Genomic DNA, 71706 nt, shown 5'->3' on the forward strand with positions numbered 1-71706 from the left:
AATATATTTTATACAGGATGCTACTTTTAAGTACCTCCAGTCCTCCACCACCCTCCTTCGCATTGTAACCCAGCTGATTGTTGATATTCAGGGGTGTGTTCTATGGCACCTAATGAGTAGTAAATGTCGAATGAACCCGTAAATTACCACCATCTATCGTAGCTGTAGCGCGATTTCTCAGATTAACAGAAAAAGATTGCTCGTAATTATTTCCAAAATACTTAATCTTATACCATCTCTGTTTACAAACATAATTTAGGTGTGTCAAAAATAATTTAAAGAGTAAGTAACTTAACAACTTTATATTTTTCTTGTTCATTTGATCATGGGCTTTCCGAAAATGTAACTCACTTGATGAAATACCGTCGTTAAGTTTATTTAATATTAAAATTAAATTTACGTGCAGCGCCCCGTTGCGGCTCTTGTTTTGAACGATATTTTTACCGCGCCAAGTTTGCGACGTCATGGACTATAATACGTTTTTTTCTGAATTTATCCCACTGCGTCTGGTAGACTACGTAGTTCCCACTATCCAACCAAGATCATTCTTGTAATTGAGCGTAGCTCTCACTGTGGAAACTGGCAGAAAAAGTGGCTGTCCGGTCCTAGAGAAGCTATTGGATGAAACGAAAAGGGGCGTTTCGGAAAACGACTCGAGAGGGAAAAACGGGTGATTGTTCCGCGCTTTAAAAAAAATTGGTATTCTCTCACTGCGATGAATTGGGGGGGAAAAAAGTGGGGTTTCGGAAAACGAGTCGAAAGGGAAAGAGTGGTTAATCGGTCGTGTTGGGGGGAAAAACGACTCCAGAAGAGCCGGCGCCAGAAAATTGCTGTCTGACGGAGTCACGAGAGGGGAAACAAGTGGGCCCGGCAGTCCCAAATAATAGTTTCACACGACCCAAGCTTTACGAACACACGAATAGTAGTATAACCGGTAACGGAAACATCAACAAATAAAATAAACGGTCGAGAAAAACCGCTCGAAATATTTTTGTGGGTAATATGGGAACCGCTCGAAATATGTTTGTGGGAAATATAGGGGTGACAATTTCAAAAATTACCCAGAGTGGTTGGGCTAAAGGGTTAAAAAACCAACAGAAGCGATTTCACCACGTTTAGAGATGCACTTACGAAAACCCATGCCGCCCCCTCCCCTCCCTTCACACCTAGGGGCTCAGGGAAGGTGATAGCATAGTTCCCAAATTCCACAGAATGGCTGGGCTCCGAAGAGTCGCCAACAATAGATAGGAGCGCTCGGTGGGAGAGTCGCCATATCTTACCCTCCCCCACCCGAATGGAAGCGAGAGGCAAGCGCTGTTGCGGAAACCGTGTGCGAACGAAAACGCCAAAACGCCAGAGACGGAAACGCCAGAAGATCGCCGAATCCCGATTGCCCGACTTGCTTGGTTATTAGTTGTCGAACGCGCGTGAATTTTAGGGACGAAAATCTGGTTTAACTATAGGAGAATATGGCTAGCTTTCTACGGCCTTTCCCTCTCTGGTTTAAAACGCGAACGTAGGAGGATTCTACCGTGGCGTAAGAGAACGACGTTATTGCGGACGGTAATAATCCTACTGTGGCGTACTGGCGTTAGAAAACGGCGTGTTTGCGAACGGCGGCGGCGGGGACCGTAGCGGCTACGGGAGTTTTACTCTATCCTATACTAGGCTCGTGTAAAACTAAAAAGACTCAACAGCTGACAATGACCGAAAAACACAAAACGTTTAAATGAGTTTTGAAATTTATATTTTTATTGACCGAAAAACATAAAACGTTTAATGAATTTTTAAATTTATATTTTTATTGACCGAAAAAAAAAACGTTTAAATGAGTTTTGAAATTTATATTTTTATTTAAAAAAAACAAAACGTTTAAAAATTTATTTTGAAATTTTACGTAAAAGAACATTTAAACAATGGGCCACGTCGACGTCGACCTCAGATTCCACACCGGCAAGTCGTTCCCCGCATCTTATAACTGTTTCTCCACTCATTAATGCAAACGAATTGAAATAAAGAGTAATCTTTAAAAACTAAATTATTTATCTCGCTTTCCTTTCTCTACTTGAGTTTAATTAATCTAAGCCTAATTAACCACCGGATTTGCATCTCGCTCCGCTCAAGTATTTGTTGAAAATTCCGTTTTCGGTTTTTGCAACGTCCTAGTATCATTGGTAGATATGGCGATGCGAATTTAGATAGCGCTCTAAAGGATAAGCGTGAGCGCGTGTTTTTAAAACCATGTAAGCACTCGCGTACCAAATTCGGTAGTAGAATCTCATGGTTCTATACGAGATTTTTCGGATTTGACCACGAACCTTAGGTTACCCTAATGCGATTCATTTAATAATACGCTATTAATTAGCTTTGTACTAAATTCTTTGATTCGATAATGGAAATTTCGGGAATATAGGGAATTGAACGGAATGAGAAAATGTCTATGAAATGGAATGGGAATGGATGCAAACGGGTAGACATGGAATGGGAATGGATGCAATCGGGTAGACATGGAATGGGAATGGATGCAATCGGGTAGATATGGAATGGGAATGGATGTAAACAGGTAGTCATGGAATGGGAATGGATGCAATCGGGTACACATGGAATGGTAATCGATGCAATCGGGTACACATGGAATGGTAATCGATGCAATCGGGTACACATGGAATGGGAATGGATGCAATCGGGTAGACATTGAATGGGAATGGATGCAATCGGGTAGACATGGAATGGGAATGGATGTAAACAGGTAATCATGGAATGGGAATGGATGCAATCGGGTACACATGGAATGGTAATCGATGCAATCGGGTACACATGGAATGGTAATCGATGCAATCGAGTACACATGGAATGGGAATGGATGCAATCGGGTAGACATTGAATGGGAATGGATGCAATCGGGTAGACATGGAATGGGAATGGATGCAATCGGGTAGACATGGAATGGGAATGGATGCAATCGGGTAGACATGGAATGGTAATCGATGCAATCGGGTACACATGGAATGGTAATCGATGCAATCGGGTACACATGGAATGGGAATGGATGCAATCGGGTAGACATGGAATGGGAATGGATGCAATCGGGTACACATGGAATGGGAATGGATGCAATCGGGTAGACATGGAATGGGAATGGAGGCAATCGGGTAGACATGGAATGGTAATCGATGCAATCGGGTACACATGGAATGGGAATGGATGCAATCGGGTAGACATGGAATGGGAATGGATGCAATCTGGTAGACATGGAATGGGAATGGATGCAATCGGGTAGACATGGAATGGGAATGGATGCAATCGGGTAGATATGGAATGGGAATGGATGTAAACAGGTAGTCATGGAATGGGAATGGATGCAATCGGGTACACATGGAATGGTAATCGATGCAATCGGGTACACATGGAATGGTAATCGATGCAATCGGGTACACATGGAATGGGAATGGATGCAATCGGGTAGACATTGAATGGGAATGGATGCAATCGGGTAGACATGGAATGGGAATGGATGTAAACAGGTAGTCATGGAATGGGAATGGATGCAATCGGGTACACATGGAATGGTAATCGATGCAATCGGGTACACATGGAATGGTAATCGATGCAATCGAGTACACATGGAATGGGAATGGATGCAATCGGGTAGACATTGAATGGGAATGGATGCAATCGGGTAGACATGGAATGGGAATGGATGCAATCGGGTAGACATGGAATGGGAATGGATGCAATCGGGTAGACATGGAATGGTAATCGATGCAATCGGGTACACATGGAATGGTAATCGATGCAATCGGGTACACATGGAATGGGAATGGATGCAATCGGGTAGACATGGAATGGGAATGGATGCAATCGGGTACACATGGAATGGGAATGGATGCAATCGGGTAGACATGGAATGGGAATGGAGGCAATCGGGTAGACATGGAATGGTAATCGATGCAATCGGGTACACATGGAATGGGAATGGATGCAATCGGGTAGACATGGAATGGGAATGGATGCAATCTGGTAGACATGGAATGGGAATGGATGCAATCGGGTAGATATGGAATGGGAATCGATGCAATCGGGTAGACATGGAATGGGAATGGATGTAAACAGGTAGTCATGGAATGGGAATGGATGCAATCGGGTACACATGGAATGGTAATCGATGCAATCGGGTACACATGGAATGGTAATCGATGCAATCGGGTACACATGGAATGGGAATGGATGCAATCGGGTAGACATTGAATGGGAATGGATGCAATCGGGTAGACATGGAATGGGAATGGATGTAAACAGGTAGTCATGGAATGGGAATGGATGTAATCGGGTACACATGGAATGGTAATCGATGCAATCGGGTACACATGGAATGGTAATCGATGCAATCGGGTACACATGGAATGGGAATGGATGCAATCGGGTAGACATTGAATGGGAATGGATGCAATCGGGTAGACATGGAATGGTAATGGATGCAATCGGGTAGACATGGAATGGGAATGGATGCAATCGGGTAGACATGGAATGGTAATCGATGCAATCGGGTACACATGGAATGGTAATCGATGCAATCGGGTACACATGGAATGGGAATGGATGCAATCGGGTAGACATGGAATGGGAATGGATGCAATCGGGTACACATGGAATGGGAATGGATGCAATCGGGTAGACATGGAATGGGAAAGGAGGCAATCGGGTAGACATGGAATGGTAATCGATGCAATCGGGTACACATGGAATGGGAATGGATGCAATCGGGTAGACATGGAATGGGAATGGATGCAATCTGGTAGACATGGAATGGGAATGGATGCAATCAGGTAGACATGGAATGGGAATGGATGCAATCGGGTAGACATGGAATGGGAATGGATGCAATCGGGTACACATGGAATGGTAATCGATGCAATCGGGTACACATGGAATGGGAATGGATGCAATCGGGTAGACATTGAATGGGAATGGATGCAATCGGGTAGACATGGAATGGGAATGGATGCAATCGGGTAGACATGGAATGGGAATGGATGCAATCGGGTAGACATGGAATGGTAATCGATGCAATCGGGTACACATGGAATGGTAATCGATGCAATCGGGTACACATGGAATGGGAATGGATGCAATCGGGTAGACATGGAATGGGAATGGATGCAATCGGGTACACATGGAATGGGAATGGATGCAATCGGGTAGACATGGAATGGGAATGGAGGCAATCGGGTAGACATGGAATGGTAATCGATGCAATCGGGTACACATGGAATGGGAATGGATGCAATCGGGTAGACATGGAATGGGAATGGATGCAATCGGGTAGACATGGAATGGGAATGGATGCAATCGGGTAGACATGGAATGGGAATGGATGCAAACGGGTAGACATGGAATGGGAATGGATGCAAGCGGGTAGACATGGAATGGGAATGGATGCAAACGGGTACTCATGGAATGGGAATGGATGGAAGACAAAAATTTGGACGGGTATGCGATGGAAATGGAATTTTGCTCTACGGGAATGGTTGAGAATGGAAAAGTTTTCGACTCAATTGCAGCTCTCTAACCTGGAATGTCGAAGTGTCAATGTTGAATGTTAAGCCCCAAAAATAAAACATTTTAGGTGTGTGTTAGAAAATTACTTCCCGGTTCGATAAACATCAAGTGAAGTTCATTCCTCGACTATTACCAATGTAAGACGTTGCGCGTATTTTCAAATTCATTGGCTGGCTGCCGCCGCTAAAAAGAAAATTAAGGGCATTCATTCGGAAAACCGATTTATCAAAAAATTAATTTAAGAAACCTGGTCTAGTTCGGCGTAAAATCTTGTATTTATTTTCTTAATGTTTAAAGTTTAATGTCGATTATGAGCAGAGTCTATTCGCGACCGAAATGGTTCTAGATGACGCTGCGGTGCTGAAGTTTTCTCGCCACTGCTTGGGTGTTCTGTGTTGTATTCTAATCCTAAAAAAAGGAACCCCAAAGGGGAATAACAACTTTTCATAAATTTCCTCCTCGGTTTTAAAACTTTGATTGTCAGTAACGTCTGCTTATACGCCACCTCTTACTCTTTTCGCTTGTCGCTAAAAGAGGGCGCACCCATAGTTTTCGGTCGAATATAGTTTAGCACGAAATCTCAGCTGTAAAAAACGCGAGTTTTTGTGAGAATCATCGGGGGGAAACCATAGAAATTCCAGGTGACTTGTATACGAAAATACGCTGCCGTGTTAGGGTATAAAATCAGGTAAATATGGAAAGGTACTGTCATGCCAAAGACGGTATAGTATATTCGTTACCAATCAAATTCTATCGTTACCTATTACATTTCTGTGATTACTTCTTGGCCAGCATTTATTCGAGTTTAGCTCATTTCCGTCTAGTTCTTTTTCCGGCCCGGGTAGGTCCCTTTGGGTTCAGGGAGGCACACTATCGCTCCGCGTTCGGGGCACACTGGGGGGAACGTTATTGTGTCACCACGTCGGTCGTTTTTAGGTTTTCTTATCGACCACCATTTATCAAGAATTAAGGTGTTTGATGGCGTTAGTCGCAGCCATCGAAGGGGATGAAAGCTATTGCTACGCGCTCTGTTAACTGCTGTTGAAAACTTGATAGGTAGTCATGAACCAAGTACGCCAAGAACGCGACGGTTATGTATGAACGCAGCTAATCTGTACCGCGACGGAATAATGTACGGGTGTTTGACTGGAAATTCGAGCGTGGAGTTTTGGAGTCGTCCCCCCACACGTAGAAGATCTTCCTGAAGAAATGGAGTGAGCCGAGTGATCTTGGAGGTCTTTGGCAGTGGTTGGTTCTCTCTTAGTCTCGTCATTCTTCGGGAAATGCATGATTCTGAGCTTGCTGGATCCATAGTTTGCGGGCGTGGTCGATTTCAGAAGCTTTCAGTGGGCCATTACTTCGTAATGGCGGTTTTCTAGAGTTATATTTGAAACGGAATATCCAGGTGGATACGCAAGCTGCTCACTGCAATGAACTAGAGTCTTCGAGGTTTAGGACAGGCTGGATCTCTTGAACATGGTTCGGTAGTTGGCAAATGATTCGTCTCTCCAGTTCTACTTGTATATCGGCCACTTTAAACTACAGTCTATTTTATACACTTTAAAGTTACACGGGGCCGTAGCCAGGACATCGATGTAGAGCGGGCGAACCATATTTTAGGAGGGGCGAATTGTCCCAAAAAGGGGCGTCGGAGAAGAGTTCCAGAAAAGGCTAGGTCGGGCGAAAGAGATCCCAGTACTGGCCCCCCTCTGGCTACGGGCCTGAAGTTACAATAAGGTCTTCGAGCAAACATAAAGACGCGAATCTCGGATCAAATTTGTTTAGGGTTTAGCTTTTTTATGCATATCATTGCCTCGCTTTCTTTCTCCTTTTTCTTGTTGAACTTTCACTGGTAGACGTCAAAGAGGTACTTGTACCGTTGGTGGATGTATTAATATCCTCCATGTTCAAAATAACCTCGAAACTGATGGCACTTGGGGGATCTTAAAATTCATTTTGAACGTGAAAATACGCCGCCATGTTAGGGTATAAAAGCAGGTAAATAAGCCTGCTATTATACCTCACAATGTAAAGGTTCTGTCACGCGCAAAAACGTAATTTTGAAATCAATCAATATTTAGCTAAGCCTAGTTTTTACAAAATGATATCGAGTGGCTTGTTCTATCAGGGCAGTGCAATCCATAGAAATCTCATAGGTAACTAGAATGCTGCCGTGTAACTGGCAAATGGGCCAAACGCCGTGGCAGACGATAGCCAGATCTCAGCCAATCAGAGCTCAAAGAGTGGTTCTGCCAAGAATTTAATATCACCAGAGAGAATGACGTCACCTATCTCCCGCTATAGTAGCGGATCCAAGGAGGATTATTAACCTCGTTGGCGGAACCACTCTACGGCCTCTCATTGGCTGAAGGTTCAAGGCGAACTGGCGTCAAGCTCGGCCGTAGGCGGCAGCATTCTAGTTACCTATTCTGCGTCATGCTCGATGGCATTCCCGAGCTGTGCCCTAGGCCTTAGAACCAAGGAGTGCGAACCACCAGTGGCCACGATCATTCCCCGTTGGCTTTCTTCTACCAAGGGAGACCTAGCATCTGACGCGCTTCGCCAAATCTTTTTGCGACTTTCGTACCTTACGCCAAGGAAGTTACGGTCATCTATACAGACGGCTCGCTCTCCCAGGACTCGGTTATTGCTGGTGCGGCTTTCGCCATTCCCACCCTCGGCGTCGGCGCGAAGTCCTTCGTGGACTCCGGGCATCCTATCAACCGGGTCGAGCTCCTCGCTATCCAGATGGCTCTCTCCTACGTGGTGGTCGGCAATCCAACTCCTGCCCTAGGTGTGCAGTGTGGGAAGACGACGCGCATGTCCTGTTCGTGTGTGCCTCTTTTGCGGAACCGCGGTGGAATCTTCAACTTTCGCTCCGAGCGCGGGGTCCCCCAGCCACTGTAGTGGGCGTTCTTACCGCTGTCCACGCGGGCTGGCAATATTTCGGACACTTGTCAACTTCTTCATAAAGCTTTTCCGCGTTAATTATTGCTATTTTTATATATATCTGAGGTGTTTCTCTTTAAGCGCGTTTGTTTTTAATTTTTATTTTCATTTTTTGGCTGGGTAATTTTTCTCCCTGTGCGCCTGGTGTGAAGGTCTTGTTGCTATGTTCACCAATTCCCGCTACTTGTTATTCTATCCCACCCACCTCAGAGAACCTTTGCAGAATATTATAATTAGACAACTTATACTGTACTTAGTGTACTTCAACCTAAATTACATATCCCATATAAAATATATTGTTAATAATTTAATAATTACTATAATTTAAGTTATTGACAAATTTACAAACGTGCCCATTAACGCTAGGGATACGTTTATGTCCCACCTTTTTGGGTCAAAATGTAGCTTAAGTATCTTGTATTGATTTCGACGCTAGCGACATCTATTGAAAAAAGAATTATTTCACGTCGAGCCGACACTGTTTTGCTTTAAATACTTTGGAAATAATTTTAAAAATACGTAAATATTTTCAGTAAATCTATCGATATCTTTAATGAATACAATTAGCAAAGTTAATAAAAGGTTACTAAGATGGTGCTCCCATACAATAATGTTGAAGTTTACAACATGCACGCAGGGCATAGCCGCTTGAGCATAGAAATCTCATAGGTAACTAGAATGCTGCCGTGTAACTGGCAAATGGACCAAACGCCGTGGCAGACGATAGCCCGATCTCAGCCAATCAGAGCTCAAAGAGTGGTTCTGCCAAGAATTTAATGTCACCAGAGAGAATGACGTCACCTGGCTCCCGCGATAGTAGCGGAGCCAAGGAGGATTATTATCCTCCTTGGCGGAACCACTCTACGGCCTCTCATTGGCTGAAGGTTCAAAACGAACTGGCGACAAGCTCGGCCGTAGGCGGCAGCATTCTAGTTACCTATGAGATTTCTATGCGCTTGAAGGTTTAGGAGTAAACAAACTGAACGACGTTTTAAATAACGAACTAGTCATTTATTAATAATGGTATTAAAAGAATATTTACAAACTATATACAATAGTTCTTTTTATAAACTAACGTGGCCTTCTTGTTGAAATGTTGCTCTTACGTCACAGTCTCTTACTTTAACAAGCCTACTAGCGCGCGCTACAGTCGCGAGGAATATAGCTTTTTCTAGAGCGCGTGCAAATCGCTCGTGCGAAGAATACACAAATAAAGCTGGGTCTTGTGACGTAAGAGCAACATTTTAACAAGTTGGGCAAGACCACTTTTTATTTTATAAAATCAACTATTAACGAAAATTACTAGATTAGTACTAGAGCGACATTACTGCAAGAACTGCAGAAGCTAAATGACCTTAGTCAAATGACAGGTGGTTTTATATACGGTCGAAATCTTAATTATCTCTAAAGGAGATAACGGAAAGATAAGATTTCGTTGATAAAAATATCTTCATTGCTCTTTTTCTTCAACAAATAACGATATGAGAGCATAGGGCCGGCGTTAGGGCTAGGTGAGTGAGGCGACCACCTAGGGCCCCGCCCCCGCACATCACAGTGCTTACCGAGGGGCCCACTTTCAGTGTCAAACTTTTTTGGGCTCTTGTCTCATATCTTGCTGCCACACACATCCTAACACCGGGCCTGATTGCATGGAGAAAGAAGGGATAATTTCAGGAAAGGAAGAGTGACTTCAAAATATCGTAATTGAACGTCTTAAAGTTGAATTGCCCTGCTCTAACTTTTAGAACTACGCAAATACGGCAGAGCTAGCCATTGAAATAGGTCGTGCATTATGGACCATCAATTCTTGATTATATTACATTTATTAATTAGCAGATTATTTAAAAAAGGCGCCTATTGGTTCTTCTAGCAGGTAGTACTGCTTCTAGGAACCCCACCAATTAAATTCGTTGAATATCTTCCTAGCTACCTCAATGTAGATGGCGTGGAATACTTGCGTAAAGTAAACAAACTCTTTATAAACTTCCTCTTTAACAGCCAATCAGATTGGTGTAATCCCCGCTTCGTTTCCCCTCTATTTTCTTCTTCACCGAGAGTCCAAATATTTTTATCTGCTTGTACGAGCTTTAGCCTAATTTTTCATTGTGTAAATAATATAATAATGGGATAAGATTGTCTTAGATCATCACTGTTCAAAAAATTTTGGCCTAATTAGGTAAGTAGTTTTCATTTTGCTTAAGTCATTATGGAGAGGGACTAGTTTGGTGACTGCGTTGACAGGTCGTTGTATCATTGACGTCTTTTTACACCCCTGTAATGGGGGCCATATTTGATGGGAAATTTGGGGAGTCGGGCCGACCCGTCTCGCCGCGCCGCAAGAAGCGGAAAGCCGCCGAAAAAAAGACTGCTTCACCCCTGAGCTTAACGCGCTAATTTTTAAATGGCACTGCCTAAATAAAATTATTCCGTTAGATTTGTTCTATAGTTTATTTTTAAACTAGCCTAATTATGATAGTATTCTCGGTTATACAGAAATCTAGAAAGCTTTTTCTACGTGTTTAGTTTTTCCCTTTCAATCAAAATGGCGCCCCTTGGGCGTTAGCTTTTCCAGTCATTGGCCAAAGTAGTGCAGGAAATAGCAATTAAAAGTTTGTTTACCTTTGCTTTTGGCAGTTTAAGTTTATATAAGGATTTTTTTTTATAATGTTTTGAAATAAATTGTGAATATTTTTTTTAATTATTGCAGATTTAATATTACAAAATGAAGACAATATTGTAATAGTTTTGTCATTATACAAGGAAAACTGCCTTAAAATGGCTCCAAAATCAAAGCGGCATGTCTGTGGACATTGCCAAGAAAGTTTTACATCTAAATTGAAGTTACAGACGCACATGCGTACTCATGATGAAGTTGAAAAATGTGATTTAGACATGTCCATATCAGAGTTGGAATCATCATCAAGTCCAATAAAAGAAGCAATGTTGGAGCACATCAACAATGTACAAATGGTCGAAGCTATGAGGTCGAATCTAATCACCAGCCTTCCAACCCCACTGACTGGTCTCCCAAGCCCAATAGCGACTGTCAAAAGCAACCTTCTTCCAAATGCAATTGGTCTTCCAAGCCCCATGAATTTACCCCGACTTCCGAGTCCCATTAATTTCACTAAGACTCTACTTTTCAACAAAAACGCAAATAGTTCTCAAAACAATGAAGTTAAGAATGAAAATGACGCTGTAAAATTTCGCGAGTATAAATGCAATAAATGTGATAAATCATTCACCACTGCCGGCTCGCATAAACGACATCAGTCTGGATGCAAAGCAACTGCTAAAGTATTTTAAATTCATCAGTATTTTATAGCAATTATTTACAATGTTATTCAATATTTGTTCCGTCAGATTATACCAGTTGAAGATGAAATTGATTCTGAAGATTTGGATGATGAAGATATTGATTCTGTTCCATCATCCAGTGATGATGAGATGAATTTTGGAAGCAGTAGTTTTGAAAGCAATAGTCGAGCAAAAATGACGGGGAACATATCTCGACGAGTTAGCTCTTTGCTCAAAGAGAAGAAAGCAAAAATGGTTACTTGTAAAGTTTGCAAAAACAAGTACAACAAGGATTTTGGAGAATGTCAGAAATGCAAAATTAAAGAGCTTAAAAAGAAAACAGAGCCCAAGAAAACCCCAAAGCAAAAAAATGTAAGTTTTGATTCATCACTTTTAAAATTCATAATTGCCTCCTTGTAAATTTACCTCAGCAAATCCATAAACCCCTTTTCTCTGTAATAATCAGTTAAGAATTATTCAATGCTACTATTAGGCCAAGTGATAGGTTAATTTTAAAAATATCTTTAATAATTTCAATAGAATAGTATTTAGTTTATTTACTGATTTATGAAGCATATCTCTGCAAAATTTATTTGTTAGATTTGACATTGTTATCAGTTTTGGAACTTATATTCCGTACTGCTGTTTAAATTTATACGCTTAATTAAGTTTTATACTATGGAAATTATTATTAAGAACTACAGTGAAATTAGATAAAATTTGCACCAAAAATTTAATGTTTATAAGCATTTTGTACTTAGACTTGAAATTTCAAAAATATTATCGGCAACACTACATCAGTTATTGTTTTATATGCATTAAGGCCAATTTTTTTTTAGGGATGCACTGATATATTGGCCTATTTTTCTAATATTGGTATCAGTCAATATCGGCTGAAGCAAAGCCGATATTAGATAAATATTTTCAGAAATACATTTAAAAATAAATAAATTATTGATTAACCAACTAATACCACACTTCAGAAGCCAAATCATACCTTATTTTTAGACGGGGTTAAAAGTGTAAACAAATAAAAAACAACGATATTCGATTGGTGATAGAAAATATGTATCACGTAAAATGAAAAGGAACATATTTTAGATATGAGCTTGCAAACGTTTTTTCATTAAAAATTAGAATAAAATAGTATGACAGAGGACTGAAATGTCTTTTACAACGATTGTATCATACACATTATGGGTATGATAGATAACTTTGTAATATCCGCCGATATATTGGCTGTACCCATATCGGTTCATCCCTATTATTTTTAGTTTTACTAACTTCTTCAGCTACATAGAGCCACGTAGTGACCAACGCTAGAAGAGGACAGTTGAGTTTTATAGTAACAAATTGTTGGAAAATCCAGCAGCTTCTTGCGTTGGTTGACACATGGCTTTATGAAAACTGAAAGAGCTAATAGAAAACTGGGATTCTACCGTAGCCGCTTATTTGGTTTATTTAAAGTAAAATTACATTCATTTTTGTTTTGGTAGACTCCAAAATCAGCTGCTATTTCACTTCCTCCTCCAATTGCGTCAACATTACCACCACCACTTCAACTTCAGACTGAGGAAGTGTGTGTATCTTGCGGAGAAATTTGCCCTAACAAACAAAGTCTTAAAAGTCATCAAATCTCTTGCGAAGCCTTCCTGAAGGATAAAGAAGAAAAAGAAAAGGAAAATTTTCGTGATGATGACAATTTTTCAACTCCAGAGGTACTTATATTGATAAGCATTGACCAAAATCATTTTATCAGAGAATGTAATGAAAATTTGTTTAGAAAAATGACGGAGAGGGAAAGGAAGAATGTGCAACATGCGGGGCGAAATTTCACAACAAAGTGGCCCTTCTGGAACATTTGGCTTCTCACACAGGACCCCTTGATAAAGCTCTTATGTGTGGTATTTGCCAGAAGACATTCAGTCGAAAATATCACTTGGATCGTCACTTACTGATGACTGCTTGCTCTGGTCAGCCTCCCCCTTCTCATACTTGTCAAGTGTGTGGAAAGGCTTATACGAGGAAGGTATAAATTTAGCTTTTATAAATCCACTTTGGTGATACTATAAGTAATTTCAAAAGTTAATATCTCTTACTATTTTATTGCTGCATTTGCTATTCTAATAAAAAGGATCTTTTTTCAATAAGGAATGGTAAACATTTAGAACGCTTTGGTTTTTCTTTATATACAATGAATTTCTTTAAGTTTATTGCGTCTGTATTTTAATTATTATTTTAAATTAGGATAATCTTCGTGAGCATCTACGAGCCCATGCTGGAGAAGTTCTAAGACGTAAAAAGTACAAATGTGACTTTTGCGACAAACATTTCCATGGGACTTCACTATTGAAAATTCACGAGCGAACGCATACTGGGGAACGCCCTTTCAAATGTGACTTTTGCTCAAAGGCTTTCCCGTCAACAGGAGCTCTCACTAAACACAGACGAATACATACAGGGGAAAAACCATACGCTTGCGTTGATTGCGGAGTGAGGTAATAGTAGCTCATTTTGAATTGTGTAAATACTGGTTAAATTGAGTCTATTATTCTATTTTAAAGCTTTTCACTGAAGGGAACATTAAATCGACACATGAGAATTCACACGGGTGTTCGTCCCCATAAATGTGAATATTGTGGAAAGGAATTCATTCAAGCCGGTGGATTGAAAGCTCATTTGTTTTTCCATACGGTAAAATTTATACATAAAAATTTATGGAACAAGTTTTATATTCAATATTTCATAAACAGGGTCAAAATGGCTTTAAATGTCAAGACTGCGGTAAACTATTTAATAGAAAAGCTCGTCTTCAGATGCATATTCGTTATGTTCACGAGAAGCTCAAACCATTTGAATGTTCTGATTGTGGAAAGGCATTCACTCGTCGCGAAGATCTGTACCGACATTCCGTCTTGCATTCGGGAGAGAAACCTCACCAATGCCCAACTTGTCAGAAGCGTTTTGCGATCAAACCATCTTTAAAACTACACATGCTGACGCACACGAAAGAGGAACCAAGGTCATGCCATGAATGTGGACGAGCTTTTATTCGCAAAGATTGTCTGCTGCGACATATGAGAAAACGCCATCGCGAACTTCTTAATAAGATTCTACTGGATGAAAAGGAAGCTTCCACTCACAGTCCTGATAGTCCTGGCTCTTCTCGCATATTGACAGAGCAAAATATTTGCGACAGTATTCGAGAGCTTTTGAGTCTCCTGGTACATTGTTAGAAATATATTTTGGTCGTGAGCAATTTGCTAACGTGATTTTTTCATATAGGTTGATGAATCTACTCTTAAAGGATTTGGTTGGCCTGATAAACCAGTTGATGAGTTACTGGAGTCTGTAATCAAACGTTGCGGACACACTCCCGTTAATCCGGAAGATTATTCTTATATGGATCGTTTGAGAGAAAACTCCAAACTTCTTTTCACTGTCGTTATTGATGATAATGCCGTGAAAACTTTATTAAACAATCAAACAGTTGATGAGGTTATCCTGCATGTCCTGAGATTAGCAAAGTCCTAAAAATAGGTATATTTGATGGGTTTTGTCTTACCATTCCTTTATTATGGTCTACATTTTTTTAATTGAAATATATGTAATTATTACTAAAGCATAATAATTTGCTTATGTATTATCTCGAAAGAATATGTTAAAGGTCACAGTTTTTTCTTTGTTTGACTATAAAGGTCAACATGTTTGGTTTGCTGGCTATGATCAAATGCTTAAAAATAATGTTTCATATGATACAGTAACATATGTAATTTTTCATATTCAATGCCCATAAGGAATAATTTTATAACCAAGTGTATGTGCTACGTTAATGTTGGATGTTTATTGAAGAAATATAAAAATAGCTGCATAATATTTTTCAACGGAATTCAAGTTTGATCTAGAGTATATAAAAAGTACAGTAGTGTCACGGAGGCACTGTATTAGCGCAAACTGTAATGCAATTAAAATACATTTTAACCCCAATCTACCTTTATCAGTTATGGAAGAATCATTTCAATGTAATTAAGTTTAAATAAAAACTTGATATTTGAAAATAGTTGTTAGAAATTTTTAATGAAATTTAAACATCAAAATGAAATAAGCATTTTTTGGTAAATTTAAATAGTAGTAACCTAGAATTGTTAAAACAAAGTTTGTAACAGAGTAACTGCAATAAAACTCAAGACTTAGGCGTAGCAGCTAGCTTTTGCGCTGCTAAAGAGGCTTGCAACTTCACTTCCATTGTTTCGATGACAGCTGTAACAGGTATGGAAGGTTTAAAATTTTATTGAATTATTCATTTAGTTAATAAATTACCATCTCTGAAGAGTATTTTTTGTTGCGCTATTTTTTGAATTTTTTCCATTTGGTCAGTTAAAAATTTTACTTTCCTTTTACAATAATCTTTACCCGCTTCATTGTCCTAAATTAACAATAATAATTAAATACAATTAGGATTAGTTTTTATATTTTGTTTACTTTTTCAACGTAATAACCAGTTCCAATATCAATAAGAACTTTATTTGTATTAACTAGGTTGCCAGGAACATAAAGCTTAAGTGTAACATTAAGGAACAGACAGAGGGTTTAAAAATATATAATGGAATTGTGAAAGGATACGGAGCCTGTTAAGGGAACTAGAACCTCTTTCCCTTCGCATTTGGGATCCATCTTATCGAGACACTCTTTAGATTCTTGAAATTTTCGTTGGGCTCCTTTTAACTGTTGTAACGAGGATCCCATCAAATCAATTTCCTGTAATACAAAAATTACAAAATTACCATCTGTAATGACTCATGAGGCATGGATAAGGGAGGGTCCAAATAGCCAAGGCTTAATTTGACAACTAGCATTTGGTAATATTATGTTATAGCAGTACCAATATATCAATAGTGTACATATTTTGTATTATTGAACTTGATAATTACTTGATCTAATTGCTGTTTTAATTGAGATAATTGAGGTAAACTCAATTTATCCATTTCGAGTGACTGCCCTTTACCACCAGCCATTATGATTTGTTTTCTAGAACTAAATTAACCATAAAGTTGGGAATATATGACTAGAGATACAATTACGCCTTCAGAAATCGGGGTTTCACGGGACAAATTCTTCACTGACTGTAAACTTTATCAATCGGCGGTAGCGCCTTCTATTTTTCCAAATAACTATTTTTTCAAATATCGTCTGCTTATATACTTTTTTTGCACTTTTTCACGTGTATCTAAGAGGTAATTTGTATTTGTAAATTATTTAAATTACTGGCAAGAAACTCAAAATAACGTTTAATATTCTGATTATAATAAAAAGTAAATATTGTATTATTCTAAGATAACTCCAAACTGTTAGAATTAAAATAACTTTTGGTCTTTGAACAATATTAAATTAGTATTTTCCTAATGCCTTCCCTATTCACCTTCTCATTAATATTCCTTACTATTTTACTGAGTCTTAAGTCGGTGTAAAAGTTAATTATTTTAGGAACGGGGAAACTTAAATGATATGTGATCATTCAAATCTGGGAGAAGTGTTTCATCGTGGTCAAATATGATAATGGTTGAGGCACCTTCGAACCAGCAACTCAATTTTTAAGGTAAGGCGTTAATTTGAAATTTTGAAGTCCCTTGATTTTCCAGTTTAATGCTTCATATGCATTTTTCCTTTATTTTAAGAATTTTAACAACACTCTTAGATGGATAAATTAACCCTTCATGATCATGTACGATTATTGAGCCTTTCGATGTTAAGCAATAATCATGTTAGCGATATTTATCCCTTCTTCCTGCACCAGCAACTCAAGCAACATTACCAATTTACTGGCGACAAGTCCAGTTTAAAAAAAAACCTTATTTCTCACCCTGAAGCAGACTGATCAAAATGAACCCCGCAAATCGCGTCTTCCTGCTGTGGAGTGTGGACCAGGGTCACATCAAGTTGCCTTATAGCCTCAATTCTTTACTAAAGTCGGTCTTTTTATTGGGAATCTAAATATTAAATCATTGCTTCAGATAAACCCCTCTATTCCTTATTTATTATTATACACTTACTTATGCATTGAAATTTTGTGTTTCTACCGGTATTAAAGGGACTCCTAAGTTCGGTGGCAAAAAAAGAAAGAAAATTGAGCATGCTTTTCATTCCCCCCAACCCCTCACTCGGCCTTGGCAGAGGCGGACAGAGTCAACCGTAAATTTCGCACTTTACTGACTTTACGCACATTTTGCCACCGAACTTTGGAGCCCCTTTAACATAACCTTTAACCAGAAATACATGAACCGAAATTATCAGCGACTGCTTTTTTATTCTGAGGCGTTTTCCCACAGCGCTAGGGGAGGGTGACAAGGAAGCATTCAAATATTTCAACCCACCCGCGGCCAAGGTATATTTTTGAGTGCATGCCGGGTAGAGTATTATGCCATCTAGTGAGTGAAAAATGAAATAGTTCCAGTTGAACGAAGGTCAAATTATCGAACGTATTATGGTCAAAGGCTTAACAGTCTTAGTTTGTGATGGTGTAAATTATTTTGAATTTATATTACTTTTAATCAAATTACAAACCACCGATTTATCCTTCACTTTAGGCTTGTTAATTAGAAACATATTGCACTGGGTAAAAGCCTCCTTAATTGACATTTTGACGTTTTAATTTGAACTAAATTGATATCTGATATAATGGTAGCTGTAATTCTTTACACTGACTGAAAAAGGTACTTTTTAAGTATTTTTTTAGTCCATGTTTTTTTTAAGTTTCTCACGGCGGCCACCAGGGTGAGTATTCAAATCTGTACCATGGACCCGTAGAGGATTGCATTCCGCGGAGGGAGGGACTACAACCGAGTAAAGAGAGGGGGAGACGGGGAAAACGCCTTTAGTATAAGCGGGATAGGTCGCTGATAATTTCGGTTCATGTATTTCTGCTTTAACTAAAACATTTCGACTCATTTTGGTGTTTATTAAACAATTACAATAGCTTATTAAACAATTACAATAGCCTATTAAAAATAATTTACTTTGTCTATTAAAGGGCAACGCAAGTTCTGTGGCAAAAAAAATAAAAAGCATGGTGCTTTTTAACCCCCTCCACCCCCACTCGGTACTGGCGAGACCATGCAGAGTTTTCCGTAAATTTCGCACTTTGCATACATAGGCACACAAATGCCAGCTTAGTTGCGTTGCCCTTTAAATCACTGTAACTTCAAGACGCGTTTAGGGGCTGTTCAATAATTACGTAACGTGGTAGGGGGGGGGGGGGTTTGGCAAGCGTTACGAAATGTTACGTGGGGGGGGGGGAGGGAGGGTTCACTGAAATGTTACTTAACACATCTTATTTTTAATATCGTAAAATAAAATTTTCTCCATTTTCAGAAACAGTCACAATTATTAAAAACATTTGTATTTTCATTGGTTTACTCACGTTTAAAAGAATTTCATACCCATGGGTATAAAGTGTTGCGTAAAAATACAATTGCAATTTCAAATGATAATTACAAACAATAAAATTTAGTACCTGATCTTATTGTACTTTATTACCAGCATATTAGTTGTTACGTACTATAATAATTTAAGGGGGGTTCGATATTTGTTACGTAATTTAAGAAGAGGGTTCTTTCCATTTGTTACTCTTTGTTACGACGGGGAGGGGGGAGTCCAAAAAGTGGTTTTTCTGCGTTACGTAATTTGTGAACAGCCCCTTAGTTTGCTAAGTCTATTTCTCCGTTTAAAATTTGGGTCAATTTCGCGCTAAACAACGTCGCCTAAAAGTAAAATCCACGTAGCTAGATACACAAATTGGAATGATATACGTGGCTTTTGCTTTCAGGATTTAATGATTCCCACCGCTAGAGATAGATGGCAATATCATCGAAGGAGAACGTTTCAGATTTAAAGCTAAATTTTTGTCCTTCGACTAATGTACCTCTATTTATTCCCAACTCAATGAAATTAACATGGAAGTTTCCCCCAAGCGGCAGTTTTTTTAATTTCATTTTAGTATTTTAAAAAGTCCACACCACAGTACGGGCCTGTCCACAGTGAAGTCCCAAACACTCACGGTTTGCGCAGCACGACACCGATTTTATCATGAAAAGTGACAAAATTTATACGGGGTTTGGATAACCATGCGATATTCTATGTTATTTATTTATTTATTTATTTATTTATATAATTGCTCAATAAGCCTCAGGTGGGCTTTTGTTTGAGCATCGCTACAGAAAGACGCAAAACCAAAAAAATTAAAAAAAAAAATTAAATAAAGGGAGAGACGAAAACAAATGAGTAAATTTGGAAATATTGGTTAAAAATCAAGTAACGCGAGAGGTATCTTTAAAATGAAAAAAGGCAGAGACATGGCGGCGAAACGTGTGGCGATTGGGGATAGAAACAATAAACTTATATATAAGCGAATTTACCATAGGGGGCGAGATTGAGTTGTTATGAGTTTGTGACGTCAATTTTAATATAAGTTTTTGCATCGTTTGCTTACATTTTGATATGTTTATTTAAGAAAAAACGTTCTTATTTCTTTTTCATTTATCTGTAGCAAACGCTCGGTCATAGGCGCTAACTCGGAGAAGCCAGCGCCGTTACGCCACCTTAACTCGTTTCAGTCGCGAATAGTACTGTTTATGTTCTTACGTGGGATTAATTATTTATCATTATTTTTCTGTTTAAACGATAATTTATTTCTCTTAAGAGAAAATTATGCTTAGAGAAGATTATGTGCCCTTTTTTTTATGCAATGATGTTGCTTGAGTAGTGTGTATTAAAAGATGAGAGGGAGTGACTATGTAACTCGAGGTGAGACTCATAGTGACGTTTTTAAAAAGTAATCTTTTCGTAAGTTGCAAATTCTTAAATAAAATCAACTACGACATACAGTTATTTATAATTAATTATAAATAATAATTACCTTTCTGTTATTAAGGTATTTCATTGTTGTCAATAACCCATCTTCGCGATGCGGACGCTTTAAATATTAGCCATTCGGCAACCATTTGAAATATCACACGTAAGGCTTAGAAGCCCCACACAAACTTTGGGTTTTTTTTTTCAATGTTTCATTTAAAGCGTAGGTGATAGCTTTAACATGAGGATGTCTTAATTGATAGAGGCGTCACATTTCTCTAAAAGGGCATTAATTTAAAAAAAATAACTGCGTTTCTTATAACCTGCTTTAAAAATGGCACTTGCCTTACATCAAGAATACATGCAAATACCAGTGATTACAAGAGCATACACAACAGCATGTATTTTAACCACAACTGTAGTTGTAAGTATTTAATTTTTCTGAATGAGCCTATTATTATTGGCACATACGCAGTACTTAAAAGTTTTACCATTCTAGCATTTAGACCTTGTATCACCATTCCAGCTTTACTTTAACCCCGATCTCATATTTTGGCGTTATCAGGTATATTAATGTTCATAATTATTATTAAGAAAGATCTTTAATATTATTTTAATTTTCAGTTTTGGAGACTGATAACGACATTCTTATTCTTTGGTTCTTTTGGCTTTAATTTTTTATTCAATATAATATTTACCTACCGATATTGTCGAATGTTGGAAGAAGGTTCATTCAGGAATCGGCCAGCAGACTTCTTCTTTATGTTCCTTTTTGGTGCTGCTGTCATGGTCGTATCCTTTCAAAATAGCTTGAAAAAACTTAGTTGTAGAACCAAATTTTTTAAATTTTGACGTGTATTTTAGTTCGAATGACAAGTAACTCCAACTTCATAATATTTTGAATTTGTTAAAAATCCTTAAATGTGCGTAGTTCATTGCCATGTTTGTAAATTTGCTCTTTCTTGGTCAAGCTTTCACAATCATGCTAGTCTATATATGGAGCCGCAGAAATCCTTTTATCCGAATGAATTTCTTCGGCCTTTTAAACTTCCAAGCGCCGTACCTTCCATGGGTCCTTTTAGGATTTTCATTATTGCTCGGAAACTCCGTTATGGTTGATTTAATGGGTAATTAATTTACAACCTTTGAAGCGCTGTTGGTAAATAGTAAACCACAGTTTTGCCAGCTTATTAATAAATCTTATTATTTGATACATTTAAATTATATCATTTTATATTTAGGAATTGCCGTTGGTCACCTATATTATTTTCTAGAAGACGTTTTCCCCCAACAACAGGGTGGATTTAAAGTACTTCAAACCCCACGATTTCTGTACGCAGATTTTAACATAAATTTTCAAAATTTAACTGTGTTTAATACGAATTTAACTTTTTTTGACAGAAAAATATTGTTAGAGTCACAGCCAAATGAACCGGACTATAACCCTCTCCCGGAAGATCGACCAGGAGGATTCAACTGGCAATGATGAACTTTGTTTATCTTAATATATATAATTATTATTATTTACACCAAAAATTGAAGTGTATTTCTCATTGATTCACATTTAGTCCTACACCATATGTTAATAAAATACACTGTAATGTATCTTTTTGTTAATTGCTTTAAATATTTTGGTTTTGTGTTAATTTTTCTGTTTTGCAAAAATTGAATTTAATTATATCTAATTTATCTATCATTATTATTAATATTACAAAACCAATCCAATTAAAAAAAAATTACTATAAGTTTAACAAGCATGTTCTGGTGCGATTTAATTTTGGACAATCTGGCATATCTGGTTCTAAATGGCAATAAATGACTTTGGCATAACCAAGATCGTATTTAGAGCCATAAGAACATAGCAATGCGGGAGCGAGGCTCTTTTATTTGATAAAGAAACGACCTCTATTTGATAAACAATTACCTAGAGCTCCCTAGTGGCAGATACTATCAATTGACAAAGTTTGCACTGTTTTACAGGCCATTCGATTGGGAAATTCTTTTAAAGTCTGAGAACAGAGCGAATTCCCACCCCTCCTATCCTGTATTTAATTTTTTGAAGAGTGACAACTTGATTGTCAGCTCTGACAGCTTGAGTGACCGCCTGGACAATTCCATGTATTGTAGCATACCTCTTTTTTTGATGCTCATTGTATATATTCTATTCAAAAACAGTCAGAGCCGTCGGTCAAGCTGTCCACGCTGTCACTCAATTTTGCGGGGTCAAAATGCGCTCTCGAGAAAATGGAATCTCTGTTCGCGGCCTTTAAACGAGGTATCACAAGCCTATATTATTTCGAAAACGTTAGTGAACCGGCGGACATCTTGATGTCATCGTAACTAAAAGACGCAGTTCTCTCTCTCTCTCTCTCTGGTAAATCATTCAACTAGAATCAATCTAAAACGTATGGTTCACTGGTTCATTTCTTTATCTCCTGGACTATTATTGCTGGCTGGTACGTCCAATTTTAATTTAGTACATTACTTTTTTTTTATTCAAAGAAGAAAGGGCTGAGTGAGTCTGAGAAGACCGCGAGCCCGGCGAAGACACCACCTGATTAATCAGGGCGAGATATGTGTAACGGCCACGCCAACGGGGGGATACGTGGGGACACCCGTGGGGGCATTGGTGGTCGTCCTCACACGACCATCCACAAACTCTGCCTCCCGGACGCCTGGGATTACAGGAGTGAGCCACTACTCCCGGCTAGTACATTACTTTAACGGATAATTTCAATTATTAGGAATTTTGGTTTAATTTCAAATTTTAACAATCGCAGCCCTAATCAGCTATGCTAATACTCAAGGTACCACCTTAGGCCCAAGTCAAAGAGCGACTTTTAATGTTCTATATCTAAGCAAAAAAATCCAATTGAATCGACACAAAGTAAGGCACACGAGTGAAAAACATTACGAATGTGATCTGTGTAGCTTCATTTGCCCACATAAATCAAGTTTAAATGTACATAAAGCGAGGCACAGGGGTAACAAACATCACTGGATAACAATTTTAAAATCCAGTTTAAATCGACACAAATCGGAGCCAGGAGTGAGAAACCCTAGGAATGTTGTCTGTGCACTCAGAAATCCAGTTTAAATCGACACAAAGCAAAGTCCTGTGTTTAGAAGCCCTAGGAATGTAATCTGTGTTATTTCAAATGCACACAGGAATCCAGTCAAAATGGAAACAACGCAAGTGACAAAGGTGAGAAACCCTAGGAATGTAATCTGTGTAATTTCAAATTCGCACAGGAATCCAGTAAAAATGGAAACAATGCAAGTGACACAGGGGTGAGAAACCATCCGAATGTAATCTGTGTAATTTCACATGCGCACAGGTATCCCGTTGAAATCGACACGAAGTCACGAAATTGGGCATTATACGAAAAACAATCTCAAAAACAAAAGTGTCTAAAAGTGTCACCGTTGTTTAAATGAAAGTTTCTAACTGAATTGGGCCCGGATCTTTTTATTCTTCAAATGTCATGAAACACCTACAAATTTAATTTAATTACAAAAATTGTTCAAATTGACCACTTTGGGCTTCGATCCACGTATGGGCCCGTCGTACAAAGGCCTCTTGAACCCGTTGTAAGATTCCAGGCGTGTTACGGATAGTTTCACAGGCATCAAGTTTTCGTTGTCCTAGGTCATCAATGTTGCAAACTTCAGTCTTGTAAACCAAGTCTTTAATGTGTCCCCAGAGATAAAAGTCGGGAGGGGTTAGATCGGGAGATCGAGCGAGCCACGCAATGATCCCCCCTCGACCAATCCGTCTACAAGGAAACGCCTCATCAAGGTGAGCTCTTACTTCTCGGCTAAAGTGTGATGTAGCTCCGTTGTGCAAAACCACATGCGCCTCAACGTTGCTAATGGTACGTCTTCCAGTAATTCTGGCAAAGTACCTCGTAGAAACCGTGAATACTTCTCACCATTTAGCCTGGGTGGAAGAATGCCAGGTCCAAGTAAAGTGTTACAAACAATTCCACACCAGACATAAAGGCTAAATGGCTGTTGATGTGATCTAACAGTTGTCGCGTGAGAGTTTCTTTGACTCCACTGATGATTATTGTGCAGATTGATAATGCCGTCACGATAAAAATTGGCTTCATCAGCCGTTAGGATTATAGCCGGGAACTGTGGATTTTCCGCCACTCTGTCCACAAACCACTGACATAACTCAACTCGCCTAGGATAGTCTACTTCATTCAGAGATTGGACCTTTGGCAGATGGTAAGGGTGATACTGGTTACCATGAGGTATTCGCCACACTATGGCGGGATTCACCCCCAATTGCATTCCCACTTACCGGGTACTTCTTTCGGGATCATTGTCGTATTTTTAAAGGAACTCTATCAGGATCGACCTCGATCCTTTCAGGGGTGATTATATGACCCAGGTACTTAATTCGCTTCACAGCCAACTGTATTTTCTTGGAGCTGAAGGTCAAGCCATTCGCACCAGCTGTTTCCAATATTCGTATAAGTAGTTTGTTATGTTCAAGGGTAGTACTTGCTGTAAGGAGGAAGTCATCTGTGGAAATTTATTAGCATTTTTAAATCGCTCCGGTGGAAAAAGCTGATGCATAACCTGCTGAAATACTTCTGTAGCTGTTACATATCCCATATGGGATGCGGAGGAATCTAAATGTACCAAAGGGAGTAGCAAAAGTGCAAAGGTAAGAACTTTCCTCCGTTAATTGTACTTGCCAAAATGCACTTTTGGCATCGAGGAATGTAAAAATTTTGTTTCCATGTATTGTGTACGATTAAATAAAGATACGGGAACTTAGGAATTATAACTTTTGTCTTTATTAACACGTCGCGTCCAGCGAGCGAGAGCAACTGAGGGAGGAGGGAAGAGGAGACGTTTTGGCTCAACGCCGCATGAGTGGCGCCCCCTGCCCGTGACAACATGAGTCTGTAAAATACATACATAACACCATGCAAGTCAGAGAATATTTGTTGGCCAGTCGGACTTGGAAAATGTTGACGCTTTATTGCTGGGTTTAGTTTCCTTGGATCTAAGCAGATTGTTTCTGGGTCTTGCGTTGGTAGGACCCCACTAGCAGATGAAGCATGAATTGAAAGTAGTTTGTTCAGCGTCGTTCGAGTTCTAGAGATAGGAGCCAGGGCTTCAGAATCATAAGCGCCGAGTATCGGAGTAGTCTGATGAGGAGTAATATAAAAAGTTTGTGTTTGAGTACTAGTAGCTGAAGTACATGGCAAGTCCGTCACGCCAAGAACAGGGAAACAATGACAAGTGTTCGCCACTATGCGGCGACTAGGTGGTTGTAGAGTAGGTTTCACTTGAAACCGATCATAGATATGCTTGGGCAATATATTCACCTGTGATCCTATATCAAGCTTAAACCGGACAGGAATAGTGTTGATATGTATAACTTCAAACCATTCATCTTCATAAGTACTGGAGGAGGGAAGCAGGGTAGCTTCGCACACAGCCACAATAGTGTGTAAAGAAAAATCCGGTACGTCCTCTTGTGGAAAGCCTGAAGGATGAAAAAAATATGAGTTTTGGCCAAATGAGGTCTCATGTTGATCGTAGTCAGAATTTTCTTGATATTGTAGTGAGTTGGTAGCATATGACGAATTTGCAGAAGTTTCAAAAGGTGACCCACGACCATGGACGGAAGTGTCATAGCAGTCGTTGTTGAACGGTTCCTGTGAGCTGTGAGAAAATCTTCATTATAAAAAGCAGCCAGGGAGTGAGCTCCAGTTGAGCGGGATAATGCTGCCTAGTGGACTTTGCGAGAACAAGCGTGACAGATCGATTCCGAGGCTGGACAATGGTCCTGTCGGATGTGCTGTAATCCACAATTTAGGCAACGTATTTGAGGACCTCGGGAAATTGGCGCACGATGATACCTTCGAGGAGCAGACAGCGACCTAGCCTGTCTGGAACCAGTAGAGCTAGGCGGAACATACGGAAGGAGCCAAGGTAGGCCGTGGACGAGATGGCAAAGGTAAGCGATGTAGTACATGTGGTTGGAAATGACGAGGTCCGTGATATAACGCATCCACACCAACAGCAGTACTCTGTGTGGGACCACGCAACAATTGAGCATGACTTTTAGACAGCTTGACAAAGAGTTATGGCCTGTTGAAGAGTTAAATTTTGTTTAGAAAATAGTATATTCCGCAGGTCTTCTTTGTATATTCCAGCGAGTATCTGATAACGAATCAGCGAATCCGTAAGGGTACCAAATTCACAATTCCGTGCCTGTGTACGAAGATCAGTAAAAAAAGTGTCAAATGGTTGGCCTTGGTTTTGTTTGGTGTGAAAAAAAACGTAACGATGAGAGTCGGGATTGTTGTATGGTTCGTAGTAAGCATCGAATGCAGCATATATATCTTCTAAAGCAGGGTGCTCTTGACCCACATGGTTGGCAATATGTAAATTATCGTATATCTTACGGCTAGCCGGGCCTATAGTGTATAAAAAAGTGGCTACTTGCGTGTCTCCTTGTTCTTTAGCGAGCTTCGCAGCAGTTGCAAAAATCTTGAAATTGTCTTTGTAATCTCTCCAGACAGCAGCAGGATTGGAACCAGTCGGATCGAAGTGGTCAGGGCCTCGAAATGAAGAAGAGGAAAGTGACGACATGACGAGTGAAGGTGTAGTCCAGAATGCAAGCAGTTTGCAGATGAGAGGGGAACTTCTGACACCATGAAGTATAACGAGGCAGTTCAATTATAAAAGCACATTTCTTTATTACATAGTTATGAAGGAGAGAGTTAATTCTCATATTTTACAAGGCTATATATCACTTAAACCGGAAGCCGGGAACGGAAGTCAAATAGTAAATCTCCGAACGCCATCTATCGATAATTATTACACTAACAAGGAAACAACCCGAGGTGTTACACACCGATTTTGTTCAAACTCGGGTGATTGGTAGACCTTCTTGTAACTTGAAAAATCCTAAAGGGATTTTATTCAATGGCCATGGCAACGAAAAATGTTTTTGACAACATAAAATATACATTTTCCCATTGAAAATAACATGGGATTTTGACCGATTCCAAGGGTGAAACATTTTAAAAAATTGAACAAATTTTAAAATACCAATTTTATAAAAAAATTTATGAAAATTGACGAAAAAAATCAAAATTGATCATATTTTGATCAATTTGAACCAAATGGGTGAAAATGAACCGAAATGGCTTAAATTGAAAAAATGTGAGAAAAAAATAAAAAATACAAACATTGAAAAAAATATTTCAAAATTGATTAAAATAATTTTAAAATTGAAAAATATAAAATTGAAGAAATATTGATCAAAAACAGTAGCTCGATCAAAATTCATAGGAATTGACGGAAATTTATAAGTTGTGTAAAATTGGATTAATGTATAGATAAATTGCGATTTTTTGAAAAACAAAGTATTTATTTTGGTCAATTTGATCAAACTTGACCAAAATTGGAAAATAATAGATCTAAATTAGCCCAAGTTTAAAGTTTTGTAAAATTATATAAAAATAAACTAAATTTTACCAACTATCTCAAAATTGTTTGAAATATTTTTTTTCAAAATTGAAAAATGTTAATAACACTGAAAAAATTATCAAAATCAATAGTTTCGATCCAAAATAATCAAACTTGATAGGAATTGATAGAAATTTATTTATATAGATAAATTACTTTTTTTAATTATATTAAATTATTATTATTTTCCAAATTTGTAAAATAATAGATCAAAATTAGCAAAATTTTTAAATTTTGTAAACATTGGGTGAAATTCATTAAAAATTATTTATATCGCATCAAATTGGGTTAAATTCATTAAATTGGGTGAAATAAAGAAATTACGCTAAAATTGACCCAAATTGGGAAAAAATACTTAAGAAAATTAGCTAAAATTGAACCAAATTGGGGGAAAAATAAAAAAAATACTAAAATAAATAAAGAGATTACGCTAAAAATAAAGCATAGTCGCTAAATAACAGCGATTTTAACGATTTTCGGCTTTTGTAGGTAATTTTGCATGCCTACAATTAAATACGGATGAAAGCGAACAAATTTGGGTTAAAACAATAAATATTAGTTACTTCAAGTAAAATTGGGAAAAATTATTAATTATTTCAAATAAAATTGGGTATACGTGTAAATATTTCAATTATACTTGAGTAAACCATCGAATACGTTACTTTTAATTAAATTCACAATTGTTAGTAAAAAATCATGTTGGTTGCTAGAAAACGGAAATGACGAACTCATTTTTTTCCTATATAGTATTATAGTACTGTATATAAATATGTTTGTGTAAATATAACGTACTTAAAAAGGTAAAATATGAGAAAACAAATGATTAGAAAAACCGAGAAACGTTTAATAACAACGAATAAAACAATTTTGTATTACACTGTTTCTTAAAATAATCAATAATAATAATTTTAAAATTTTGCTAATTTTGATCTATTACTTTCCAAATTTGGAAAATAATTAAAAAAAAAGCATTTTACCTATATTAATAAATTTCCATCAATTCATATCAATTTTGATCGTTTGGCCCGTTTGGGATCGAAACTATTGATTTTGATAATTGTTTTCAGTGTTATTAATATTTTTCAATTTTGAAAAAAAATATTTCAAACAATTTTGAGATAGTTGGTCTTATTTAGTTTATTTTTATATAATTTTACAAAACTTTAAACTTGGGCTAATTTAGATCTATTATTTTCCAAATTTGGTCAAGTTTGATCAAATTTACCAAAATAAATACTTTGTTTTTCAATTTATCTATACATTAATCCAATTTTACACAACTTATCAATTTCCGTTAATTCCTATGAATTTTGATCGAAACTACTGTTTTTGATCAATATTTCTTAAATTTTATATTTTTCAATTTAAAAAAAATTATTTCAATCAATTTTGAAATATTTTTTTCAATGTTTGTATTTTTTTATTTTTTTCTCACATTTTTCCAATTTTAGCCATATCGGTTCATTTTCACCCATTTGGTTCAAATTGATCAAAATGTGATCAATTTTGATTTTTTTCGTAAATTTTTATCAATTTTTTATAATTTTGGTATTTTAAAATTTGTTCAGTTTTTAAAAAAATATTCACATGGCAAAACCATTAACCATTGAATAAAATCCCTTTAGGATTTTTCAAGTTACATGAAGGTCTACCAATCCCCCGAGTTTGAACAAAATCGGTGTGTAACACCTCGGGTCGTCTCCTTGTAAGTAGTTTAAGCTTTTTAAGGCGCGATACTACAGACAGTAGTGGGTGAAATAGCACTATTTTTTAACGCGGTAGGAGACAAATTTTTGGTAATACGAAACTTTACAAAACACGTGGTCATTTCGCGGAAATTCGGGTTTCCATATGGGTTGCAACGGAAGGAGTTTTTGTCACCTTGGCCTAGTTTGCTTTTATTGGAGTTTAATTAGAATTAATATGGAAAGTTGTTCTTGTTCAACGAATTGTCTTAGTGGTTGATTTTCTTTTCGTTTATCATGTATTTTATTATTACCATTAATTTCATTGCTCGACATTGTTAAAAACGAAAATTTTAAAACACTGGCGAACTCGCGGAGGAATACTACGCGGTCATCGTACATTCGTTTAGCGCGACGTGCGCCCTCTAGTGGCGGTAATCGGAATCAAAATCCGGACTGGCTGGAGGGGGGGGGGGGCGCAAGTTTATCCCCTTACGAGACTGGTGAACGTATCCTTTAATTATTTACTCTTTATTTATTTTTCAAAGACAAGGTGTAATTACTTGTTTTTCGACGTCTTCAACATCTTCCGTCCTTTGACGATTACTTGCTGGTTGAATATGACCACGCTCTCGTTAATGTCCAAGTTAGTGAAATTCGCCATAGCTGGTATCATTATTGACGCAAAGTAATGGTTTTTCGAAGCAGCACGTTATTTTACACTTGTGAAAGTTCAAAGTTTAAAAGAATGACCGGCGCGCAGTGGGGCAAGCTGAGCCCAAACCTGGTCAAAATTAATATCTCAAAAACCGTTTCCTGTACTAATTTTTGTGACACTTAACACGTGTTGGGGGCAGCTAAAAATGATAACATCGATGACCTTGAACCATGTCTTCAAGGTCATTGAAAAATCATTTCGAGAATCGTTAGATTTAGAAACTTCGTTCCAATTAGAAAGTTGTTCCTCGTCATATATTATGTCTGAATAACTTTGGCCCGAATTCATTTGATCAATTGAAAGCCGGAAAACAAGTTGGTCATCAAGTAAACAATGCTAAACTGTTTACAATTAAAATTTTATAAATCCAAAAATTACAAATATGGGCAAGATATTACAAAGATTAATCGTTGAAAATCTTACTGAAAACCTCTGCTGAATAATAAACATGCTCGAAATTTTTCGGCTTTCAATTGATCAAATGAATTCGGGCCAAAGTTAAGTTATTCAGAGATAAAATATGATGAGGAACAACTTTCTAATTGGAACGAAGTTTCTAAATCTAACAGTTCTCGAGATAATTTTTCAATGGACTTGAAGAAACGGTTCAAGGTCATCGATGTTATCAATTCAAATTGTTCCCCAACACGTGTTAAGTGCCACAAATTTTTTAAATTAGTACAGGAAACGGCTTTGATGTTATCGTCATGGATCGTTTTTAAATTGGACACCCTTTTTAATTTCATATATGTATCTATTGAAAATCTATAAGAAAATAGTAAATAGGCAAATATCGGCCAAATGTTTAATCGATATTGTGATAGATAATGAACATTCATGGTATACCAAAAACTATGCAAAAACTCCTACTTAAAATTTGTACAAAAATCTACTACTTCTAAGGAGCCTGGTGGATAATAAAATTTTGCAGTCAAAAATTGTGCGGTGGTTTATTAACAAATATTATATATTAAAATAAAATTAATACGCGCGATTTATTTTATTTTTTACTTTTGGCCAGGTTTGGGCTCAGTTTGCCCCACTGTGCGGCGTTTGGAAAATGTTCCCCTGTTTTATTGAAGCTTTTCTAAATACCTTTTTACAACTAGATTTAAATCTCAAACTAATAACCGGTAATTTTTCCGGGGTAAGTGCTTGCCAATAACGTTAAGTTGTGACGAATAATACGTGACCAACAATTTTCCATTGGGTCCAAGGAATAACAGACACTACATTGCCCGTTTTTCGACGTTTTGGGGGCCAATTACTGGGCAGCAATGTATTTTCGGACTCATGTTCATTGGACGTTTTCGACTCAATATGTCCCAAAGATCACGCCACTTAAAGGGCAACGCAAGTGAGCTGGCATTTGTGTGCCTATGTATTCAAAGTGCGAAATTTACGGTAAACTCTGCATGGTCTCGCCAGTACCGAGTGGGGGTGGAGGGGGTTAAAAAGCACCATAATTTTTCTTTCTTTTTTGCCATAGAGCTTGCGTTGCTCTTTAATATTTGTAAGCCGTAACACGTCCTTGTATATTGGGTTAATTTATTTTTAATACTAAATTTTTAAGTTTTGAGTAGACATTTTTAAATCGATTTTTATAAACGATTGATGTTTCTTATAACACTCTTTTACTATGGAAATTTCTTTCCCCTAACGGCTCTCCTCCCCATACGAATATTCTCCGTAAAATAATCTTTGTCATCAGTCTTTCCAAAAGTAGCATAAGACCCAAAAGTGTGTCAGCTGTACCTTCGCGCATATTGAAATTTCTAGTGAGACCTAGTCACACTATAGACTACATAACCTACTAGTTGGAATAGTACTAGCAACTCTATATTTAGTCTATTTTCGGTCACGATTTTATCTCCGATTTACTCGCTCGTAGACATACGTTCTAAAACCCCTCACTCGGCTGCGCTGGAGTACTTCGATTTTGATAAAGTATTTTCCAAACCCCCCTCCCCTTCGTTTCCCTTTTTACACACAATCCTAAGGATTTGTGTGTCTCACGTACAGTGTAGCCATTGCCGCCGATGCCGCCGATGCCAATGGCACCGTGTCGCGCATAACTCTTCAACGGTTCGGGATAAAAGAGTCAAGGATATCTGGTTCGAATGTACATACATCACCATGGAAAGATTTCCATAAAATTTTCAAATCGGAGCCCTAGAAGTTGGGCATTTGCCCAATTTACTATTTTCGGTGGTTTCGCTTTGTGTGGTAGATATTTTATTTAAAATTAAGTCCGATAGCGTTAAAAAAATATTATTGGATAGATTAGGATTCAGCGGACCTACAACTTCGGTTATATCAATAAATATTAAAAGGCAACGCAAGCTCTGTGGCAAAAAAATAAATACAAATTATGGTGCTTTTAAACCCCCTCCTCTGCGAGACCATGCAGAGTTTACCGTAAATTTCGCACTTTGCATAAATATGCACACAAATGCCAGCTCACTTGCGTTGCCCCTTTAAATTTAAGTATAGTTTTCAGGGTAATTTACGGGACCCCAATTTTAGTGGTTTTATATTTTCACCTAAAAATCTACATACAGTTCCTTAATTTAAGTCTGATTTTCATGAAAGTTATATTTTTGAATAGCTGTGGTTTACATATAACCTAGAGTTCCAAATACGTTCCTTAAATTTAATTCTAAGTAAGGTTTTTTGGGCAGCGTATACGGATCCCCACAAAATCCAACATTGTAAATCCGCGTGTTTATAGAGGTCTACGCGCCCGTTTTTCTCTAGCGTTTTTCAAGGCCGTTCAGAGTGCGCCGCGCTTTCAACCTATTACCAGAAGTAACTAATAAGTATGACACTGATCGACCTAGTTTTCGGCGTATGACCAGAAGTAATAAGTGTGGCACTAAACTTAACAAATAAGTGTGATCAGAAGTAACAAATAAGTGTGTTTATCACCACAGTGCTATCTAGGAGCAACAAACACAGCACCCTACACAAGGAGAACGCGAGCCGTCAAAAGTCGTGCATTTTCTCGCGTACAATTTTCATTGGTTAGACGCTTTAGCGCCTGCTGCCGTTGGAAGGGGAAAATTCTGAAATTGTCTCCTCCCCCCCCCCCCCGCCCGTAAAACATTCAGCGTAGAGCTTCGTCCAATGAAATTTGTACACAACACTGCGTTAGCATGTTTAAAAGCTAGCTGCGTTCTCCTTGTGTTTGTTGCTCCTAGGTGCTATTAATTATACCATCTGAGGTGTACCGTTAGGGGGGAAATTGGAGCCTATTACCACTTAAAAAACAGCGGGAATTCATACCTCGATCTTGGAATGGTTATCCAGCCGTATTACCTATGGTAAGATCATAGAGGAACTCTATGGTAAGATCTTGGGGACCGTTTTCGGTGACGTGTATGAGAAAAAACTCGCCCCCTCGATCGCGTCTCCCCTCTTTGGTTTTTGTTATTCAACTCCCCGGCCATTTCGAAATTTAGGGTTTCAAACCCCACCTAATGTACATGTGGAAGGAGTCCGCATGTGGAAGGATTAAGTCCGGCATTGTTAGCGCTGTCAAAATTGTCAGCAGTGACAATGCCCTTGAGAACCGCGAAGTCCGAATGACGAGGGGACCGTCGCTATCAATACGGGGATAGCGAAGGGAAAAGCAAAAAGATGTTCGAACCCTTTTTCGGCACTTTGGGATGAAATTATCTGAAACTAGGATTTAATACCATTTAAAATCGTAAGAGAAAACACGTATGCTCTGACGTCAAAATGATGAAAAAAAATGGTCCCCTAGATAGAGACGGAAATTGGCCGATATAACCATTCCAAATTCGATGTATGAATTCCTGACCAACAGCTGGAAAAACCTTTATGCCAGTGCCACACACCTTTTGCCGTTCCCCTGCATATTGAAGTCCTATAACTAAGATTATTAGTATATGCTTACCTCAAATGTTTAGAGTATAAAATTTTGAGATAAATTGCATATTTTCCAAATTAGACAAGATTTAAATAAATAATTAAAATTATGAAATCTAAATAATAAGAAATTTTTTAATTAATACTAGGTGTATTTAGATAATATCAACATATAAAATATAATAAGGTAGATATTGAGGTACATAATCAATGGCATTAGAGGTCAGGGGGCTCCCACTAAAATCTGTGGAAAAAAATAGGGAAAAAGGACTTTTCGCGATAAAAATATGATAAAATTGGAATAAAAATTATCAATGTAGGAACCAAATAGGAATCAGTGTAAGACAAAGTTTTTTAAATGTAAACGTTGTTGTTGTCAAATGGTTGAATTTGTATAAGATGATTAAGGTATTTTTAAAAAAAGAAGAATTAAATTATATTCAAACTAAAAATATAGTTTTCATACATAAAAAGTTATTTATTTGAACTAAATTCCAAAACTTAATATTGTTTCCCAATTTGTGGCGCCACCTTGTGCACTATGTTCAAACTATTTTATCCTTAATCCTCATATTTGATTATTTGGTAAACAGGCCTTGACAAAATATATAAACATATATTTTAAGGGTACTTTAGGGACCAAATCTCGATTCTAGGGTAGATTAGGGACCTTGAAGCAAAATAGGGGCATTAGGTATTTAAGGGACCTGGTTCTTAAGTTCGTTTATTTGCCCGACCAAGGGTTCGAGACCCATCAGGTCAAGACACATAATTTGTACAAAAAAATAGAAATTACATAGAAATATCGATAAATACAGTGAGTTCCTTTCGGAACTGGGAACTAAGGGGGATAGATTTCCGGAGAATTCCCGTTCCGGACAGATGAAGGGAGAAATGAGTGGTTCCGAGAAGCTAGCTGGAAGCCTGGTAAAACGAGGGATGTAGCCCTGCACCCTCTCGGGGGTCGGCGCCAAGGTAAAATAGCACGGGATAAGGGGACCAGAGCGCCTCACGTTTTGTGAATGACACTATTCACGAGGGTGAGCCGCCTAACACGTCTACGAGCGGCAAAGGTAGTCCAATTGAAATTTGTCAGGACTCGAGTCACGCTGATGCTCCACAAAGCGCGGGCCACGCCTTTGGATCATTTTGATAGAATGAATGTCGCTGGTATTGTTGAGGGACCATACTGCAGAGCAGTGCTCTAAGATGGGGAGAACGGTAAGTTTTGACCCCTAGAGTTTTTGTGGCGAAGGAGCAAGATGCGCCGAATAAACCCAAGAGCTCTGACAGCCTTAGAGGTAACTCGATCTATGTGGGTGTCAGTGATAACCACTCCGAGGTAACGATGAGAGGTAACCTGCTTGAGCGGGGATCCTTCAAGGGTGTAAACGGCATTAGGGACAGGACTGCACACTTGGAAGCGTTGAGTGGAAGCTTCCTAGCTCCGCTCCAATTATGGAATCCAGGTCATCTTGGAGGGAAGAGCAGTCCTGCAGCGAGCCTATAGCCCTTGAAAGAGCCACATCAGCAAATACGTACATTTTCGTTACAATTGTATTACCGATGTCATTGATATATATGACAAGAAGGAGTGGGCCAAGTACTGAGCCCTGGGGGGGGGGGGGACGCCTGACGAAGCAGGAAGCCAATCAGAGGCGCCACCGGGCAAGACGACATGGAAAAAGTGGCCCTCTATAGGTAAGCAGAGAGCCAAGCTTCCCTCGAACACCATATGAATGGAGTTTTGCCTTCAGGAGTTCATGAGGCACTGAATGGAAGGCCTTACGGAAGTCGAGGAATACTTCGTCTACACGACCGGCACTGTCGAGACCAGAGGACCCGTCCTCAACACAACAGAAAAGCTGGGTTTCAGGGCTGAACCCACTCCGGAAGCCATGTTGATAATGGGCCGTGATGGCAGAAGCACCAAGGTGCTCATTCAGCTTAAGGACCTGGGACAGTAACGCTATCGGGCGATAGTCATTAGAATCTGAGGCATCACCCCCTTTCGGCACTGGGGTTACATTTGCTTTACTACAGTCCTCTGGGATAGTGGAAAGCTGAAACAAGGCAGTCAACGGAACCGCAAGGACAGTAGCACATCGCGTAAGGACAGTAGCACATCGCGTAAGGACAGTAGCACATCGCGTAAGGACAAGCGGGTTAATGCCGTCTGGGCCTGTGGCCTTATGAGGTTTTGTAGCGGTCAATAGTTGCACAGAGAAAACGATAGGTGTCACTTCAGGCGCCCGCGAAGGCAATAACGAGACCGTGTCCAGGGTAAATGATGGGAAGGTCTGACGGAAAGTTTGAGCCAAAAAAGTGAGACTTTGGTGGGGTCTGTTGCGAACACCTGGCCGGCAGATTTAAGATCCGGGACACCCTGCGACTTGTTTTTCCGCGCCACAAGTTGGTAGAATTGTCGTCTATTGGTCTTAAGGTCCGAGGCAACGGAGTCAACGTGGTGCGTTCTGGCAGCCCATAGGGCGTACTTAACTAAAGCTCGGTGGCGGGTAAAGTTTTGGAGATTGGAGGCCGTGGGTCAACCTCCGAGCCCTATTGTAGCGACGCTTTGTGATTCGCATCAACCGGCGAAGAGAAGCGCCTACCCAAGGAAGGTTGTGACTGTTGGACAAACGCATATGAAAGTAGCATAAACTGTGTCGAAATCGTGAGTCCTGCACGCGAACTTTGCTCTCCCTTTTAACTTTTGTTGTTTTTGTTTACGAGAGAAACTCTACGCAGTTGCTCGCGAGTTACTAAACGAAGTGTATAGCAAATTTATCTTTTGAGTATTAAACTTAGTTCTTTATAGTTAAAACTTTGGTAATTATTATTTCGAATATATAACTACACCTGTTACGATCCATTATTAACAGTGACGGGGGATAATGGTCTTGGAGGGGACACAAGCAGAAACTGCCGTGCTAATCGCCGCTGTGAGCGCAGTCCAAGCATCGTGTACGAAACGCAGGAGGATAACGAGAGCGAAGACAGTGAGGCGGATATGGCCTGGAAGTCCGCCTCGTTGAAATTCGGCACAGAGCGCGGCAGGTGTCGTGGGGGCGGTTGGACTCCATGCACGTTCAGGAGAAAGAGATCATGAGTCCCGGGCAGCGTTGCCAGACGTACGATAATTAACGCACAGTCCGATAATTTAATCAACATTTTTAGGGCGTACTATAATTTTCATGGCGTACGACATCGTACCATTATTTCGGTAATTCTGCCTCAACGTACGATAATGTACGATAATTTTTAGATTTTTTTTAAACCTACGAACGATTTATATTTTATAACTCCTAGCCGTTACCGCATTTTTTCATACATTTTAAAACATATTAAGTTCAGTTAATAATGATAATAGACATTTTGTTTATTTCCCTAAAATAAAACTCTTGCAGTGCGAGGGGTAAGACACTCTGTGAACTCGGTGTACACTGCCGTACCTTTGACAGTGCTAAATGGAACTCGCGAACTCTTGAAAATATGTACCTTTTACAGTGTTAAATGCACGAACTCGGTGTACAGATTATCTGAGACTGTCTTACCCCTCGCTGTAGTGCTTTCAGAAAAATCATCTAAATTCAACCCATTTATGTATGAATTAAAATTAAATACTTTCCGTCTATCACCCACCCGCGTACCCTGAGGGTGGGTGGCACCCAAAATTTAATCCTTCAATTTAGGATGGTATTTTATATATCTAACGATAGGAAATCACATGGCCTCAACAGCGTTTGTATTAGTTTGCCTACCTGTGTCTACTAAGGGTGTATGGGTTTGCCCACCAGAATTTGCCGATGTGGAACTAATATTACGGCCTGGGCCGACTTGTTCTCTATATTTTCGATTTTTTCGCATTTTCATAATTTTTAAATTTGATCATAATCGCGTGTAATTTTCAATTGGAAAATTTAAAATTTTTGTTGTCAAAACGATTTTTCGTTGCCATGGCAAAACGGTTGCCCATTGAATAGATTCCCTGTACGATTTTTCAAGTTACATGAAGGTCTACCAATCGCCCGAGTTTGAAGAAAATCGGTGCGTTACACTTCGGGATGTCTCCTTGTTAGTTCGAGTGCCGGTCCAAATCAGAGCTGGCCAAAACTTCGGTAAGAAATCGAACGTTAAAAAGTGTCGTACTTAATTAATTAAGTTACCTTTGGTGTTAGATCGCATTATTATTTTTTCCGAAATGTCTTTTGAAAAATCAGTGGGAGCCCGTGAAGTTCAAGTTTCAAGCTAACACTTACGAAATCTAAACAACATATTTGGCACTTGAGCGCCCTCTATGATATGAAAAAGAAACCATGGTCGAAAACCATTCTTTAGCGACGAAATATAAATTTCCCGTTATTTTCTTTTCTTACGACTAGTTTTCCGAATATAGGAAAAGGTTCTCACCCAAACTTATTTCCGCTATTTATTAAAACAAGGATTCTCTGGCAAGCTGAGCGTTTTTCTCGTAGATGCAGCTGCGATTCGTACTTATACGAGCGAAAAAATCCAGCAAAAATTCCCAATCTTTTGCTGTCAAGATTTATTTTAGTTTTTTTTTTCCTTTTTTGCTCCTAAGCAAGGAAATTCCATTTGCGTTTTTGGTCCTTTGAAAAATGGGAGCCATGACAGCCCTCAAAGCTCTCCCTCAATGTTTACTTCACCCCCAGTTTTATATTTTTCGAATTGAACTTCACGCATTTTTAGGCGCCGCAAAGCATTTTGTCGATGGTTTTCAAGCAGCTTTAGGTTTGTTCACGCTGTTAGCTTTGAGCAGTTTCAGAAAATTGGAAGTAATATCATTTTATTTCCGTTCTAGTTGGAGCAGTACTGAAACCACCACTGAATTCCTGACATTTCAAACATTATTCTTTGGCATATGTCTAATTTATTTAGGTTTAATTTAATAAAGTAATCGTTAATTTAAAACGATACAATAATTTTGCCTTTGCACATTGAAAGATGTTTTATTATAATTGGGGAAGGCAAAACCAAGAATTGATATATTTATAGAGTACTAGCAATCCGTAGCTTTGGCCATGGCCGCCATTGTGGGCGCGAAGTTTTTATGAATAGGAAAAAGCATGGGTGACGTTGTGTGACGTAGCACGGCCATTACTCTATACAGAGAGAATGTTTATATTCCCGTTGCAGCTCTAGGATAAGAACCTGGCCCCTCCCCTTCAAATTCAATCAATTTCAGGCGGCGCATTATTGTCTCCCTAAATATGACGTCCTCTTGACGCGATTGGCATTCGCGTGAGTGACGCGTTATCGAAGGAAATAATGGTCAGCATTTGACAGAGAGACTATTTGAAATCACGAGGCGGTGACATGGTTGCCAGGGAATAAAATTCAAAATTTTCATCTTGAGCGCGGACCGGAATACCACAAATGCACTACTTCGCGCGTAATGTGCTATCCTTATTGGTTAGAAATATCACGTGATCACTAGCTCTTTAAAAAGGGTGTCAAGCATGGTGGAAGGTAAAATCTGAAGGCAGTGATAGACTTTCTCCCCCTATTTACTTTTGATCGCGACTGACGGAATATAAACATTATCTCTATATATGAATAGATCAATATTTATTCTTGGCAAAGCGAAGGAGGCACCAACTTCGAGTGAGAGAGAGGTGCAAGAGGTAACGATGGCGTCACTAGGTTTGAGGCGGGGTTGCTACTACCGCCCCTTTTTCAAAATACACCCCTCTTAACCTTTCCAAAAACCACAAAAAATTTGCTTGTAGTCCTCGTCTACTCCATTTGAAAGTGTCCACAACTAAGTAATTTGACAACTAAGACCAATCAGAAGACTATCAAGGTAGTCTTATGGACCAATATATTACGGTGGCATTCACCAAAGAAAGGGAAAAATATTGATACCCCAAATTCTTGGGTCTTCAGCTTCTTAGGTCAGATATCGTGTTAACCAACAATAGTTTAAATATTAACGTGGTGTACCAAAAAGGAAATTCGTTCAAAAAATTATTCAAAAATCCGACAAAAAAATTAATTAACAATTATAACAAAAAACAAAATCCCGACGGTGTAATATACCGCTACTGGTTATTACGTTACTTCTGATAATACAATATAATAATTCATCAAATCGGATATGTTGGATAGAGGTTCGTGTGCCACTTTCAATTGATAATAAATTCCGTTTAAATAATGTCATAAGTAACACAATAGTTATAAGTATGACACTGAACTAATTCGGTAGTGATTGCGTAATCCGACGTTTCTGAAGACGACGCTCGTCACACCCTACTCTCTCCTTTGGAAAAATTACTTTCCGCAAAATGCGTTTAGTTTTCAAATTTTAAAATAAGTAATTTCAGAAATGAAAAAGATGTAATAATAGTAAATTTTATTCATCATTATATTTCCAAAATATGTTTTATTTTTACTATTGAAAGTGCTCCAATTTTCAATAAGCCTCGGTTGTCCATTCAAAATGGCAGTCGGTGGACATTACTTGGGTTATCTGACAGTTCCAAAGATTAGTGAAGAAAATAATTTGGCGTTGAAAGAATGGTTATGTCAGACTTATGTTCATTTTATTACTAAAGATAATACGGATATAAAATAATAATCTCAAGGAAACGGAAAAATTATAAAATATGAACTTTGGAAGAAGTAACATAATATCGAGTGTTACTTATGAGCATATATATGTTTGGTATTACTCACGAGGAGACATCCCGAAGTGTAACGCACCGATTTTGTTCAAACTCGGGGGATTGGTAGACGTTCATGTATGATGAAAAATCCTTAAGGGAATTTATTCAATGGGCAACCGTTTTGCCATGGCAACGAAAAATGTTTTTGACAACAAACAATGGAAATTTTCCCATTGAAAATAACATGGGATTCTGACCGATTCCTAGGGCCCCCTGTGAAAAATTTAAACAAATTTCAAAACTTCGAAAATGCCAAAAAAAGAAAAAATAAATAAAAATTGACAATAAAAACATCAAAATTTATCAACTTTTGATCAATTTGAGGTCAAAATCCCATGTTATTTTCAATAGGAAAATTTAATATTTTGTGTTGTCAAAAACATTTTTCGTTGCCATGGCAAAACGGTTGCCCATTGAATAAATTTCCTTTAGGATTTTTCATGATTCATGAACGTCTACCAATCCCCCGAGTTTGAACCAAATCGGTGGGTTAAACTTCGGGATGTCTCCTTGTCAGTGTTTGAAAGTAGATGTCGCCACTATAATATAGTTCCAAAATAAGCCTGACTTCTTGAGAAATAAATTATCCAATTCATACTTTATTACGTTGACCAGTTCCTGATTAATAATTTGAACTCTTAACCAATAGGGGCCTCTAGCGGTAACATCGCGCACTATTTTTTGAAGCGGAATGCGCGGGTGTTATGGTCCTTCTAGATTTTTGATGTAGCGATTCGGAGAGAAAACTGCAAGTGACTGGCCGGGTGATTTATGATAGTAATATTATTTCTTTCCCTGACTTTCCCCTATTTATATATATATGATGTAGAGGGTACGAGCTTCTTCCTCACACCGCTGGTCGGCGCTGCTTTCCCAATCAATTTCTTATTTATTTTGTTACTTTTCGTATTGAAAAAGGCCGTACATTTTCACCCCTAATGTCACTAACAAAAAGACTACGATTTTGTTCAAACTCGGGTGGTAAGTAGACCTTCATGTAACTTGAAAATCCTTAAAAGGGTGGACAAGAATGGGCTTTCATTTTGCCATTGCAAACAAAAATGTTTTTCACAACTTAAAAACTGATTTTCTCTATGAAAATTAACATGGAAAATCGAAGATTTTAAGGGTCCCCCCTAACAATATTTTTCAAAAAATTAAAAAAGGTTCATCAATTAGATACATAATTCAGATCATGGCTAAATCTGGTACATTTGGACAAATATACGTCAATTTTGGTAAATATGAGAAAATATACATATATTGGGTAAATACGAGTAATCAGTTTTTAAGTTGTTAAAAACATTTTTGGTTGCCATGACAAAACGAAAGCCCATTCTTGTCCACCCTTTTCGGGATTTTCAAGTTACATGAAGGTCTACTTACCACCCGAGTTTGAACCAAATCGGAGATAACCACCTCGGGTAGTCTCCTTGTAAGTTTGTGTAATGGAGAAAAAATTATAACGCAGTTTTGTTGTTAATAGGTGACTAAAAAAATAAAACAATACAAATTAAAAGTATCAAATGTTTAAGCTTCTTAGTAATTTATTGGCACGCGCGTTTTCCACGCGGGTTTCTAATTCCGAAAGGTCTGGCGACTTCAGTGCCTGCTCTCTACCTTCAAGTCGCTACCTGAGAGCAAGAGTCAAGCAAGTCTGAAAACCCCTTTTTGTGTTAAACCACTTTTAAGTTCGAAATCTAGCATAATAACAAATTAACAATGATAATCTAATAATGAAAATTGATCAAAATAGAGGGAAAATATAGATTGAAAATTTTGTACTGAGGCACCTTAATTTAAAAGCGCTCAAGGATTCTTATTTTGAATTTATTTAAATAGTCACGTATCTCGACTTACTTGACCTTTGCTCTCAGGTAGCGAAGAGCTTCAGCTAAATGACGTAGACAAACATTGTCACATGACTTCCTGTATTTTTTGTAAACACCTATAATATAGAACATTTTACCAAAAGTAACAGGATGTTACAAAAGGTGATGCAAACATTTGAAGGAGTTGAAGGGGGTGAGTTGAGAAGTATGTCTGTTTTTTCCCCATTTGCCTACGATGAGTTAAAAGAGCGCCAGAGAGCTTCAAAGTGTGGCCTACTAGCGCCTGGAAGTAGGCTGCAACAAGCGCAAAACCAAGCAGCAGGGACTTTAAATACTGTTTAAGTTTACTTTTTTACGCTGGTTAGCTCGATTGGCTTACAAAGTCCTTTCTACCTATCACGCGAACCCAAACCTATGATCTAGCGTCTGCTACAGACAAATTAAAAAGGCATAAGAACGTTTTTTCTTAAATAAACTCATCAAAAAATAAGCAAACGATGCAAAAATTGTATTAAAATAAAGTATCATTATTAATAAAGTCAAGAATAACGATGACGAAAAACTCTAATAGCGTCTGCTACCTATCTAGTGCGGGTCGAATTACATCATATGATGAGTTTCTAAGACTATTATATCGATAAAATATTATTAATAAGTTCATATCGTAGAGTAAATTTTTAGCCGCGACTTGTTTAGGGACCAATTTCATTCAATAAGGAGACTTTATCAACTTTATCGTTCTACCGTGGCGGCATCTGTCTCTAGTGGTGGAAACTATATTGCAATTGAATTGTTTCGCGAATCTGATGCGAAATTGAAATGTAACAAACAAACCTTTGAAGTTGTTTAAAAATAATTTTATTCTGTCAACACGATCCTTTTTAACTCAAGTTACGGTGAGTTAGCTAATAATTATTTATTTTTAGCTTTTATAACTTTACAAAATATAGATGGCGCTACCGCCTAATTATAAAGATTAATTTCGTACTGTCTTATCAGAACAGGTCCCGCGTAACCATGGCCACCGAAATCGTTATTGTAATTCAAGCAGTATTATTCCCAATTCAATGGGAAAAGAAATTCGGTAGCCATTTTCAAGGCCGAAATAACACTGTTTAAAGAAATTATTTTATATTATAAGACTTTAGTACATTTTCAAAATAAACATTTTGAAGGTCGAGGACACCATTTTCAAGGTCACCCATTTGGGCACCCATAGTCTAAAACACTATTGATATCATTTCAAATTCCGCGTGATGAGTCGATATTTTACCCTAGATGACCTACGACCTGAAACTCTAATTCGCATTTTACCTGATTTTTAAATCCTCAAATTCCAAGTAAAGTAGAGAGTAGTGAAATTGACCTCCTAGGCGTTCTTTGCAGGCGTTTGATTGGAGGGGGCTTAATCTCTCCATTGTTATTTAACAGTTACGGTGAAACTCCGCCACTATTACGGCATCTACCAAATTTATTCTAAACGGTTTGAAAGGCCCCGTGGAGGTCACGACTCCTGCCGGAGATTATTCAGCGCTCGTTCACGCTTACAATTTAGCCCTGTCAATCATCGTAAACGGTTCAGTCGGATGATGTTAGTTTTATGACTTATGGCCGCTTTGTTACAGCATTCCTATCTATCAGGGTGGCCACTAACTACCCCTTGTATTTCTTTTCTGGTTGCGCTTCGTTTTTCACTTTCGTGAAGCTATTGAAATCGCCGTATCGGTTACTGTAGTTGTAAGGGCTAATCAAACGTAAAGATTTGGTTTTTCGTTAGAATTGAGAAATGTATTAAGTGAGTGGATACTGTTTATTGCGCTACGTTTTTAGCTAGTGTTGCGTGAAATTAAAGGTGGTTGTTATTTCATACTTAGCCAGGATTTTCGATTAAAGGCTGGTTTTCACTAGGGCCAAAACGCTACAACGGTGAGAGTCGACGCAACAATATTGCATTAGGCCTAACGGGGATTTTTTACGCTGACGCCCACCATCGTGGCGATTTTGCTCTAGTGAAAACCAGCCCTGAATTACCCAAATTAGAATCTTCTTTGAACGAATGATCTAGGCCACTAAGCTAGAAAGCACGACCACGGGAAAGGCGGTTGCGAATTTGCAGCAGGCGGTAGGAATAGAGGCTTCTACCTAGGAGCAACAAACACAACACCCCACACAAGGAGAACGCAACCCGTCAAAAGTCGTGGATTTTCTTGCGTACGTTTTTCATTGGTTAGACGCATTATCGCCTGCTGCCGTCATAAGGGGAAAATTCGGAAATTGTCTTCCCCCCCACCCGTAAAACGTTCAGCGTAAAGGCTCGTGACGCTCGTCCAATAAAATTCGTACACAACCCTTCGTTAGCGTGCTTAAAGGCTAGCTGCGTTCTCCTTGTGTTTGTTGCTCCTAGCTTCTAGAAACTTTTCATCCTAAAAGTCAGTCAACAGTCATCCTAACGGGGAAAATATTAAACTAGTTTGTAAATCCGTTTAAGAGGTCGTTTACAAATTATGGAATTAAGTAATGTAGGATGAGAACTTTAGGTAAACGTTACGAAATTTTACTGGGAGAGATGGTAAGGTTACGTAACATTTCATAGTTTTATACCAGAACCCAAGTTATTAATTATTTTAACTTACATTTAGTTTTTTTTCTACATTGATAAAAGTATGATTAGTTTTTTACAGGTAAAAAAGTTAATACATTTTAATTTTATAAGAAATTTATTAATGTAAGGTTTAAAGTACTAAGGTAACTTAATTCAGGAATAAAGTATAAAAATTAAAAATAATAAACAATATATGATTGTAAATTAAAAATATTAAATAATATATGATTGTAAATTAAAAATATTAAATAATATATGATTGTAAATTAAAAATAATAAATAATACATGATTGTAAATTAAAAACAATAATATATGGTTGTAAAAAAATAAATAGAGGAAGGACCGCGGTCCGAAAGCTCCCAAAGAAAAGATTTAAATAAATTATATGTTTTTAAATAACTCCATGCAGTAGCAGTTCTTTTTAAAATATTTTTAACAATTTTCAATAAGTTTACCATGGAACAGAAATTAAATATTTATAAATAAATAGAATATGATTGTAAATAAAAATAGTAAATAATACATTTTTGTAAATTAAAAATAAAGAATATATGATTGTAAATTAAAAATAAAGAATATATGATTGTAAATTAAAAATAATAAATAATATATGATTGTAAATTAAAAATAATAAATAATATATGATTGTAAATTAAAAATAATAAAGAATAAATAATAAATAATAAATAATAAATAATATATGATTGTAAATTAAAAATAATAAATAATAAATAATAAATAATATATGATTGTAAATTAAAAATAATAAATAATAAATAATATATGATTATAAATTAAAAATAATAAATAATAAATAATATATGATTGTAAATTAAAAAAATTTTGATTGTAAATTAAAAATAATAAATAATAAATAATATATGATTGTAAATTAAAAAAATTTTGATTGTAAATTAAAAATAATAAATAATAAATAATATATGATTGTAAATTAAAAAAATTTTGATTGTAAATTAAAAATAATAAATAATATAGGATTTTAAATTAAAAATAATAAATAATATAGGATTGTAAATAAAAAATAATAATAAAGTTATAGTAAATTATAAATAATAAATAATTTAGTATAGTAAACCAAAAATAATAAATATTATAGTACAGAAAACTAAAAATAATAAATAATATAGTATAGTAAATAAAATAAAAATTATATAGTATAGCAAATTACAAATAATAAATAATATAGTATAGTAAATTGAAAATTATAAATTATATAGTATAGCAAATTACAAATAATAAATAATATAGTATAGTAAATTGAAAATTATAAATTATATAGTATAGCAAATTACAAATAATAAATAATATAGTATAGTAAATTTAAAGTTATAAATTATTTATTATATTAAATTACAAATAATAAATAATATAGTATAGTAAATTTAAAATTATAAATTATATAGTATAGTAAATTACAAATAATAAATAATATAGTATAGTAAATTGAAAATTATAAATTATATAGTATAGTAAATTTAAAATTATAAATTATTTATTATATTAAATTACAAATAATAAATAATATAGTATAGTAAATTTAAAATTATAAATTATATAGTATAGTAAATTACAAATAATAAAAAATATAGTATAGTAAATTAAATATAAATAAATACATTCTCAGAAATACCGGTATTTCCGTCCCACGACGAGCTTGTTTTATTTCGTGCGAAAATGGCGCAATATCCCACGTGGTTTTTTATCGGGACTAAAAGGTTCGAGATTCTGTTTAGATTTAGATTTAGTTCTGCCAATCAAAATGTGAACAGCGGATCCCCGAGTTTGCTTTGCAAAGGGCGAACAAAACGGACACGCTTATTTGCAAAAACTGGATTTTCGCGTTGAAAAAAAAAACCGTTTGATGGCATTGTTTAAAATATCTAAAAGAAGTACCGCCAGGCGTAGCACTTAATAGGCCAGAGCCAGCCTGTCAAATATTTAGTTGACGCGTTTTTCTTACGTTATTATTTTATGACTAAACGGGTTTTTTTGGCCTTTAAAAAATTTCCTTTATTCGTAGCGCCACCATACGGCGCTCTCTCGAACTAGAAATGATTTTATTTCACCAGAAGTATATAAAATATTCGTTCCGGGAGAAGTGGAACTAACCCTTGGTCATTAATATGTTTAAATAGTTGTCAAAATATAGCTTTAAATTTTATTTTTATTTTTAAAAATAGAACTAATACCCAAGGCACCACCTTCGACCACATAAGCAATGTTGCTTGTGCGTGATCAAGTAACAGGTGGCTTTAAATTGAGTAGCGTATTTCAATTTTTTCCCCGCCAGGTTTAATAGAAGCTACGGGCACTGGCGCTAATTACGTTACAAAGAAGTAGGGCGTGTTTAGCAGACGATTTAGTTTCTACGATGACTTTAAAATTTTGATAAGGGTTTTTAATTTGAAAAAAAAAGGGTAAAAGGAAAAAAAAAGAGGGGATTTCCCATTTTTCTGAAAAACAATGTAAGTTATCTCTATTATGAGTAGAATATAGTTCATTGAAAATAAATATAGCCACTAATTCCCTAACGGACCATGTTAAATTAGGGGACGAATTATTGGTTACACCAAAAGTGACATAAGACCCAAAAGTGTGTCAACTCTACCTTCGCGCCCGTTAAAATATTTACTGAGAGCTAGTCTCACAATAGACCACATAAACTACTAGTTGGAATAGTACTAGAAACGTTATATTTAGTCTATAGTCTGCCGCGATTTCCTCTCTTCTATTTACTCTAAAACGCCTCACTCGGCGGCGCTGGAGTGGAGGAAATTACAAATTTTGATGACGTATTTTCAACCCCCTCTCCCACTCCTCTTTTTACTTCGCGACAAACTCTCATTAAACATTATACCGTACTGACACACTTTTGGGTCTTGTGTCGCTTTTGGTTACCCTGTGATCGCGGGTCCCGCGAGATCTTGAAACACCAGTGGCAAGAGTTCGACTTGTATTATTACCCGTGGTAGTAGGCGCTCTTATGTAATAGACCTAGGTTAGGTTAGGTGTTCCTCGCGTTCTTTTTCATCGTTTTAGTTTAGTTTTTCAGCCTGTAAATTTTTAAGTTAGGTCTTTACGATTGCATTATATCTCCATCTTTAATTTGGTGTACGTGTCGGCCTTCTGCAGTGTTCGGTTGAGGGCTTTGCTTTAATTTAAATTAGTTGTTCGGCTGGTATAAATTTAACGTGTGCCGTGTCTGTTTCGGTTATTTGTGCAACGCGGTTATTTGTGCGACGTGTCCGTCCTCTTGGGGACTACCTTCATTTTATTCTGTTCGGTGTGATAATCATCAAGTTTGCATTCCTAATTTTATTTTAATATTGTTTTGTGTTTTGCGTCTATTTCGCCCGGTTTTATTAACGAATATTGCCGATTAATAATTAATTAATTATAAATTTTAAGTTGTCGGTTCCCTTAGTTTAGCCTGCCACTGCCACCTCATTGGTCCTGCGTTATCCGACGTTTTCCAGATTTTCCAAATTTGTTCATCGCCCAATTTTAGTGCTTTGCTGTTAATTTAATATTATTTGACTTTAGTGTACTTAATTTAATTCATCTCCCTGCTTATTTTACGGGTGTATGTTGACTCTTATAGTGTCCATTTACTGGGTAGTGTCGCCGGTTCTTCCAGTTTTTTATTGCGGTAGTGTTTTAAGTCCCTTTTTATATTTTGCTTTTACGCTGTACTCACGATGGTAGTTTCTGTTTCGTGCTAACGTGTACTAACAATATTTTTCTGCTTTATCATTGTATAGCCACTTTGTTTTTGGTAATTAGTATTCTATCTTATTGTATAATATTCAACCTAATTTCTTGCCCGTTATATTTCCCTTTTATACTATTGAACTGTTCAACTGTGTAGCATTTTTAGTACCCTAGGCCTAGTGCTATTACATATAATCCATTTGTTTCTTAATGCTTTGTTGGTCTTGCCAAATGTGATTCCTTGTTATGTAACTCGGTTTATACTCAGCGTTGGCTTCCACGCCTCGTATATGTTCAAGCTTGGCAATTGTTTATTCGCGATACTTAACTTTATGGACATCTATATATTTTTTGTATTATATACTGATTATACGTGTCTTACAATATCGGCATTTTGATTCGCGTGTATGTACATTTAACTTTGAAATACGTTGTGACGTTCATGAACTTCACTATTCCCAAAATTGGAGTACCGTTGAACATATGGCTAATACTTTTGCTGTTTGGAAGAAAGTACTGAACTTGTCAGGTTAATTTAGGTGCTCTCGTCCTTTTTTGGTGCGCGAAGCCGCTAAGGCTTAGGTAGCACCCTTTGTCGGTTTTCTCCCCCCCCCCCTGCCTCGCTCATGTCTCCAGCCTCGTCCTCGCCAGATGGCGCCACCCTTCCCACTTCTCCAGATTCTGCTTCCCAAGACGGCGGGAACAATATTTACAAAGGTGGAGTCAAGCATCCCTTACCTCCCCCCAAGGATATTTCACACTGCTATGTTGATTGTCAGCTCGGTAGAGCCGACGAAACAGCCGGCCGGATGCTAGCCTGCGCCCACTGCCGTCGTCGGTTTCATCTAGCTTGTTGCGGCATTCACCACAAAACCAACCTCTATTTCCTGTGGGCTTGCAAGGACTGTCTAGATTTCCCGTCCGCCCTCAAAACGAAATTGGCCACCTTTGAGAAGAAACTCACGGCTGCCGTAAGCCGTATTCAAGCGCTTGAGACAGAAAATAAGAGCCTCAAGCAGAAGCTGCTCTCCGCCGCTTCTCCAGCCACGGATAATCTACAATCCAACTTTAAAAAGGTGCCGCACGATGCCAGACACCCTGATCGATCGAAACCCAATCCTGAACGTAACTCCCTGCCACTATCTCATGGCCCCCTAATCTCAGCTTCTCATGACCCAACTCCCTGGACCCAGGTTGTCCGAAAAAAACCACATAAAAGGCTTCCCGCTAAACCACAACAGCACCAGGTCACTGGCGTTGCCTCTTCGTCTTCTACCACTTGCCTCCAGGCTGCGCCCGCCTTGACGGCCATCTACATTTCTCGGCTTCACGAAAGCCTCGCCTCCAAGGATCTCGAGACCTACATCACAGGTCTCGGTATCACGCCCTATGGACTGCGGCTCTTAGCTCTTCGCAAGCAAGGCTTCATAACGGGCTTTTTTGACGTCGTAGCACTGGACGTCCAAGCTGCACTTGACCCTCTTAACTGGCCCGAGGGTATAGTCATCTCCCGGAGTGAACGTTCACCGACTAAGCGGGAGCCAGCTCTCTGGGGGCAAAAATCCGACCCCTCTCACGCCCACCTTGTCTCCAAAGTAGAAAGGAGTCTCCTTGTGTCCCACGCACACATCGACACCACAGTCGCTCAGGTTGAAACCCACCTGCATCAACTCGATCTTCACCCACTCGCCGTTCAGTTGGTGCCGGGCTCTGGGCGGCCCAGTCACGCATCCTTCAAAATAACTCTTCCTGCCCAGGAAGTGAAACTAGCCTACAGACCAGAAAATTGGGTCAAGGGCATAACGATAGGCCCATTTCGTCCTTCTATCACCCTACAGCACGCCGACAATCCTCCTGAGGCGCCAACGCCCAGTTGTTGACGCGACATGAGGAACCAACCAATCCTCTATACTAACTTGAATTCCATATGTAACAAATTCTACGGTCTAAGAGCATATATTGACGCCCACCAACCCTTCATCGTTGCAGCTACTGAGACCAAGGCGGATGACTCCGTCTCATCCCTTGAAATGTTTGGTCCTTCCTTTACGGTTTACCGGAAGGACAGGAACAGACATGGTGGAGGTGTCTGCTTAGCCATCGACACAGCCTACAAATCCTATCCCCTTGATCTCAAGACTACAGTGGAAGCTGTGGCCGCGAGAATTAACATTGGCCCGTCGTGTCTCTGCATTTGCTGCGTTTATCGCCCACCATCTGCTAAACCTACATACACAAAGCGCCTGAACGACCTGATAACTCGCTTGGCTACCATCTCCTCAGACCTCCTTGTTATCGGCGATTTTAACTTCCCATCAATCAACTGGAGTACCCTCTGGAGCTCTTCCTCTGAAGCTACTAGCTTCATTCACACCACCCTCGCAGCTAATCTCTCACAGAGTGTTATGGAGCCCACCAGAGACAATGATTCTGGAGGTAACCTTTTAGACCTGGTACTGGTATCGGATCCCGATCTCATAGACCGGGTCGACCATCTCCCCGGTATCGCGGATCACGACTTCCTTTTGTTTAATGTCAGGAAAGTGAGCCCACCTCCCCGCAAGCCACCACGTAGCGTTCCCAACTTCAACAAGGCCGACTACCCTGCCATCTCGGCGACCTTATCACAAGTGACTGTAACTCAAGCCACCTCGGTTCATGACGCTTGGGCCATTATCAAGGCGGCCCTTCACTCTGCTGTACTCTCTCACGTCCCTTTGAAGAAACTATCCTCACGGCATAACCTGCCTTGGGTAGGTCAGTCTCTCCGCCGACTCATTCGCATCACGAAGCGTCGCTATAATAGGGCTCGAAAATACCCTTCCGCTTGTAACCAGCAGAAATTCTCCCATCACCGCTCCATTGTCAAATTCGCTCTTCGTGCTGCACGTACCCATCACATGGACCGAGTGGCATCAGATCTCACTAACAACAGGCGACAGTTTTACCAGCTTGTTTCCCAAAAAGCCAAGCACTCTGGTATCCCTGATCTTAATGGCCCGGAGGGTGCTATTACCTGCGCAGAGTCTAAAGCCAAACTACTGGCCGAAACATTTCAACGCACTTTTCCTGTTCACACATTTGAAACTGTCTCCCTTCTGCCGCCGCGATGTCCTGTAATGCCTCCGATCATCTTCACGGAGCTAGGCGTACAACGTCTGCTGCAGAGAGGCAGGTCTTTTAAGGCTGCGGGCCCTGACGGAATTCCAGCTGCTGTCTTGAAGAACTGTGCCGTGGCCCTGGCTGCTCCCCTAACGCGGCTTTTCCAACTCTCGTACGATTCTGGGAGTATTCCGGCTGATTGGAGTACAGCTAATGTGACTCCCGTTCCAAAGGGCGGTGACAAATCAAATCCGTCTGAATACCGCCCGATTGCACTACTTTCCCTGGTGCTCAAGGCTGATGAACATATCGTGGCTTCGGACATAACCTCCCACCTTCAAGCCCATGATGTTCTGCAGCCTTACCAACATGGTTTTCGCAGCGGCTTTAGTACGGAAACCCAACTACTTTGCTGCGTTGAAGATTGGTTCGACGGGCTGGAACGCACTGGACGTGTTGACATTATCTTCCTCGATTTCCGTAAAGCATTTGACTCTGTGTCTCACGAACTCTTAAAAGCCAAGCTCCACTCCTATGGCATTAGGGGCCAGACCTTGCTTTGGCTGGCTGCCTACCTTCAAAACCGGCGTTTCCGTGTTGTTATTCCAGGGGCTGCGTCCGACTGGCTTCCTGCGGCCTCTGGTGTTCCACAGGGCTCAGTTCTTGGCCCCCTTTTATTCGTCATTTTCATAAACGACATAGGGGACCATGTTATCTCCCGACTGTATATCTTCGCCGACGATGTTGCGCTCTCAAGAACCATTTTCGCCCCCTCCGATGTTATTACCCTACAAGAGGATCTCAATCGTATTCTGTCTTGGAGTGACTCGAACAGGCTACCTCTTAATGCCTCCAAATGCTCAGTCCTCTCCCTTCACCGCTCGGGGCAACCAGCTCACTCTCCCCACTACACTTTGGGGGATGTCGAACTTAAGTCCGTCACCTCCCAAAAATACCTCGGGGTAACGCTATCCTGTACCCTTGATTGGAATCCCCATATCTTGACCGTCACTTCCAAAGCCGCCCGTGCCCTAGGTTTTGTGCGCCGACACGTCTCACATTGCTCCTTCCAGACAAAAACCCTCGCTATAAAAACATATGTCCTCCCCATTCTGGAGTATTGTTCCCCAGTCTGGTCCCCCAACACCGCCAGCGGTATGCATACCATTGAAACCATCCAACGTAAAGCCCTCCGTTTTGTTGCCAACATCGGTTTCTCTTGGAGTACAAGCATGACGCGAGTCTTGAAAAACTTTAAATGGGATTCCCTCTCGGACCGTCGCCGCGTCAAACGCCTCGCAATAGTAAACAGTGTTATTCACCGCTCCAACGGAGCCCTGGCCCCGCTTACGTCCGCCATCTCGTCTTGGCGTCGTGCTCCGCGCGGGATGAAATCCGCGGCTCTCATTCTTCCTGGCTTTCGACTCTCCGTCCGCAGGCACTCCTTCCTCCCCTCTTCGGTCCGTGACTGGAACTCTCTCCCGGACTTCCTAAAGTCCATTCCCAACCCCAAACAGTTCCGCAAGGAGCTAACTGAGTTCCTAGAACTTCATATTTAACTCGTTTACATGTAATAATGTAATATAACTCCTTTATTTTGTTTTATTTCCCTTGTATCTCCCTCACATTGTACTGTTTTCCTGTACATACAAACTGTATATATTTTTTCTCTGTATATGTATAATTTGTATTGTCCACTGTCTTAACGTGATGGGTCTTAGACCTCTTGTTGAGCAATAAAAGAACTAAAGAACGGTGCATTTTAAAATGAATCTAATTCATGAACCTTTAATTCAACTTTTGTAACCTATTATTTGCTTTCTCTAGCCAATTTAAACCAAAGGCTGATGATAGTCATGACACTCATTCTGACAATGGACTCAATTTAAATTGTTGCCATTGTTTGAGGATCTATAATCCCACAGTCCGGTAACCAAGTTTTCGGACAAACCCCCAAAACGTATTTATCCAAATCTCAGCTGAAAACATACCAAATATTTTCTTCTTTCGTAGGATAGCGCGGAATAAAAAATTATATTAAAAAAATATTATAAAATACAAAAATCTAAAGGCGATATAAAATACACAAATAGGTAAAATTTATATTTTTTTCGGAAATAGTGCTTTTTCTCAAAAAATTTACAACAAACTTTTTAGGGTAAAAAATTCCACGAAATCAATGATTTTCACTTAAAAATCCCTTTATCCCACAAAGCCCAATAAATTGCCAAAAATCCCACAATGTGGGATTTATCCCACACATTGGCAACACTGCTCAATTTCGAACGGAGATTTGTTTTACAGAAATAAGGTGTCAGCCAAAGACCTTAGACCACAAACCACAAAATAGAGTAAAAAGGGACCAACTTAATTTGCTAAGATCATAAGGAATCGACGCGTGGCATGCAGGGCTGGCCACCACCCTCCTACGCATTGTAACCCGGCCACCTGAATTAATGGCTTCAAAAGTCGCTTGATGACTTAGGCGCTGCCTTGGGTATTAGCCTAGCTGATTATTATTATTATAGGTATGAAAAGGAAAAATGAAAGTGCTGTTGGCTATTCGTGTGATAAAAAGATGTTTGTACTCGAATTATACTACTTAGATCATTTTCATAAGGAAAACGCCTTCCGATTCTGAGAGCTATTTCGATAACTGCGGTTCATTTACTTCTGATGTTACGTAATGTTAAATATATTGCAAGCTCTTCTGTTGGTAATATTACAAGCGCGCGCTTAGGGCGCGAGAAATCTTGGATTTTCGCGCGCGTGCAAACCGCGCGTGTTAAAACTATTCTATTAAAGCTATGACATCGTGACGTAAGATCAACATAAAAACAAGTTCGACAAGCGTAGCTGAATTTATAAAAAGTACGATAAAATTCTGGTCTATTAAAGACTATAATAATAAAATAAATTTATTTGAAAATATTCCTTGACCTAAATATTAGGTGAAAATATTTGTTAGAAATTAAAAGGGAAATTTTCAGGGAATTTCTAACATCAAAAAGGGGAAAAAGGGAATTTTTTGGTTACCTAATAGAGAAAAGGGGAATTTCAGATTTCCCAGTGTGGAAACACTGTTTATTTCGTCTCGTACATTTTTTTTATTTCAAATCGTTTTATGATAAATAATCTGTTTGATGATAGAACTTTTCTCGAAACTATAATAAACATATTTTGTTTCAACTTTCAGCCTATGTTAAAAAATTTTGAAGGAATTTAATTTAAAATTTTTAAAATTGTTTTCATCAATTAGTGTTAGTTAGATATTCAAGTTAAGGAATTTGATAGTGGATCAAAATGTTTTTTTCGGTGTAGGTTAAGCTCTACAAACTTCTGTATTTGCAGTATTTTAAATTAGTATTGAAACTAGCAGTGAAAAATCCAAATTCTAGTTAATGTAGTGTACCAATTTTCAAAACATTGTTTTTTTTAGATTTTAGATTAAATTACATACTAGATGGCGCTCATTTAAATACACGATTTATTAAAAACACTTCTAACAGTATTTTAAGCGATATTTAATGTAAAAACTATAAAGCACTCAGGAAACATACGGCATTCGATAAATTAAATAATTGAACAAATTTAGGTTGTAATCTGTCAGTGCCACCTGGCGAGACTTCAGGTATTTAAATATTTGCCTATAATCACGTTACCCCTGTGAAAAGATATTATCTCATGTAAAATGTGTATCGAACTATAGTAAATTTACTACAGTAATTAGTAGTTTTGCTTATGTATAGCGATAAATGCAAACCCCTATCATTGTACTATTATTTAAAACTATAATTTTGATTTAAAAGTGAAAATAATTATATCAATCGCTTCCCCTAATTTAAGATAGATGGCCCCACGTTCTCTAAGAAGGTGATTTGTCCGCTTCCCGTATTTCAGCCATAGATATAATAATGTACGCATCACTTACATTGTTAGTCTATAATTTCGACCGTCTATTTTTGTCCTATAATTGGGAAATTCAGTAGATTTAAATTACTTTAATAATAGCCAAAATTTCGACGTAAAATTATTGCGTCAACAACTTTCAAAATATTTTGAGCAAATTTTTCTTTTGCCGTAACATGTTGGGTATATTGTAAGGAGGCAAAAAAATCTACTTAGTTGGGAGTGGCTGAAAATCGTTTTTTTTTCGTTCGAACTATATTATTATTTCTCTTCTACAACTTTATTGCTAAAGTACAAAGAAGGGTTACACGCAGCGCCGAAAAAAGTCAACGGGCGAAGACTACGCCCTTTTTTAACGTTTATTTTCTGGTAGAATAATATGAAAAAAAATGAAAGGCTGGGATCGTCCGCTAACCATAATCACGCGGAGATCACTCTATGACTCGCACATACACAATGGCCTCCTCTTGTTGTTCACTTTTTATCGCGTCCCCAGCGACATCTAGAAAAGAGGACGTAGTATTGTAATCACTTTTTTCGTTCGAAAAATCTGGAAATATTTTATTTCTATCAAGAATGGATTTGTTTATTGTTAGGGCTGTACAAAGGTTTGCGCCGTCTCATTATAGCCATTTTCTCGTGAAGTTTTTGGCTTTGCACCTAGCGGAGAAAAATAATGCAATAAATTGGAAATTGGAAATTTTAAAATGGAAGTCTCACCAAGAAGAAATGGCCCTGAATAACTACGATTATTCGCGTAAAAACGATTTGATTGGGAGCGTGGTGCCATCTATTAACGGCAAAGGAAGCAAAAATTCCAAATAGCCAAATGATAATGTCGTCAGAGAGCCATTAATAGAGTATTATAATTATGCTTAATTTTAATTGAACGGACTTTAACCTAAATTATATATCCCATGTAAAATTATTGTTTATAATTGATGATATTGATGGTATTGACAAATTGAAAAGGATCCAATCAACGCGAGGGGTACCTATAAGTACCGCCTTTTTTATTGAGACGCTAGCGACATCTATTGAAAAAAGAGCTACTTCACGTCGAGCCGCCACTTGCTTTAAGACGTGATTGAAGTATATACAGGTGACATTTAATTTAGTGCTCGGTTTTGGGCAGGGTTTAAACGATTTTATGACAAAGGCTTACTTCTAAATATTTAAAAAATAATTTACATACTAATATATTAACATTACGCGCTTTTAGTTGGCATATTTGATCGTCTTTTCCCGGCCACCTGTTGAAAGGCATTAAAAGTCGCTCGATGACTTGGGCCTAAGCTGGTGCCTTGGTGGGTATTAGCCTAGCTGATTAATATTAAATTCCCTAAAATGTTGACCGAAAAATTAAGGTTGAAATATGGACTTGCGAGTTCTGGATAAAATGCTGTAGTTGGACTAGAATGGATTGACCAAGGAAGTTGGGCTAAAATGTTGTACTTTAAAGTTTGGTGAAAATGTAGCCCAAGTAAATCAGACTTGAATGTTATCTTATAAAGTTGGGCTAAAATGTAGTCCAACGCGCTGAAATGAGTTCCAACGAAGTCATGCTAGAATATTGACCAAGAACGTTGGGCTGAAATTAATTCCAACGAAGTCATGCTAGAATATTGACCAAGAACGTTGGGCTGAAATTAATTCCAACGAAGTCATGCTAGAATGTTGACCAAGAACGTTGGGCTGAAATTAATTCCAACGAAGTCCCGCTAGAATGTTGACCAAGAACGTTTGGCTGAAATTAATTCCAACGAAGCCATGCTAGAATGTTGACCAAGAACGTTGGGCTGAAATTAATTCCAACGAAGTCATGCTAGAATGTTGACCAAGAACGTTTGGCTAAAATTAATTCCAACGAAGTCATGCGAGAATGTTGACCAAGAACGTTCGGCTAAAATTAGTTCGAACGAAGTCATGCTAGCATGTTGACCAAGAACGTTTGGCTAAAATTAATTCCAAATAAGTCATGCTTGAATGTTGACCAATAACATTGGGCTGAAATTAGTTCCAACGAAGTCGTGCTAGCATCTTGACCAAGAACGTTTGGCTAAAATTTGTTCCAATGAAGTCACGCTAGAATGTTGACCAAGAACATTTGACTAAATTAATTCCATCGAAGTCGTGCTAGTATGTTACCAAGAACGTTCGGCGAAAATTAGTTCCAACGAAGTCACGCTAGTATGTTGACCAATAACGTTGGGCTGAAATTAATTCCAACAAAGTCATGCTAGAATGTTGACCAAGAACGTTTGACTAAAATTAATTCCATCGAAGTCGTGCTAGCATGTTGACCAAGAACGTTCAGCGAAAATTAGTTCCAATGAAGTCACGCTAGATTGTTGACCAAGAACGTTTGGCTAAAATTAATTCCAACGAAGTCATGCTAGCATGTTGACCAAGAACGTTTGGCTAAAATTAATTCCAACGAAGTCGTGCTAGCATGTTGACCAAGAACGTTTGGCTAAAATTAATTCCAACGAAGTCGTGCTAGCATGTTGACCAAGAACGTTCAGGTGAAATTAGTTCCAACGAAGTCATGCTAGAATGTTGACCAAGAACATTTGACCAAATTAATTCCATCGAAGTCGTGCTAGCATGTTGACCAAGAACGTTCAGGTGAAAATAGTTCCAACGAAGTCACGCTAGAATGTTGACCAAGAACATTTGACCAAATTAATTCCATCGAAGTCGTGCTAGTATGTTACCAAGAACGTTCAGCGAAAATTAGTTCCAACAAAGTCACGCTAGATTGTTGACCAAGAACGTTTGGCTAAAATTAATTCCAACGAAATCCTGCTAGAATGTTGACCGATAGTGTCGGCTGAAATGAGTTCCAACGAAGTCGCGCTAGAATGTTGGCTATAAAGTTGCGAGAATGTTAAACGCCGCGAATATAAAAAATAAATTAGGGAGAAAATGTAATACTTACTTAACAAGCGTTTGTGGAACCACAGACAGGGTTTGTTTGTAACTTCTTTTACGCGAACAATTTGACTCGCCCAAACTTGTCGGCGTCCTGGCGCGCGAAAATGATGAGTTCGTTCTCGGTGGGTTGACTTCTTTCAGTGGTCCACGGCCGAACAACCATTATCTTTGATTCTTTTAATCTCGCTGAAGCGCTGTTAATTTCTGGCCAGTTTAAATTATCTTCGAAGCTTTTTTTTATCCCGTTGAAAGATGAATTGGAATTGAAGTAGTTCTCATCAGTATTGGAGAAACTGCTTTTTTTACCGGGATAAATTGCAGGAGCCCAGGGAGATCGCGGCCAATATCCCAACCAGAAAAAATATCCTTTTCTTCCTTGACGCTGATTGAACGAAAAACTTGCCACAAATCGAAATTCCATAATTTGTATTAAAATATATTTTGGTCAGCCGACACTTTGGGGCGTATCTGGTGTGATGAAGGTTTCTTACGTGTTGAGTTTAGGGAAACCAAGAATCCATTCAATACAACTGAGAAGGGGATTAGTTTTGGTGCTCGGAGCTAATTGAATTTTGGGTTTAGTTGGATAGGATGTAATTAATGCGGTAACCACGTAACCAAAATGACTTCCTTTGGTTTCAGGGAAATTTGCTTAAGCAAGTTAATGTAAATCATTGAGGGAGAATCTTGTACATTTAATTATGGGTAAGAATTGTTAAGAACCACCCTAGTACTATAAAATAGATTTACTAATTACTTTGTTTAGTTAGGTGGATAGTGCGTTGAAATGGCTGTAGTGGTTAATAAATATATTTTATTGTACAACAGTGGCTTTTATCAATTCTTACTCACAGGTGAATGTATTGGTTTAACAACAATCTCTCAATTACGGTTAATTTCCATAAAGCCTAGAAATAAATTTCTTATTAAGACGTCGGATTCGTAGTGCAGTACCCTACTTACCAAAATTATGAATGTTAAGTCATTTCTTTAGTGGAAACTATTAACTCCACTAGTGTAATATATTCAGCCAGTTTAGCACGAATTTAAACTATTAATTTAAATAGCAAAGGTCCATACACAAATAAAATAGTTAGCTTTCATTTAAGATCAAGTTTGGTAAATAATTGTACCGCTTACAGAAGTTTGATTAGAGTTAAATTGAACTTGTAATTTTCCCTGAAGTTTCTGAAAAATTAACTATTCACAGAAAAACCACTATACAATGCAGGATTTTCCTTCCGTTATACACTAAATATCCCACGTGTTTGTGTTCAATGTAAAAATATTTTGACGTTATTAAACGAGTGTTAAACAATGAAAGAACAGCGATAACATAACTCTTTTAAGTTATATTTAAAATACGCCATATATGTCTAAACGCTAATTAAATACTACTGAACTTGATTTCTTTTTATTTGAACATTTTCCCGGGTCTTCCTCGTACGAAACCAAACATCCCACCACTCGAAGAGCTCCCGCTGCGTGTAGAGAAACGCTCTTACAAGCGCCTAAAATATTATTTTGTCACTTTTTGACAAGTTATTTCTCGAAATTCAAAAGAGCTTTTTTTCGTTCTTGATGGATAAGAATAATGTGCCTCCAGAGTGGGTAGGTCCGCTCTATTTGTCGGCGAAACACCGAAATTACCAAAATAATCGAACTACGCGGTTTTATCCTTACGCGTTAAAACATTTAACCTACTAGGATGTCTTTAAATATTTTCTGCAAAATTTGCCCTAGCGCTAAATTACTACACTTGCTTACTCAATATTGGAATATTATGAATATAAATGTGACATAATTCAATCTAGGAGCAACAAACACAAGGAGAACGCAGCTAGCCTTTAAACACGCTAACGCAGTGTTGTGTACAAATTTCATTGGACGAACCTTTACAATGAACGTTTTACGGGTGGGGGGGGGGAGACAATTTCCCAATTTTCCCCTTACAACGGCAGCAGGCGCTAAGACGTCTAACCAATGAAAAATGTGCGCGAGGAAATGCACGACTTTTGACGGGTTCCGGTCTCCTTGGGTAGGGTGCTGCGTTTGTTGCTCCTAGATTCAATAGATGGCGCAACTTGTTCTACAAAGACGAGAACTTTCGATGACAACCAGTTTGAAACTAAGAACTGGCAGTGCATGGATTGCAGTTTGCTTCCAGTTTTAAAAAGTATAGAAGGTTGAATGAGATTTGCCCTAGATGCGTGTGAAATTCACGGGTGATCTTAGAACTGTTAGAGAGTCACTTGAGGTAATCCAGAAGAGAGTTGTCGTCCATAGGTGGACAAACCGAGGGAAGCGAGGGAACGTGACAAATGACAGACCCTTGAGCCCTTCCGTAGATCCGGAACTTGAGAGTTCTTGGTCTTACTACTGATGGCACGGTAGAAGGAGCGTTGATTGTTTTCAAAGTTAGCAGAGGCAGTGTCAAGGTAACGCGCCCGAATAGAGCGAAGGGCGTATTTAACCAAGGCTCGTTGATGGCAAAATTCCTCAAAGTTGGCTGAGAACGCGTCAAGTTGACTACGCCGGTAACGACGTTTTTTTGTCCTGATGAGTCTTTTAATCGCAGGTGTGACCCACGGAAAGCCAAAACGAGACGATATAGTAAGCAGTGCAATGGCGTGTGACGGAAAACTACCCCAGAGAGCGTGCTCTTGAGAAGATGCCATTTGTCAATTGCGGGTCGTGAGCTATGGCAGCAACGTCCGCTTTTCCAATCGCGAGACAAGTACGAGGGGATGTTTCCAGTGGTGTAGTCGGGCCAGGGCGGGGCAGGGCGTCGCCCCGGTGCTTTTCTCAAAAGCAGGGCGCCGCCCCGCCTTGGTTTTTCCATTTTGCCAGGGCACGCTCTGCCTCTTTTTTCCACTTGCCAGGGCGCGCCTTGCTTCTATTTCGTAAATATTTTTTCTCGAATTTATAATAAATTTTGCCTGCAGAAAAATGCCATAACAATTTCAAACCGTTACCTAGGTACGGCCAACTTCGATCACGCTAAAAATCGAAGTTGGACCTACATTTATAGCAGCCGGTACAGCCAACTTCGGTTACGCGCGAAGTCGAAGTTGGCCGTACCCAGGTAGCGCCCCGGTTCTTTTTATTTTAGGACTACACCACTGGATGTTTCGGAAGCGAGAGCTGCAGGAAGTGGTGGTCTCCAAGGCCAGGGAAGTGTGTCACGTCACCAGCTACACCCTCAGGGGACGAGAGTGTCAGGGTCAGAAGGCTACTACACCTAGAGGTCGGGGATGGTTAACTTTTATTCAACTGATAAAGCTCTCAAAATTATTCGTAACAGGTTTTGATCAAGTAATTTATATTTCTGTATTATCCGATTAATTTTTTGATAAATTTGTAAAATTAATCGGAAAAACGACGTTATTTTCGATAAAAAAGTTAAAATTTTACGAATAATACATGTTTTTTAATCACTTTCCGAAATATAATATAATAATATGGATCGGTAACCAAAGTCACCCAATACTACGATATCAGAGTCACCACGAGACAAACGTTCAAGCAAGCCATTAACCCGGATGGAATATGCCCGTTTAGACGAACGAGGTCGATAAACACAAGCGATCCGAGGACAACTTGATCCAATAGAAAGCCGTACAACCACGTCTTCAACATTTTCATTAGATTCAATGAGATAATACTTAATGCGATTCGTAACCGCAATGAGCATTCTGCCACCATGATGATCCCTATCCCGACGATACACGGTTCCAAAGACGCAATCGAAGAGTTAAGTTTTGTTTCTGTTATAGCGACAATATATGGTTGGAGAGCGGATACAAAGTCCTGGAAGGCAAGGATTTTTTGCTAAGCGACTCAGCGTTAGTGTCGAGAAGACTGATTGGTGATCGAGGCGGTCATTGCCGTGAAGCCGCAAGCGTAGGAAACACGCGAGAGGTGATACTACGACAGTCGGATTTCAAAACCAGCATCCCAGTTGGCCGGGTTGAGAGCAATTGCAGCACCTGGAGCTTGCAGAGTGTCATGGAAAGTAGAGAAGCCAGATGATAGACTGGTGGGTGGTATTTTTTCAATGTTAGCATATATAACATAATTACTCATAAGTATGCCTCTGTAAAACATTTCCATTGAAAAAAATTCAATGAGACCTTGTTTCACGCGGAACATACATTGAGCGGACCCTAAAATGCAAAAACGCTATTGAAAAGGTTACCATGGAAATGAAATCATGTGATCGCGAGGCACGAGCTAAACTGACATGGGCAAAGCCAGAAACGCGCGAGGAATTCTCACTAACTTCGGTTTCCCATCAGTAAAGTTGATGACGCGTATTTCGTCACGGAGTTGTAAGTGACGTAATTTACGTCATATCTCGTGAACAAGGTTTCATTAACGAAAATGCTTTTATGGCATACTTATGAGTGATTATGTTACATATGATGTTAGTAACCGAGGTTTTCTAGGTGCTGCTGGACCAGTAGTTCTGTAGCCGATTCGTGGTGGTTGTGTCGGTGACCGAGAGACCCTGGACCGCAAGATCAGTACTGGTACTGGTACCTCGGGTACCAGAGAATTGATGCTGGGCTGTGGAGCGTTTGGAAACGTCGAAATAGATACCAGGGGGCTAAATAGAACAGTTGAGGACAGTCAAGAGTTGAGCCTTCGCTACTTCAAAGAAGCCAATTTTAAAAGTACGGCCGTTATGCATTAGTGTGCGTATTGAGAAGGGTTAAATGCCAAGGTCAGTGAGATAGTCCATCAACGCTTGGTCCATGATATTAGGGCTTAGTCGGGAGTGGAAGATTGTGATACGCGGATCAGAAGCAAGTGAGCTATTAGTGCCAACAACTTTACGTATAAAAGAGCGTGAAATTGACGCTTGGCTGCTGCGAGTTGGCTGAGAATGGGACACCCTGTTATTGCGAATTTGACCTTGACCAAAGGCCGCTTTCTTCGAGGGCACCACACGTTGAGGAGTGATGAGCTCGGATGCAATAGCAATCAAAGCATAGAAACTAGTAGCCCGCCAGTTGGGACAACCGGAACAATAGGGTGTTATCAGGAGCTGTAACGGTGAGAACAGGATCTTTAGCGTTGGGATCAGAAACTTGAGTAGTGAGATCAGCATTAGGAACAGCTGGGAGCGATAGGGAAGGCCACCGCGGTGAGGAAGATGACAGCCCACGTTGGTACCTTCTAGAGCCAGCACCCTAGCAGACAGAGAAGCGCCAGTCTTCTTGAAGGTTGAAATAGCATGAAAAACAAGACAGCTTCCCGGCACAGCACTCTCAGGTCCACACGCCGTGTTGCTTGGTGTTAGGGGCGCTGTGGACACAATCACTTGTAATTAAACTTAGTTTCTATTTTTTAATCACTGTAAAAGGGGGAGCAATAACAAATTTTAAAGTAATGATAAAACGAAATACTCGAACCAATAGGTCTTTGAAAATTAAATTAAAACGCGAAACTCGGACCAAATAGATCTCGAGTCAAAAACAAATTAAAATGGATTTCAAATAGCCAGAATTTTTAAGCGGTTGACCGGTTTCGCCCTAGTTGGAGCTCATCAGTACCGCGCGGGGAATCTAGCTTGGGACTAACAAAACCCAAAAGAGAAACTAACCCTAAACATTAAAATTTCGAAATGTGTTGCTTAGCAACGGAAAGCTGAATAGGAAGACGAATAGGGGATATTGGTGGATAATGAAATGTACGATAAGTTCGAGGGGCTAACCACTCTTAGAAAATCTGTACACCGGATTACGCTTAGGTTAGCACTGCCAAAGGCAGGGACTTCAAAGATTACGCGTAATCCCATTAGTACAGTCAAAGGTACGGCTCTGTACACCGATTACGCGGAGTGATCAGCCCCTCGGATAAGTTAAAGTTAATTAAAACCAGCTATGGACTGTTCCATAGGTGGTTGTATTAACTTTAACTTATCGTATTTAACCTAAACAGATTATTATACAAATATCAGAAGTTAATGATCAAATCTTACGAGAGAAGTATGCATCGAGGTAAATAACATGAAATTGGCACCTTCGCAGGCTTGGAACACTTTAAAATGGCAGTTAATTACTTTTAAGAATTTAAGCGTTGAAATATTTACTCTAAGCCGAACATTTGCAAAAAGAATTGACCTTTTAAAATTACACTAAGAAATGGTTATTAAATGGTCCATCTTTGATTCAGTTTGGCCACTTTGTTAAAATGTCGACTCCTCCCTAATTACGAGCCCCATCTAGCGGTCGAAATCGGTACTAGAACGAGTCCTAAATTGAGACATTCACTTTTTACTATCTCATTCAACAAACCAATCCCGCTAAAATTTCCAAAAAAAATTTCAAGGCTCTATAACGTTTTTTTAACAATAAAGCTTATAATTAACCCCTCTTCAAACCCCAAAAATGATCTATACTGGATGGCGAAGAAACGCCCCTTTTAACGAGAGATTGAACCAAACTGCCCCTCCCCCCGACTCGGTAATTTGCCACGATATTTTATCACCGAAGATAAAAAAAAAATTCAATTATTTTCCCAAATCAAGTGCGAAAGTGAGGGAAGTTCGGCCAAAGAATAACGATAAAATATTTGACGGCTTAAAACGGGAACTGCTAGATGGCGCCGCTATTCCGTACGCCAAATATTCGCCCTCTATTACAACGGGTTCGATACGTTACGGGTTTGTCAGAGACGTCTAGGAACTGCCTTTAACTTGGGCCCGAATATTATTAAACTTTTGGAAGATAAATTATCTTTAAACGTCCAGAAATGAGTAGGGGGACTAACAAGACCGTCCCGGGGATGGTATAATAGTGGTGCTACACTGACGAGCAAAATGTGTGTATCGTGGTGTTTTTATTTTTAGCCGACTATGGAGACGCACGCTGAAATGACCCTTTCTCCAACTTTAGTATTTCAACGCGGCAGCCCTGAATAAAAATGGAAATAATTTATTTCATTTATTATCAACATTTAATTTATTTTTACTTGGGGCGAATGACTATGTGCAAGTATGGTACCGAGAGTGTGTTATTATTATTTATTATTTTTAATTTATTATAACTATATTATTTTTAGTTTATTATAACTATATTATTTTTAGTTTATTATAACTATATTATTTTTTAGTTTATTATAACTATATTATTTTTAGTTTATTATAACTATATTATTTTTAGATATTTATAACTATATAATTTTTAGTTTATTATAACTATATTGTTTTAGTTTATTATAACTATATTATTTTTAGTTTATTATAACTATATTATTTTTAGTTTATTATAACTATATTATTTTTAGTTTATTATAACTATATTATTTTTAGTTTATTATAACTATATTATTTTTAGTTATTTATAACTATATTATTTTTGTTTATTAGAACTATATTATTTTTAGTTTATTAGAACTATATTATTTTTAGTTTATTATACCTATATTATTTTTAGTTTATTATACCTATATTATTTTTAGGTTATTATAACTATATTATTTTTATTGTAATTATATTATTTTTATTGTAACTATATTATTTTTAGTTTATTTTAACTATATTATTTTTAGTTTATTTTAACTATATTATTTCTTTTTTATTAAAACTACACTATATCTTTTTGTTATAACTATATTACTTATTATATTATTATAACAAAAACAGTTCTTCGAACTGAAAAAACAGTTTAGAGCTCGTTAGAGGTGCGGCCTTAAAGGGACATATATTATTTTTATTGTTGATTAATTTGTCAAATTAATTGAAATTGTATTAAAAAATACTCCTGTGAACAACAGAATGACGTCATTCTGCTTTCAAATCACAGTCCACTGCTCCTCCAATTTTTAACACAAAATCTTTGGTCAAATTTTGCCCACAAAGGTATCCATATTTATATTTATTTTCTTCACTACTCATTTAACATTAAAATTTTAAAATTTATTATTATTAGTTTATTAGTTATTTATTGCAGCAATCTGCAACAAAAAATAAACTAATAATAATAAATTTTAAAATTTTAATGTTAAATGAGTATAATTATATAACTATACATGTATTATTTATTATTTTATTATAAATATACATGTATTATTTATTATTTTATTATAAATATACATGTATTATTTATTATTTTATTATAAATATACATGTATTATTTATTAATTTATTATAAATATACATGTATTATTTATTATTTATTATTATTATTATTTTATTATAACTATTCATTGTATTGTACAAGAGTGGTTTAATTATTATTTCGATAAGTAACAATCATCAGTATTTCACTTCCTATTCTCACAACGCTAAGCTCTTTAATGATAGTCTGTTTCGCCGATGACCATATAAATCATTATGTGACTAAGGACTCACAAACAATTGACTATTTAATTTACGATTATATTAGTTAGTTATTTTCAAACTTGATACTTATTATGTTAAGTACAACTCATAATTATATGTACAAGACTGTCCCTCAATGATTTATTTAGTTCTGTATTATTTATTAAAACGATACATGTATTATTTATTATAACTCTACATGTATTATTTATTAAAACGATACATGTATTATTAATTATAGCTCTACATGTATTATTTATTAAAACGATACATGTATTATTTATTATAACTCTACATGTATTATTGTTTAAAACGATACATTTATTATTTATTATAACGATACATGTATTAATTATTATAACTCTACATGTATTATTTATTATAACTCTACATGTATTTTTATGCCCTGCAATTGGCGGAATTTAGAGCGTCATAAAAATCGAGTATTGTAGACCCGCCTCTACGACAGCGACATCGTAGTAAGGCGACTTTTGAATGTTCTTTATTCATGGATGTATTTGAATAAATTCATGATTGAACGTAACTTTAATCTAACATTAAAATAAGCCTATAAGCCTAGCTAGAGCACAGCGCCGGTTTAATTTGGGTCGGCGGCGGCGTTTGACGAAAATCACCCGGCGGCGGCGCGAAGGGGTAAAAATTTATTGCCCTTTTAGAAATTTAAAAAAAAAATTCTAAAATGTTTTTGAAAAATAAAATAAAATATTTTTGAAAAATAAAATAAAATATTTTTGAAAAATAAAATAAAATATTTTTGAAAAATAAAATAAAATGTTTTTGAAAAATAAAATAAAATGTTTTTGAAAAATAAAATAAAATGTTTTTGAAAAATAAAATAAAATGTTTTTGAAAAATAAAATAAAATGTTTTTGAAAAATAAAATAAAATGTTTTTGAAAAATAAAATAAAATAAAGTTGCGTAGAAAAAGCAAAACAAAGTTTCGGCGGCGGGATCAAAATTTATCAGCGGCGGCGGTGGCGACGCGCCGAAAAGTAAATGACTCGGCGGCGGCGGTTCGGCACCAGAGAAAATATCGGCGACGGCGGCGTTGGATCGGCGGCGCTGTGCTACCCATCAATTCGCGACCCCGGAAAAGAAACAAGATGACGTAATCCGTAGTCAATTAAATTGTAAATCGTTCAGGGGCGTAGGAACGTTTTTGAGTTTGGGGGTACATTGCGAACGAAACGAACCTCACAATATATGATATTATAAAAGTGGACATATATTTGGAAATTTTACTTCAATTTGACCAAAAATCGAAAGTTTAATTTGAATTCGCTCTTAAAGGCCGACTACATAAATCTTCGGTTTACTCTGTCTTTTACTGGAAGTATGCTTACTGCAATACACGTGTGCCATGAAGTCAGCCTACCTCCAGTGAAAGAGTAAACCGAAGATTTATGTAGTCGGCCTTTAAAAGTTTTAAACGACAAATTGCAATATTTCAGGGCGGACAAACACAGGTATTGTCCCCTAGTAGAAAATTCAGGAGGGGACATTGTGCCCTTGTCCCCTTGGTTACTCTACTTAAAGATGTAACGGATCGGTCGCCTTGTTTCTCGTTCTCGGCTTTTCGGTACCTCTGCGGTTATTAGGTGAATATTTTACGTTTATTTCTTGGATTATAATTCAGTCTTTAACGCCCTTTCGGCTCGTGATCTTTGTGGTTTTTTTATTGTTTTTCGGCCTTTTAAAAGATTAAGGGTTGGTTTTCACCAGCGCAAAACCGTCGTGACGGCGGGCGTGAATGCAAAAATTTTCTATTAGGCCTAACGCAAAAGTTAGCGCCCGCCGTCACGGCGGTTTTGCCTTAGTGTAAACCAGCCTTAAGTTTTCATCGCAGAGCTAGGACTTGCTCTCCGCGTGGTGTTTTTTTTCTCTCGTTCATGATGCCAGCGAAAAAATCACAAAAAACCGGTCCCGTGTTGCCTGCTTCTGCGGATTCGGTTCCATTGCCGAGGGGTCAAACAGTATTCAATGCGATGACTGCGGAGACTGGTACCATGCCCCTTGTGTCGACATACCTGACAAGATGTACGAGGGGGTCGTCAACGACTTACGTTTTCATTGGCTTTGTTCGTCTTGTAACCCCTTTCTGAGGCTCTCCTTTCAAGCTTTGCAAGCGAATATTGTCGATTTAGAAAATAAACTTTCGGAGTTATCCCTCCCTCCTATGGACCTTCATGAGTCAGTCAAAGCATGGACTAATTAGTTCATGGTCAAAGCCTCTCTTAGATTTTGAAAACCAACTGCGGGTCTGCCCGGCGGCGCAAAGGGCCGACAGAGCGGGCATCCGCTTGGCTGCCGACGATATTTCGCAGTTTGAAGGCCTTTATAAGACGGCCTTTGAAAACCTCAAATCCGTCCAGGATACGCTCCATACAGCCTCTACCGCTCAATCTCACCGCATAGACGGCCTGGACAAGGCTATTTTAACAAATGGCGAATCATTAACTTTGCTCACTTCTGAGGTGCACTCGCTCTCCTCCTCCCTACGCGACAATTTTACAACCCTGGAAAATTCACTTGTGGAAAAACTGGCGGGTACGCGGCAGCCTCCCTCTCCCGCTGATTATGTCACCTCTGAAGACCTAGCTCGTGAATCTCGACGGCTCAAGGCTGTCCTCTTTGGTGTGCCTGAACATCCTATGGAGGAACATCGGACTCTTGACGAACTCCTTTCTTCGTGCGGCGTACAGACCACCGTTCCGTATCACAGGCTCGGGGTGGTTCCGTCTTCGGGTACTGGTGCCCGCCCTCGCCCGCTACTTCTCACATTCCCACATATGGCGGGGAAACGTTCCTTCCTCGGTCTTATAAAAAAGCGACGTTCGGAGGATTCGGCTTACCGTCTGGCTGCTCGCATTGACCAAACGCCACAGCAGTTGGCGAACTACCGTCGCGCTTGCGAAGAACTTAGCCATCGTTTGGCCAATGGCGAAACTCACCTCGCTATCCGCAATAATGTCGTGGTTTCTCTAGCGTATGACCAATCCATAGCCTCGGGAAATGCGTCACGGCCCCCAGGGCCACCTCCGGGATATGGGCTCCCTTATCCAGCTAATGGCGTCTACAAGCCGCTTTAGCCAAAAAACTCGGTCCCGCCGCGCTTTCGCCACTGAATTCGGCGCGGCCCACCTTGGTGCGCTCTCTCTCGTTGACATCCCATAATAATGATCTTGACAATATCCTCTCCTCAACAGTAACTGATCTCAACCCTGACGCTCTGCCATTTATCCCTTATAGCTGTTCGGCTGTGTTATCTTTACCGTCTCCTGATGATTTTTATGATTTTACGATTTTACCTTTCTGGCAACAAATACTGGGTCTTTGATTAGTAAAATCCTTGAACTGCGTGCGTTGGTCTGGGAACTGGTTCCTGACTGTATTGCCATAACAGAGACCTGGTTAAATAAGGACATATGTTCTGAATTGTTCCACATTCCGGGTTATAATTCCTTTCGCTCCGATTGTGATTGGTCAAGAAGCGGGGGATGTGTTCTGTATTTTCGATCGCACCATGTGGCTACTCTTAATCGCCCCCTAACTTCTCCAAACAATTTGGCTTGCCAACTCAAACTTGACAAAAAATTATTTATTGCGTTATGTTGCTATCGTAGCCCTTCGGCGACTCTTGAGTTCTTGAAGATCTTATTGGGGACGATGGAGAAAGCCTGCAAGTTAGCTGACCGTGTGCTTATTCTGGTGGATTTTAACGCGCCTGCGATAAATTGGGCTTCTTGTACCACAGGTAAGGGGGTTAGATCTGTTGAGAAAAGGCTCCTTGATACTGTGTCTTCCTTTCAACTAACACAACATGTTTTATCTTCCACTCGCCACCGTGAGAACAATATCCCTTCACTTTTAGACCTAATTTTTACTTTTGATTGGGATTCTGTTCATGACCTTTCCCACCTTCCCTCCCTTGATAAATGCGATCATGATGTTCTCACTTTCTCTTTCGACCTCCAGTGTTCCCTTCCCGTGCCCATTTCCCCGTCTACACGCTATGCCTATAGTCGTGGGGACTATGATCTATTTCGCGCTGCACTGCTTTCGAAGGATTGGTCAGCCGTCATCGACGCCCCTACCTTAGACGAAA

General features: G+C 38.3%; 5 protein-coding genes and 1 long non-coding RNA gene across 12 annotated transcripts in view; 4 read left to right on the top strand and 2 right to left on the bottom strand.

The window, feature by feature from the left end:
• The first annotated feature begins 10546 nt into the window (after positions 1 to 10546).
• Positions 10547 to 15694, top strand: LOC149921221 (uncharacterized). Of its 2 annotated transcripts, none has more exons than XM_090162777.1 (9): positions 10547 to 10684; positions 11216 to 11805; positions 11872 to 12177; positions 13302 to 13523; positions 13589 to 13834; positions 14053 to 14303; positions 14370 to 14499; positions 14559 to 15029; positions 15091 to 15694. In XM_090162777.1, the coding sequence occupies exons 2-9, from the start codon at positions 11284 to 11286 to the stop codon at positions 15337 to 15339; spliced, it is 2397 nt and encodes a 798-aa protein (XP_090018903.1). In that variant the 5' UTR covers positions 10547 to 10684; positions 11216 to 11283; the 3' UTR covers positions 15340 to 15694. The 2 variants fall into 2 exon arrangements, with proteins under 2 accessions (XP_090018903.1, XP_090018902.1); XM_090162776.1 differs by lacking the exon at positions 10547 to 10684 and adding an exon at positions 10798 to 11117.
• A 161-nt stretch (positions 15695 to 15855) lies between these two features.
• Pfdn5 (prefoldin 5) lies at positions 15856 to 16852 on the bottom strand. Of its 2 annotated transcripts, none has more exons than XM_090162778.1 (5): positions 16737 to 16852; positions 16429 to 16563; positions 16288 to 16362; positions 16126 to 16231; positions 15856 to 16065 (listed from the first exon to the last, which is right to left on the bottom strand). In XM_090162778.1, exons 1-5 carry the CDS (start codon positions 16818 to 16820, stop codon positions 15989 to 15991), a joined length of 477 nt encoding a protein of 158 aa, XP_090018904.1. In that variant the 5' UTR covers positions 16821 to 16852; the 3' UTR covers positions 15856 to 15988. The 2 variants fall into 2 exon arrangements, with proteins under 2 accessions (XP_090018904.1, XP_090018905.1); XM_090162779.1 differs by having other exon boundaries at positions 16688 to 16753.
• A 227-nt stretch (positions 16853 to 17079) lies between these two features.
• On the top strand, positions 17080 to 17781 carry LOC149921223 (uncharacterized). The gene is made up of 3 exons (XR_016477416.1): positions 17080 to 17117; positions 17290 to 17401; positions 17481 to 17781. It is a non-coding gene; the product is annotated as an uncharacterized LOC149921223 (long non-coding RNA).
• A 2502-nt stretch (positions 17782 to 20283) lies between these two features.
• Der-2 (Derlin 2) lies at positions 20284 to 22257 on the top strand. 5 transcript variants are annotated; one of them, XM_090162628.1, is made up of 8 exons: positions 20284 to 20643; positions 20732 to 20815; positions 20875 to 21076; positions 21152 to 21217; positions 21277 to 21444; positions 21584 to 21779; positions 21894 to 21984; positions 22054 to 22257. In XM_090162628.1, exons 3-8 carry the CDS (start codon positions 20987 to 20989, stop codon positions 22136 to 22138), a joined length of 696 nt encoding a protein of 231 aa, XP_090018754.1. In that variant the 5' UTR covers positions 20284 to 20643; positions 20732 to 20815; positions 20875 to 20986; the 3' UTR covers positions 22139 to 22257. The 5 variants fall into 5 exon arrangements, with proteins under 5 accessions (XP_090018754.1, XP_090018753.1, XP_090018756.1 ...); XM_090162627.1 differs by having other exon boundaries at positions 20880 to 21076; XM_090162630.1 differs by lacking the exon at positions 20732 to 20815.
• Positions 22258 to 25109: 2852 nt separating this feature from the next.
• LOC149921225 (uncharacterized) lies at positions 25110 to 30516 on the bottom strand. The gene is made up of 3 exons (XM_090162133.1): positions 30404 to 30516; positions 25588 to 26352; positions 25110 to 25185 (listed from the first exon to the last, which is right to left on the bottom strand). The coding sequence occupies exons 1-3, from the start codon at positions 30514 to 30516 to the stop codon at positions 25182 to 25184; spliced, it is 882 nt and encodes a 293-aa protein (XP_090018259.1). The 3' UTR covers positions 25110 to 25181.
• A 40751-nt stretch (positions 30517 to 71267) lies between these two features.
• The window catches only part of LOC149921226 (uncharacterized), a 2059-nt gene continuing 1620 nt past the window's right edge, over positions 71268 to 71706 (top strand). Inside the window, exon 1 of the mRNA XM_090162134.1 lies at positions 71268 to 71706. This exon is cut by the window's right edge and continues 155 nt beyond it. Within this exon, the coding sequence (XP_090018260.1) occupies positions 71268 to 71706 (439 nt within the window).

The sequence above is a fragment of the Leiobunum rupestre genome, chromosome 11 (genome assembly GCF_980474605.1).
Source record: "Leiobunum rupestre chromosome 11, qqLeiRupe1.1.hap1, whole genome shotgun sequence".
Lineage (NCBI taxonomy): Eukaryota > Metazoa > Arthropoda > Arachnida > Opiliones > Sclerosomatidae > Leiobunum > Leiobunum rupestre.

Excerpts from the sequence above, each read along its gene's own strand:
- LOC149921225 (XM_090162133.1), bottom strand. The coding sequence starts at position 30,516 with ATGATACCAGCTATGGCGAATTTCACTAACTTGGACATTAACGAGAGC. Across the intron at positions 26,353-30,403 it reads TTGAAGACGTCGAAAAACAA|ATTTTCTCACAGCTCACAGG; the intron begins GTAATTACACCT and ends TTTATAATGAAG.
- Pfdn5 (XM_090162778.1), bottom strand. The coding sequence starts at position 16,820 with ATGGCTGGTGGTAAAGGGCAGTCACTCGAAATGGATAAATTGAGTTTA. Across the intron at positions 16,564-16,736 it reads TAAAACAGCAATTAGATCAA|GAAATTGATTTGATGGGATC; the intron begins GTAATTATCAAG and ends TTTGTATTACAG. Across the intron at positions 16,066-16,125 it reads AAAAATACTCTTCAGAGATG|CTGTCATCGAAACAATGGAA; the intron begins GTAATTTATTAA and ends TACCTGTTACAG.
- LOC149921221 (XM_090162777.1), top strand. The coding sequence starts at position 11,284 with ATGGCTCCAAAATCAAAGCGGCATGTCTGTGGACATTGCCAAGAAAGT. Across the intron at positions 13,524-13,588 it reads ACAATTTTTCAACTCCAGAG|AAAAATGACGGAGAGGGAAA; the intron begins GTACTTATATTG and ends AAATTTGTTTAG. Across the intron at positions 13,835-14,052 it reads GAAAGGCTTATACGAGGAAG|GATAATCTTCGTGAGCATCT; the intron begins GTATAAATTTAG and ends ATTTTAAATTAG.
- Der-2 (XM_090162628.1), top strand. The coding sequence starts at position 20,987 with ATGGCACTTGCCTTACATCAAGAATACATGCAAATACCAGTGATTACA. Across the intron at positions 21,445-21,583 it reads TTGGTGCTGCTGTCATGGTC|TTCATTGCCATGTTTGTAAA; the intron begins GTATCCTTTCAA and ends AAATGTGCGTAG. Across the intron at positions 21,985-22,053 it reads CTTCAAACCCCACGATTTCT|AAAAATATTGTTAGAGTCAC; the intron begins GTACGCAGATTT and ends TTTTTTTGACAG.